Source organism: Camellia sinensis, chromosome 15 (assembly GCF_055761805.1).
Source record: "Camellia sinensis isolate YWXY chromosome 15, ASM5576180v1, whole genome shotgun sequence".
Taxonomy (NCBI): Eukaryota; Viridiplantae; Streptophyta; class Magnoliopsida; order Ericales; family Theaceae; genus Camellia; species Camellia sinensis.
Genome location: NC_138975.1, coordinates 45,032,364 through 45,104,452, shown reverse-complemented (window position 1 = coordinate 45,104,452; position 72,089 = coordinate 45,032,364). Strand labels below are relative to the sequence as shown.

The 72,089-nt window shown below is 37.5% G+C and overlaps 1 long non-coding RNA gene across 1 annotated transcript; it reads right to left on the bottom strand.

Moving 5' to 3' along the window:
- Nucleotides 1-31,943: 31,943 nt before the first annotated feature.
- On the bottom strand, nt 31,944-49,645 carry LOC145812724 (uncharacterized). The gene is made up of 2 exons (XR_014356218.1): nt 49,416-49,645; nt 31,944-39,769 (listed from the first exon to the last, which is right to left on the bottom strand). It is a non-coding gene; the product is annotated as an uncharacterized LOC145812724 (long non-coding RNA).
- Between the last annotated feature and the right edge of the window lie 22,444 nt (nt 49,646-72,089).

Here is a 72,089-nt window from a genome sequence, read left to right as displayed (position 1 = left end):
AATAGGTTCACAAGTTCACAGATTGGCCCTCGGCCTCATAAGTTCACAATATCACAGATTGGCCCTCAAACAGAACGACATTAAGCCCAGAATGGCATATAGCCCTTTTCATGTACGTATGAACTCAAGAGGTGGCTCACACGGATTCTAGAGGTGACTCGCATAGCAGCACTTAGTTCCGTGCAACACTTTGTTTCATACTAACAGATCAGACAGAATGGCTATAGTCCTCATAACTTTCACAGAACGGCCATAGGCCTCATAACTTTCATAGAACAGCCACAGGCCTCATAACTTTCACATAACGGCCACATAACTTTCACATCGGCTTTAAGCCCAGTTTACATATGTATGGACTCAAGAGGTGGCTCGTACGGATTCTAGAGGTGGCTCCCACCAAAGTGTAGTACTTAGCTCCGTACAACACTTTGCTTCATATCAAAAATACATAATAGCCTCTGGCCTAATAGTTCATACAGAAGCACATAGTTCCTTCTAATTATTCACATGAGTTAACATAGTTACGTTACGTTCAACAGAGTGCTAATAGCAGCTATTAACAGATTGGACTTCATAATGCACTCACATCCCATTTGTTTGTCATGAATTCATGCCACTAGTTCATAGATAACAAAATGTTCGTATTAACTAGTAACATGGTTGTCTCGTAAATAGCAATGCATAACATTAATGAGGATCAAAGGGCGAATGTACCATTAACAGAGGCATATATGTCATTCCATTACATTTAATAAGGATAAACCAATTTACATTCTAACGTGGTCACATCGTAACATTAAACCTTTGCATTCATGTCATAGAATCTGAACGATCTAGGTTTCATAGGTGACATATTCATTATTGACAGAATAGAATGATTGCAAATTCATACCGATATGTGCCAATCTTTCAACATTCACATTGATTTCCAATCGTCATAACTATTCGTGTAACACTTACGAGGAATAGAGCGTTAGTGACAATAATTATCAATGGTAGATAAACTGTACATTTCCGTACTATTACTCACAGTGTTCAGGTGCTTGGTCCGCCCCTGTAGCTGACCCTACACAATTCACGTAATTCAAACATAATTCATCATAGTCTATTCAATTCAATATTAGTCAACACAACATAATCAAACAAAGTCAACACCCACTTAGTTCATTAGCACCATTTACAATTCAACATAATTCAAAACAACCCTTGAATCTCATTTCAACATTCCAAAACCGAGTTCATATCATCCATGTCAGTCATAGATGATTTCCCCAATTTTCCCTTCACATTATAGCATGAATTACAATGTTCATAACGTAGTTCATTCGCAAATTTTAAGCATAATTTTCAAACATTTCTAAATTCCAATTAAACTTGAACACATATAATTCAATACCTCAATTTGATTATTCTACTTTCAATTTGGGCCAAATCATTGGTTATCATCAATAATCAACCTAGGGTTTTAAAGAAGATTGGGGGTTTTCCTCTTTTCTTAGTTAAATCTTTAAATTAACAATTACTATTTATCAATATGCTAAAAACATTCAACATCCTTTGAAAATTGGAGTGGAAACCCCATTTGTGAGTAAACAATAAGCCATTAATGTTTCTAACCCATAATCAACTCAAAATTCCAAAATTTCAACAAAATCCCAAAGTGTCAACAAAATCACTTTGAATCATAAACATTCAAGGCTAAGAGAACCCCCTACCTCAAGATTGGAAGCAAAGAAACTAGATCGAAAGCGTCCTCTCGAAAATCTCAAAATCTAATCGGTTAGAAAAGTTGATCTTCACTTCTTCTTCATCCTTGATGCACGATCCATAGTGGATTGTTGGTGAGAATGGATGAAATCAAAGGTTTGAGGGTTAGGTTTGAGGGTTAGGTTTTTGGACCTAGGAAGAGAGGAAGGAAGAGGGAAGAAGAAAATATAAGAAATGATCCAAAAATCCCGTTTTTACGCTGATGTGCTCGCGAAACCCGCTCAAGCGTCCCTCTTCACGCTTGAGCGTACCTGCTCCCAACACAAACTCCAAAATTTCAAACAGGTATAACTCTCCCATCCGGACTGCGTTTTAGGTCGTTCTTGTGTCCAAATTGAAGCCCCGGAAATAAGCTTTCCAATGGTTCTAACCTAACATTCAAATTCAAAGTGTGGAAAAAGAAAAGGGCAAATGAGTGACGGCTGATCGTAGAATAACTATTCGGATTATATTCTTTAGTCCAATCTTACTTTACCATCATACCACCACCTCAATCAATACCCCAAAATAAGATAAGAACATTCCAAATACACTAATAAGAATGTCAAAAATGAGCCCACGTGCCTCAGAAGTTCATACTTAACCAGGCGACCTGCTCGAGCGCCCAACCTTGCGCTCGAGCGCGGAGAGCAACAAAGCTGTCCGCTCGAGCGACCATTTCTATGCTCGAGCGGAAAATCAGCACTCCCAGAATTTCAACCTGCCTGCAAAATTACTAGAAACCCCAAAAGTCTGCTCGAGCGCCAACTCCCCCGCTCGAGCGGAGGGAAAAATTTCAAATCGTTACCATAAAGGTTGTCAATTCCAGTTTTAAAGTCATAACTCAACAGATAGTTCTTCAACATTAACCCTTACTTCCTCTACGCATTTTGGGGTCATTACAATAACCTGATTTCCCAAAATCTGATAACACTGAAGCAAACACATGAAACATATTCTGATTAGTCGAGGACAAATATTCAGTACGGTTCACAATCAAATCAATCTGTTGTCATCGGTTTCCACAGCGTCAAACAGGCAAGAATATGACAACACACCAGCATTGTTCCTTAAGACACCCAATCACTGGATTTGCACAATTCAGTTAATCTATAACTCATATGTCCTCAATAGTTGAAGGTTGGTTCTCAATGGTGTTCATGGTTAGATCAATCTGTTGATAGCCCACAAAGGTCTTTCAAATAAGTCAGGTATTCCAAACGGATTCAAGTTTTGGGTCTATCAGTTTTTTTTGCCGAGAATAATCTGGCTATTTATTTATAAACAATTCTTAATCCCCTTTAACAAAGTCAAATTAGATAGAGGGTCTTATCGATCGATCCAAGCGAAGGTCTTGTCAGACTAAATCAGCCAAAGGTTCCATCAAATTTTATCCAATGAGGGTTCTATCAGGTCAAATCAAACAAAGGTTCTATCGGATCGAATCAGTTAAAAGTTTTCTCATATGGGGTACATTTGGTTTAGTAAGGCTCACTTTGTCTGTTTAGGCATATAGGTGATAGTTTCCCAACTGTCCTAAATTTATAAGTTCCCAAGGTCATATCAGAATCATTCATCACGACTGTTCATATCAAAGTATTTCAAGTCATGTACAATATGGCATTGTCCACATGAATTCAGGCGTAGTTGCATATGCATGTAGTAATTCAGATCAGGAGGTATGTACCATAATCAACACAGTATTCCCCAAACAAGTCTTATATGCAAACACATGGTGCACAGCAACACATTAAACAAGGTTCCTCGGTTGTACATAGCATAGGATTGTTACGCAAAAATCCCAAATCAGTCACAGAAGCATAGGTTTACGAGTCAAGCTTAATATAGTCACATAGTCCAGTCAATTCTCTACTAATCAAAATGCATGATCTCACAATTTATAGAGTTCACTATTTAGGGTGTTCAACTCGGTCCTATAATCGCAGAGTCATAATTCTAGTGGTTTAGTCATTGAAGACAGTAACATAACAAATCACCTTGAGCATAGGTTCAGATGTACATGTGCATGTGCAGAGTTAATCGATATCCCAATACATATTTCACAAATTTCCCAAATGGAGAATATACATTCAATGAATACGGTCTCGATCTTGTGGGTCTAACCAATCTAGATACACATGCAGCAGATACAAGAGAATATGCCGATCCGAATCAAATAATATCTCAAGCAAAGATGTACACATGTACTAATTCAGAATCAATCAACACATAGGCATTCGTTTATAAACGATATAGATACCTGGGATAACGGTCGCAGTATTCTGAGTGCTTTCTAGGACGAGTGCAATTACTCTATCTTGATTAGCAACTCCTACTATTGGCACGAATTCAACTGAGGCAGAAAATTTACTCACATTTGTTCTGTTCGAGGATAGTCCCTTACCATATGGTCCATTTTACCATCCCTATAACAAGCCCCAAAAATCTGATAACAAACTCCTTGGTGTTTCTCACACTGGTGGTGGCAAAGGTTTTTGCCGTAACGGCAACTGACGCTGGTGTCGTAAGACCTTTGCCATTTCTTGTACTACTCTTTCCAGACTATCAAGTTGGGCTGTGGAAGAGCCTCCCAACCTATGTGCCCTTAATTTATCCATACTCTTATTAAACCTTGCCAAATACTGGGATGCCCAACACGAAAATAAACACAGATGCACATGGGTACATTCGCACATAGGCACATTGTTATATTCTCATTTTATGTATCGTCCAGACACAATTAATCACATACATAACAGATGATTGCATACTTATCAATTATCGCATGCTGAGCATTCACTAATTATATACTCAAATCATATTCATATTTCACATAGACACTCATTTGCAGAATCGAATGCACATATGCAACTTTTCACGATTCATACATTCATGTGTGTGCATTATATCAAAACAAACTTGTTGTACACAGTTGTGCAACATTTCATATCTCATATAATCACATGTTCTCTTCATCTAATTAAACTTGCATTATACCTTATACAAAAGATACACAAGTATGCATATACAAAACAGCATACATATTCAAAGAATTTGAATTGCAAGCAAATCACAAACTTATAACATAAAACCGTTCACATTAAACATTTAAGCGTATTCTTGATGCTTTCAGATTCATACTTATCACATGAGTGCATCCTAGATCTTTTCTAGACGCTTAATGCTCTTTTGGACAAGTGTGTGAGTTATTAACTCGTGCTCTGATACCACTCTATCACGACCCGGACCCGCCCCCATGGGTTAAGGCCATAACCGGCCAGCAATCGTGAGATTACTTACAGCCTCAAAACAAATAAGACAAAACTCATCAGAGTAAAAGGGGCCGAACAAAAGCAATTTAAAACTTTGTCCATAGAGCTGTGCTTACATGCACGTCATAACATTCCAGACATAAATATATTAATAACTCACAACAAAATTACAGTACCAAAAAGTTCCACACAACAGGATCATCCAAAACTAAGTCAACCCATGGGAACTATATACAGACATGAACAAAGGCTTCGCCAACATGACAAAATTACATAGAATGGCAAAAGGGCGAAGATGTGTCTCGTACGTGAGACGCAAAGGCTGACTCTCCAAACCTTAGTTGTTCCACACTGGCTTCACAGGGGCGCGGTCTGGACCTCTCTTGGCTCAACTACAAACACATGAATGAGCGTGAGCGATAGCCCAGTGAATAATAACAAATAACGAATATACATTGAAACAATATACATCGAACGGCCTTGGGCCCAATTTGCATTTCTAACTAACACATACATACATAAACATATGTAAGTTAAGTAACTGAGGTTCCAAACACATCATACGGCCTCGGGCCCAATTCATTCGTATTTTTCAGATCAAACTGGCCCTTGGCCCATTCGTTTATGTCAAAACAGCCTCTGGCCCATTCATTCATATCCATCGGCCTTCGGCCCAATCGTTTATATCAATCAGCCTTCGGCCCACATTTATGTCGAACAGCCTTCGGCCCATATTTATATCAAATGGCCTTCGGCCCACATTTATATCAAACTGGCTCATAGGCCTTTCGTATCAAACTGGCTCATAGGCCTTTCATATCAAACTGGCTCATAGGTCGTTCATATCAAACTGGCTCATAGGCCTCTCATATCAAACTGGCTCATAGGCCTTTTGTATCAAATTGGCTCATAGGCCTTTCATATCAAGCTGGCTCATAGGCCTTTCATATCAAACTGGCTCATAGGCCTTTCTTATCAAACTGGCTCATAGGCCTTTCGTATCAATCTGGCTCATAGGCCTTTCGTATCAAACTGGCTCATAGACATTTCGTATCAAACTGGCTCATAGGCCTTTCGTATCAAATTGGCATTTAAGCCTTTCAAACATACCATGTTAAACTGTGTCCACCATTCAAAATTAATGAACTTTACAAAACTTACATAGAAGTGAGCAATTGGATAACAACATATTTCAGATATTACTCACAGTGTTCGGCTTATGAATTTGCCCTGGAGCTTGACCCTACACATTACATAATAGATATGGGTCACAAATAATTCAATCTGTTCTTTAATTCACATATTCCTCTTTAGGCTTCATTCTTATCTATTTAATTCAATTACAATGCTCAATGTATGCCTAAGAGTGTTTAGAAGTGAAAGTGAATGGAAAAACAGAACACATAATGCATTTTCAGATTTTCAGAAAATAGGGTCCCCGCTCGAGTGGACCCTTAAGGCCTGCAAAAGTATTGGTTGCATGAAAAATACATTCGAGCGTTAATAGGACGCTCGAGCGGAAGGCCTGCCTAAATAAGTCCCCCGCTCGAGCGTGGCCTCCCCCGATCGAGGGGACACCAAGTCTGCAAAAAGCAGTGGGAGCACGTTTTTCCCGCTCGAGCGGCCATTACCCCGCTCGAGCGGACATCAAAATCCTAGGTTTCCCAAATTGTGTTCTTGAGTCCAAATTCGACATTCAACCAATGTTTCTTGCATACTATGGCTCCAATTTCACATATTCTTGTATTAACATGGTATAAACACCAAAACACATCATCATGGGGCTCAATTTCATGAATCAAGCACATAAATGGCTCAATTTAATTCAAGTTCAATTCTATCATATGCATTCATGCATTCAAAGCTCCTATCTTTAATTATTCAAACATGCATGCTAATCTTGACTTCATTTCTATTCCAATTAATGCAAATGGTGTTCATTCTCATAGAACACAACAAAAACATGCTTGCATGTAGGATTTAACACTCATATTTCCACATTCAACTTAATACACGTTTGTTTATGCAAAATCATGGTGATCCTATACATGCATGTGCATTTCAACTTCAAATTCATCAATTAGAGCACAACTCTTGTTCTTGATCACCAATTAATCTTTAATTCACAAAATTATAAGTTCAAACTCATGAATTCATAATCAATCACTACCTAAGAGCTCAATCTTCCCAATCTATGGTCTAATTTAGAGTTGGACTTCAATTCTCCAAGCCTTAAGACCAAAATTGCACAATTCTCCCCTTAATCTCCCATAGCCGACCCTCTCTCCCCTTTTCTTAGAGTTCTTATCAGCCAAGAATGAGAATTAAAGAGAGAGTTTGAGTGTATAAAGTCCCTTACAAGCTCCCACTCACACATTACTTTAATATAAAGCAATTGGGCACTAATTAATCAATTTAATCAGTTTAGTCTGACCCAAATCAATTTTCAATTAAATTCCACCGTAGGTTCTAACAATTATGCCAATCACAATGGCATAATCAATTTCGGGTCCTATAGCCGATAAGGCCTTTAATTTAATTTCCAAAGCAGATAATCAAACAGATATTCCTACGGTGGACAGATAGAAATTCAAAACCACATAATGGCACACAAAATCATATTAAACACATAATCATACTCATATTAAGGACCAATTAACAAATTACGAAACAGTGGTATTACAACATCCTTACACGATTTCAGCGTGTTTGGAATTTATCTTAGGATGCGTCGAGCGCACTCCAGATTGGTCGTTTTCCGACTTCTTCTTACGATTTCAGCGTGGTTAGAGTGTCTCATTCCTTGCACAATTACGGCGTGTTTGGAATTTATCTCAGGGTTCGTCGAGCGCGCTCCTTATTGATTGTTTTCTGACCTCTTCTCACGATTTTAGTGTGGTTAGAGTGTCTCATTCCTTACACAATTTCAGCGTGTTTGGAATTAATCTCAGGATGCGTCGAGCGCGCTCCTGATTGGTTGTTTTCCGACCTCTTCTCATGATTTCAGCGTGTATGAAATTTATCTCAGGATTCGTCGAGCGCGCTCCTGAATGATTGTTTTTCGACCTCTTCCCACGAGTTCAACGTGGTTAGAGTGTTCTTTTCCTCACACGATTTCAGCGTGTTTGAAATTTAACTCCGGACGTGTCGAGCGCGCTCCTGACTGGTTGTTTTCCAACCACTTCTCACGATTTCAGCATGGGCAGAGTGTCTTATTCTTTATATAATTTCGGCATGTTTGGAATTTATCACAGGATGCGTCGAGCGCGCTCTTGATTTTTTGTTTTCCGACCTCTTCTCACGATTTCAGCATAGTTAGAGTGTCTCATTCACGATTTATGCGTGTTTGGAATTTATTTCAGGATGCGTCGAGCAAGCTCCGAATTGGTTGTTTTTCGACCTCTTCTCACAATTTCAACATGGTTAGAGTGTTCTTTTCCGCACACGATTTCAGTGTGTTTGGAATTTATCTTGAGATGCGTCGAGTGTGCTCCTGATTGGTTGTTTTCCGACCTCTTCTCACGAATTCAACATGGTTAGAGTGCCTTAGTACTTAGCGTGTTTGGAATTTATCTCAGGATGCGTCCAGCGCGCTTCTGATTGGTTGTTTTCTGACCTCTTCTAACGATTTCAGTGTGGTTAGAGTGTCTTATTCCTTAGATAATTACGCTGTGTTTTGAAATTATCTCAAGACGCGTCGAGTGCGCTCCTGATTGGTTGTTTTCTGACCACTTCTCACGATTTCAACGTGGTTAGAGTGTCTCATTCCTTACCCAATTTTGGTGTGTTTGGAATTTATCTCTGGATGCATTGAGCGCGCTTTTGATTGATTTTTTTCCGACCTCTTCTCACGATTTCAGTGTGGTTAGAGTGTCTCATTCCTTACACGATTTCAGCGTGTTTGGAATTTATCTCAGGATGCGTCGATCGCGCTCCTAATTGGTTGTTTTTCGACCTCTTCCCACGATTTCAGCGTGGTTAGGGTGTCTCGTTCCTTGCACGATTTCAGTGTGTTTGGCATATATCTCAGGATGCGTCGACCGCGCTCCTAATTGGTTGTTTTTCGACCTCTTCTCACGATTTTAGCGTGGTTAGAGTGTTCTTTTCCGCACACGATTTCAGTGTATTTGGAATTTATCTCAAGATGCGTCGAGTGTGCTCCTGGTTGGTTGTTTTCCGACCTCTTCTCATGAATTCAACGTGGTTAGAGTGCCTTATTCCTTACATAATTGCGGCGTGTTTGGAATTTTTCTCAGGATGCGTCCAGCGCGCTCCTGATTGGTTGTTTTCCGACCACTTCTCATGATTTTTGCATTGTTAGAGCATCTTATTCCTTACATAATTGCGGTGTGTTCTGAAATTATCTCGGGATGCGTTGAGCACCCTCCTGATTGGTCATTTTCTGACCTCTTCTCACAATTTAAACGTGGTTAGAGTGTCACATTCCTTACACAATTTCGGTGTGTTTGGAACTTATCTCAGGAGGCGTCGAGCGCGCTCCTGATTGGTTGTTTTTTGACCTCTTCTCACGATTTCAGAGTGGTTAGAATGTTTCATTCCTTACACGATTTTAGCGTGTTTGGAATTTATCTCAGGATGCATCGATCGCGCTCCTAATTGGTTGTTTTTCGACCTCTTCTCACGATTTCAGCGTGTTCAGAGTATCTCGTTCCTTACACGATTTCAGTGTGTTTGGAATATATCTTAGGATGTGTCAAGCGCGCTCCTAATTGGTTGTTTTTCGACCTCTTCTTACGATTTCAGTGTGGTTAGAGTGCTCTTTTCCTCACGCGATTTCACCGTGTTCGGAATTTATCTCAGGATGCATCAAGCGCTGCTGATTGGTTGTTTTCTGACCACTACTCACGATTTCAGCGTAGTTAGATTGTCTCATTCCTTGCACAATTTTGTCGGGTTTGGAATTTATCTTAGGATGCGTCGAGCGAGCCCCCGATTGGTTCTTTTCCGACCTCTTCTCACGATTTCAGCGTGATTAGAGTGTCTCATTCCTCACATGATTTCAGCCTGTTCGGAATTTTTCTCAGGATGTGTCGAGTGCGCTCCTGATTTGTTATTTTTCGACCTCTTCTCACGATTTCAACGTGATTAGAGTGTTCTTTTCCTCACACAATTTCAACGTGTTTGGAATTTATCTCAGGACGTGTCGAGCGCACTCCTGAAGGGTTTTTTTTCGATCTCTTCTCTCGATTTCAGCGTTGTTAGCCTGTTCTTTTCATCACAGGGTTTCAGCGTGCTTGGAATTTATCTCAGGATGCGTCGAGCGCGCTCCTGATTTGTTGTTTTCCGACCTCTTCTCACGATGTCAGCGTGGTTAGTGTGTTCTTTTCCTCCCACGATTGCAGCGTGTTTGGAATTTATCTCATGATGCGTCGAAAGCGCTCCTGATTGGTTGTTTTCTGACCTATTCTCACGATTTCAGCATGGTTAGAGTTTCTTATTCCGTAAAATTTCGGCGTGTTTAGAATTTATCTCAGGATGCGTCGAGCGCGCTCTTGATTGGTTGTTTTCCGACCTCTTCCCACGATTTCAGCGTGTTTGGAATTTATCTCCGGATGCGTCGAGCGTGCTCCTGAATGGTTATTTTTCGACCTATTCTCCCGATTTTAGCATGGTTAGAGTGTTCTTTTCCTCACACGATGTCAGCGAGTTTTGAATTTATCTCAGGATGCGTCGAGCGCACTCCTGATTTGCTTTTTTCCGACCTCTTGTCACGATTTTAGTGTGGCTAGAGTGTCTTATTCCTTACATAATTGCGACGTGTTTGGAATTTATCTCAGGATGTGTCAGCGCACTTCTGATTGGTTATTTTTTGAACTCTTCTCACGCTTTCAGCGTGGTTAGAGTGTCTTATTCCATAAACGATTTCAGCATGTTTGGAATTTCTTTCAGGATGCGTCGGGTGCGCTCCTAATTGGTTGTTTTCCGACCTCTTCTCACGATTACAGTGTGGTCAGAGTGTTCTTTTCCTCACACAATTTCAGCGTGTTTGGAATTTACCTCAGGATGCGTCGAGCGTGCTCCTGATTGGTTGTTTTCCGAGCTCTTCTCATGATTTCAGCGTGGTTAGAGTGCCTTATTCCTTACATAATTATGGCACATTTGGAATTTGTCTTAGGATGCGTCGAGCGTGCTCTTGATTGGTTAATTTCTGACCTCTTCTCATGATTTCAGCGTAGTTAGAGTCTCTCATTCCTTACACGATTTCAGCGTGGTTGGAATTTATCTCAGGCTATGTCGAGCAGGCCCCTAATTGGTTGTTTTCCAACCTCTTCTCACGATTTCAGCGTGGTTAGAGTGTTCTTTTCCTCTCACGATTTCAGTGTGTTTGGAATTTATCTCAGGATGCGTCAAGCGCGCTCCTAATTGGTTGTTTTCCGACCACTTCTCACGATTTCAGATTGGTTAGAGTGTCTCATTCCTTACACAATTTCGGCGTGTTTGGAATTTTTAACAGGATGCATCGTGCGCGCTCCTGATTGGTTGTTTTCCGACCTCTTTTCACGATTTTAACATGGTTAGAGTGTCTCATTTCTTACACAATTTCAGCGTGTTTAGAATTTATCTCAGGAAGCATCAAGCGCGCTCCTGATTGGTTGTTTTCTGACCTTTTCTCACAATTTTAGCGTGATTAAAGTGTTCTTTTCCTCACACGATTTCAGCATGTTTGAAACTTATCCCTGGATGCGTCGAGCGCTTCTGAATGGTTGTTTTTCAACCTCTTCTCACGATTTTAGCGTGGTTAGAGTGTTCTTTTTCTCACATGATTTCAGCGTGTTTGGAATTTATCTCAGGATGCGTCGAGTGCGCTCCTGATTGGTTGTTTTCTAACCTCTTCTCACGATTTCAGTGTGGTTAGAGTGTCTTATTCCTTACATAATTGCGGTGTGTTTGGAATTTATCTCAAGATGCACGCTCCTGATTGGTTGTTTTCCGACCTCTTCCCACGATTTCAGCGTGGTCAGAGTGTCTCGTTCCTTACACGATTTCAGTGTGTTTGGAATATATCTCAGGATGCGTCGAGCGCGCTCCTACTTGGTTGTTTTTCAACCTCTTCTCATGATTTCAGCGTGGTTGGAGTGTTCTTTTCCTCACACGATTTCAGTGCGTTTGGAATTTGTCTCTGGATGCGTCAAACGCTTCTGAACGGTTGTTTTCCGACCTCTTCTCACGAATTCAACATGGTTAGAGTGCCTTATTCGTTACATAATTGCGGCGTGTTTGAAATTTATCTCAGGATGCGTCCAGCGCACTGCTGATTGGTTGTTTTCCGACCTCTTCTCACGATTTCTGCGTTGTTAGAGTGCCTTATTCCTTACATAATTGCGTTGTGTTTTAAAATTATCTAAGGATGCGTCGAGCGCCCTCCTGATTGGCTGTTTTCTGACCTCTTCTCACGATTTAAACATGGTAAGAGTGTCACATTCCTTACACAATTTCGGCGTGTTTGGAATTTATCTCAGGATGCATCGAGCGCACTCCTGATTAGTTGTTTTCCGACCTCTTCTCACGATTTTAGTGTGGTTAGAATGTCTCATTCCTTACACGATTTCAGCGTGTTTGGAATTTATCTCAGGATGCATCGATTGCGCTCCTAATTGGTTGTTTTTCGACCTCCTCTAACGATTTCTGCGTGGTCAGAGTATATCGCTCCTTACACGATTTCAGTGTGTTTGGAATATATCTCAGGATGTGTCAAGTGCGCTCCTAATTGGATGTTTTTCGACCTCTTCTTACGATTTTAGTGTGGTTAGAGTGTTCTTTTCCTCACACGATTTCACCGTGTTTGGAATTTATCTTAGGATGCCTCGAGCGCACTGCTGATTTGTTGTTTTCCGACCACTTCTCACGATTTCAGCGTAGTTAGATTGTCTCATTCCTTGCACAATTTCGTCGTGCTTGGAATTTATCTTAGGATGCGTCCAGCGCGCCCCCGATTGGTTCTTTTCCGACCTCTTCTCCCAATTTCAGCATGGTTAGAGTGTCTCATTCCTTACACGATTTCAGCCTGTTTGGAATTTATCTCAGGATGTGTCAAGCGCGCTCCTGATTTGTTGTTTTTCGACCTCTTCTCACAATTTCAACGCGATTAGAGTGTTCTTTTCCACACACGATTTCAACGTGTTTGAAATTTATCTCAGGACGCGTCGAGCGCGCTCCTGAAGGTTTTTTTTTCGATCTCTTCTCACGATTTTAGCGTGGTTGGCGTGTTCTTTTCCTCACATGATTTCAGCGTGTTTGGAATTTATCTCAAGAAGCGTCAAGCGCGCTCCTGATTGGTTGTTTCCCGACCTATTCTTACGATTTCAACGTGGTTAGAGTGTTCTTTTCCTCCCAGGATTTCAGCGTGTTTGGAATTTATCTCAAGATGCATCGAGCGCACTGCTGATTGGTTGTTTTCCGACCACTTCTCACGATTTCAGTGTGGTTAGAGTTTCTCATTCCTTACAAAATTTCGGCGTGCTTGGAATTTGTCTCAGGATGTGTCGAGCGCGATCTTGATTGGTTGTTTTTCGACCTCTTTCCACGATTTCAGCGTGATTAGAGTGTCTCACTCCTTACACGATTTTAGCGTGTTTGAAATTTATCTCAGGATGCGTCGAGCGCTCTCCAGATTGGTTGTTTTCCGACCTCTTCTCACGATTTCAGCGTGATTAGAGTGTTCTTTTCCTGACACGATTTCAGCGTGTTTGGAATTTATCTCAGGATGCGTCAAGCGCGCTCCTGAATGGTTGTTTTTTGACCTATTCTCACGATTTCCGCGTGGTTAGAGTATTCTTTTCCTCACACGATGTCAGCGTGTTTTGAATTTATCTCAGGATGCGCCGAGTGCACTCCTGATTTGCTTTTTTTCGACCTCTTGTCACGATTTCAGTGTGGCTAGAGTGACTTATTCCTTACGTAATTGCGTCGTGTTTGGAATTTATCTCAGGATGTGTCGAGCGCACTTTTGATTGGTTGTTTTTCGACCTCTTCTCACGCTTTCAGCGTGGTTAGTGTGTCTCATTCCTTAAAAGATTTCATCATATTTGGAATTTATTTCAGGATGCGTCGAGTGCGCTCCTAATTGATTGTTTTCCGACATCTTCTCACGATTTCAGCGTTGTCAGAGTGTTCTTTTCCTCACACGATTTCAGTGTGGTTAGAGTGTTTTTTTCCTCCCACGATTTCAGCGTGTTTGGAATTTACCTCAGGATGTGTCGAGCGTGCTCCTGATTGGTTGTTTTCCGAGCTTTTCTCACAATTTCAACGTGGTTAGAGTGCCTTATTCCTTACATAATTGCGGCGGGTTTGGAATTTATCACAGGATGTATCAAGCGCGCTCCTGATTGGTTCTTTTCCGACCTCTTCTCACAATTTCAGCGTGGTTAGAGTGTCCCATTTCTTACACAATTTCAGCGTGTTTAGAATTTATCTCAGGAAGCATCGAGCACGCTCCTAATTGGTTGTTTTCTGACCTTTTCTCACGATTTCAGCGTGATTAAAATGTTCTTTTCCTCACACAATTTCAGCATGTTTGAAACTTATCTCTGGATGCGTCAAGCGCGCTCCTAAATGGTTGTTTTTTTATCTTTCTCACGATTTTAGCGTTGTTAAAGTGTTCTTTTTCTCACACGATTTCAGCGTGTTTGGAATTTATCTCAGGATGCGTCGAGTGCGCTCCTGATTGGTTGTTTTCTAACCTCTTCTCACGATTTCAGCGTGGTTAGAGTGTCTTATTCCTTACATAATTGCGGTGTGTTTGGAATTTATCTCAAGACACGTCGAGCGCGCTCCTGATCAGTTGTTTTTCGACCTCTTCTCACGATTTCAGCGTGTTTGGAATTTATCTCAGGATGCGTCGAGTGCGCTTCTAATTGGTTGTTTTCTGACCTCTTCTCACGATTTCGGCATGGTTAGAGTGTTCTTTTCCTCACACGATTTCAGTGCGTTTGGAATGTGTCTCTGGATGCGTCAAACACTCCTGAACGGTTGTTTTCCGACCTCTTCTCACGATTTCAGTGTGGTTAGAGTGTTCTTTTCCTCACACGATTTCAACGTGTTTGAAATTTATCTCAAGATGCGTCAAGCGTGCTCCTGATTGGTTGTTTTCCGACCTCTTCTCACGATTTTAGCGTGGTTAGAGTGTCTCATTCCTTACACAATTTCGGCATGTTTGGAATTTATCTCAGGATGCGTCAAACACGCTCCTGATTGGTTGTTTTCCGACCTTTTCTCCCGATTTCAGCGTGGTTAGAGTGTCTTATTCCTTACACGATTTCAGCGTGTTTGGAATTTATCTCAGGATGCGTCGAGCGCACTCCTGATTGGTTGTTTTTCGACCTGTTCTCAAGATTTCAGCGTGGTTAGAGTGTCTCATTCCTTACACGATTTCGGAATGTTTGGAATTTATCTCAGGATGTATTGAGCGCGCTCCTGATTGGTTGTTTTCCGACCACTTCTCAGGATGTCAATGTGGTTAGAGTGCTCCTTTTCTCACAAGATTTCAGCGTGTTTGGAATTTATCTCAGGATGCGTTGAGCGTGCTCCTGATCGGTAGTTTTCGGATCTCTTCTCACAATTTCAGTGTGGTTTGAGTGTTTCTTTCCTCGACCAATTTCTGCGTGTGTGGGATTTATTCTTCCTCCTCTCACGATTCCAGCGTGGTTGGAGTACATCGCCCTTCGCATCTACTGCATTATCTGTTACATTCATTACGCCGTACTGTGTTATCGTCTGCATCCTTTCCCGGTTAAGCTCAGTCTGGCATGTGCTCATACATTTCCTTCGTTGAAACATAGCTCTACATGTGTACGCACCTATTCCACTAAGAGAATTGTGGTTTGAGGGTTGTGGCACCTTTTCTGTGTTAAACGTGCTTTGTTTTGTGTCCATGCCTTTTCTAAGTAAGATGTGGTTTGGTCGCGCGCTCTATACTCCATCCATTGCATTCATTGCATTGTACTTTGTTTTGTTGCATTTAGCATTTAGGATCATGATCTTTCCTCAGTAGATCATTCCTCACTTATATCATCCCCCCCAAATTACTTGTATTCTTTCTGCGAAACACACAGTTCTGCATGTGCATATGCCTATTCCACTAAGAGAATTGTGGTTTGAGGATTTCGGCACCTTTTCTGTGTTAAACGTAGTTTCATTTTGCATCTCCATCCCTTTATGGTATTTGTGTGGTTCGCACTGCTTGTGGTTTGATAATTTCAATTACATTGCATGTCATTTGCATTGTTTCGTTACATTGTATATCATTTACACTGTTTCATTACAATTGTGTATCATTTTGCATCCTGCCCCTGAACTACGTTGGTTTGATTCCTTGCAAAGGGATACATAGGCAACCTTCAGATTCAACCAACTGTATCTGTATTTTGTTTGTTTGTCCAAGTCTACGGCCTTGTCAAAAATGGGTCATCTCTTCGCTTTGACATTCACTCACGTCATTTCATGACTTTGAGCTCTGTCAAAGAGGGGCAACTGTAGACACCCGATTTTTGACCGCCCTTAAGACTTGGGCGCTACTGGTTGTTTACTTGGTGATGAAGATGTGCAGTGCAAATATTCGATTTCTTCGGCAAGAGGGGCTTTAAATCCCAACTACACACCCCTTTTTGTGCCAAAGACTTTTGACTAAAATGATTTTGAGACCTAAAAACCCTCTCTTTCAAAATATTTTTGAAAAATGATTCTATGATGTTCCGAGGCTCGCATTTTTTTAAATGTTGCGCTTTTCGATAAACTGAGCAAGGACAAAGTGGAAATGAATGAAAGGGAGGTGAACTCTTTGAAAAATCTTCCCGAATACCTTATTTAGGGGTTTTTAGTTGAAGAAAAGAGGAGAGGAGAGAAGAAAACTAGTTGAAGAGAAGTTCGGCATGAATCCGATTGGACCGAAACTGAGCAGTATTCACTCAAATGAGCATAACTTTTTGCACATTTGGAATTTTGATGTGAGGCTTCCGCCATTGGAAAGAAGGCTTCAAGGGATTCAATTTAGGCTCATGAATGACCTACAAAGGAGTCCAGATGAAGGAGTTATGTTCGGTTGAACTCGGGCCCAAAAAGCAGATTTTTCTACCCAACTAGAGGTGGAGGATGCTGGCCATAAATGAGATTTTCTGGCCATGTGTCGACCATGAATGGCCTATGCCGGGTGATTCTTGTTGGCCAACAATGTACATGTGCCGGCCGTCAATGAAGCAGTGCCGACCATTGATGCAAAAAGTCAATTTTTTTGCAGATATTTGTTCTCCAGCTGTTACAGTTGTCCCTTTTGGGATATTTTCGACTTGGAGCCTCATTCTTCTATATATAGAGAGCCTTATCTATGGCTTTTGGGGTTTGAACAATTTAGGAAGAATTTTGGGAGCCTCTCTCTCTACAATCCTCTCTCTAGATTTCTCTCTCTCCAGAGCTTTGTGCTTAGAAGCTTACATACATCAAACTTTAACCTATCAACCCTTAATCAAAGTTGTTGACCTTTGGGATGAGGTCGCTTGAGGCTCTCTTGGAACTCCTTAAGGTGGTTTTGACTTAGTTTTGTGCCTCAAAGTGTGCTTGGCTTCAAGAGGTATAACTATCACCCTTTAAGCTTGTTTTCATACTTGTTTTTGCCATCCCTTTGTGTTGTTTTTGGGGTGGTTTTGAACTGAAAAAACTCTGTTTTTCAGCCCTAAAAATGGTAGTTTGAGCCTATTTTTTGTTAGGAGGTTGTCTCTTCCTTTTGTTCCTTAGCTTGTGTAGCTTTTTGTGCCATCTTTCATCACCTTTCAAACCAACTTTTTTGGCCTTTTAACCACTGAATTCCGAGGGAATTTCAGTGGTGAAAACCATGTTTTGAGGTCCAAAATAGGAGGGGGTGACCTCCCCTCCTTGTGTCTTCTTTGCAAGTGTAGATGGCCTAACATGTGAGCATGTATTTCTACCTTTCTGTAGCTTAATTCAAGCATGTTTTAGGCTCTATTTTGACATGTTTCAACTATGTTTTTGGCTGGTTAAGTCACTTGTTGCTTACTTATTGCTCTTGTAGTGCAATTATGCTTACTAGTCTAGCGTGCCTAATGAGTTAACCTATTATTCTAGCTTGTGTTAACTTGATTCCAACACATTTTAGCTACTATTTTGGCATGCTTTAAATCTGTTTGGAGTCGGTTAAGTCCTTCGAGGCTTGGTTTGCATGGCTATAGTGTAACGGTCTTCACTAGTCCATTGCTTTGAGGTCTTGAGCATGAAGTGTTTGAGTTATTTGCATGTCACAGCCTCATTTTGCATGTAATTTCAGTACCATACCCTCTGTCATGTGCCCATGTATTTCACTCTTTCATTGCTTTTGAGAGTTGTGCTTTGAGCCTTGCTTGCGAGCTAACAAATGAGCATGTTTTTGTCGCCTTCTATGCTACCATTTCAGCATGTTGTAGTCACTGTTTTGACAAGTTTAAGCTCTATCCAGAGCTGGTTTGGTCATTTGTGCTTAGTATTGCATACCTCTAGTGTGATGCTCTTCACTAGTTTTATGCTCTTAGCTTTGGAACATGTTTGTGCATGTGTTGCTTGCATGTTTTAGCATTATTTGGCATGCCATTTTAGCACTAAAAAAAATCGGCAACCTCCCTCATTTCTTCATTTTTCTATTTGTTTTGAGGGATAGTTAACCTTAGGTTGTGTTTAAGCATGGGATAGAGCTTGTGCTCAATGGCTTTAACCCTCTTTCGAGGGTTTCTACTAGTCAAAAGCATGATCTCTCTCATGCCTTAAACCATCCTTTGGTTAATCCTCTCTCTCATTACAGGACAATCACTTGGACTTAACTGGCTAAAGAATGGCTTGATAATGCTAAAATGAGTAAATAAAATGAACCAAGTAAAACATGGCCAAGATAAGCATGTTGTTTGCATTGCATTGTGTTCAATCGGACGTTATATTGAACACAAGGTAGATTGGTCCATTTCATACTTGAAGTGATGAAAATGAGCCAATCCCCTTTGTCTCCATTGCCTTTGATCATCCGTGATAAGGCAGTGGTTCTAGAGTCTTATTTGTGTGCATTTATTGAATGTGTACAAGTTGGATCTTTGGCCATCATGCATTGAAAATGCTTGATTGATGGTTTTGGATCCAATAGTGCAATTCCTTTGATGTTTTGAGATGATAAGGAATGGAACAGTACAAATATACCCTTGGGAGACCCTTCATTTTCCTTTGTATGTGCTCTGTTGCAGTGTGGCAATTCAGCACACCAGTGGCTGGCACTGGTACATTGATGCCCAGCAGTGCTTCATCATTGGCCGGTAGTGCCTTTCTTTGGCCGGCAGATTGCCAACAGCAAGCTCTCATGGCCGGCAGGCCACTGGTGCATTCCTCATAAGTGAATTGGTAAGGTGGAGCAGAAAGTTCTTGAAGCAGCCCTGCAAACAGAGCCTCTCAAGAGCAAACCGAAAGGCGTTTCGGGGCGAAAACCGAATGCATGCATATCTACTTTCCAAAGCAGAGCTGAGGCAGTGTGGTTTAATGCTTTACTTGTTAGTTAGCATGGTTTTGTAAGTTAATTAATTAGTGTGCTAATTAGTTAAGTGTTGTAATAATTAGTAAGTAGTTTACTAGTTATTCAATTTGTTGTGTAATAATTAGTCTAATTAGTTTAATTAGATTAGTTAGATTAGCTTAGCTTAGAGTAGCTTAGCTTATTTATTCGGACCCTCCCTCGTGAGGGCACAATGTTGCAATAAGCGTGCGCGTGTTTGCGCATGTCTTCCAACCCCACTTCTTTCTCCCTTTTACTTAACCGCTTTCGATGGTTAGATTAGGGCACTTTTTAATTATCATACCTTATGCTTGCATGTTTGCATCATTCATTTGTATTACATGCACCGGGCTCGGCGCATCATTCAAATTGCATCGTATTTCGATACTTATTTAAATGCATGTATCAAATCGTTGCATTCATATGCCATCTTAGATAGTCAAGCCTATTTAGTTGCATTATTGCATGTGTTGCATTAGGCATCTTGTATAGTTAGGATCATGCATATTTCTAACTCGCTTTTGTTTTGGCTTGGAGTACACTGTAAGTGTTATGCTTTAGCATACTTGCATAAGTGTGAGTGTTGCCATGATAGCATGCTTGCCATGAGGCTATTTGCTTAAGTGATTAACTGCATGAATGCCTGTGGGTGAACGCTTTGTTGCTTGAATTGGGACAATTCGATGAATGAATGTTTTAAGCCCACTTTGCGAAATGGCAAATCATCATGTTTTAAGCCCACTTGAGGGTGACAAATCTGCGTTTTAGCGCACTTGCGAGTGGCACTTTCAAACCATTTTCGAAAGCAAACATAAGTCAATTTCGTTCCAATTCTCGCAACTTTGTCTATATTTACTTGTGTGTGTCACATAGTAAAATTAGCTAATAATCAGAACAAGAACACATGAGGTTTATAAAACAACATATCATGTTTAGTAGAGGCCGATCCTTTGATCTGGCGAACGGGGGTGCTCATTTCAGGACCTTTCCCTCTCGTACCCAAGTTTCCGAGCTAAGACAACTTTTGTAATGACGGACACGTGGCTGTAGACGTCCCCCCGAACACCCCAGGAGGATGAATCCCCCCTGTTCTGTTCGTTTGTGGGTTTATTACAGTTCGGACTCAAATTGTCACGGTTCTTAATCTGATCTCACAATGTGCAATGTGAGATTGATAAATCACCAAAGAGTCCAAATCCGACAAATCGTTTTGAGAAAATAGATTTTTAGAAAGAAGTGCCAAACATGGACTGCTTTGCCAGATACAGAGTCGCCACCTAAATATTTTTTATGGGGGAATTTAGGAAACCCTAACTCGTTTGCATAAGGCCACGTGTCCGTCATCACCAAAGTTGCCTCGGCTCGGGAACTTGGGTACAATTGGGGAAAGTCAGCTATGAGCACCCCGCTCGCCCGATCCGAAGATCGGCCTTTACTAACCATGATATCTAGTTTTGAAAACGTTATGTGTTCTTATTCCGATTAATTAGCTAATCTTACTATGTGATGCGCACAACACAAAAGTATATACTAGATCGCCTAATTTGGAACAAAGCATTGCATATCCGTTTGTTCGAAAAATTGTTTGAAATTTGCTACTCGCAAGTAGGCTAAAATACGGATTTCAACGAGTTGTTCCAACTCAAGCAATCCAACCTTTACCCATAGGCATTCAGGCAGTAATATCACATAAGCACATAGCCATATGGTAAGCATGCTGTCATGTTAACATTCACACTCATGCGAGATGCTAAAGCATAAATACTTACAGCGTACTCCGAACCAAAACAAAGAACATGTTAGCAATCAAACGTATGATCCAAGTCCATGTTAAATGGCTAATGCATCACAGGCAAAATGCAATCTAGAATAGGCTCGGTTAATCCTAGGATGGCATGTGAAATGCAACAAGGAACATGTATTCAAGTTAGATTTGAAATACTATGCAGTTAGCATGATGCGCTAAGCCCGGTGCATGCAATATTGATGAATGAATGCACGCATGCATAGCATAAGGTATGCTAAATTAAATATGCCCGAGTACTAACCATCAAAAGCAGGTAAGTAAAAGGGAGAAGAAATAGGGGTTGGAAGACATGCACACACACACCCACACTTATTACACATTCGCCCTCGCTCGGAGGAACCAAAAGAATAATACAAATTAATTAACCTACAAGCTAATTAATTATTACAGACCACTTAACTAGTTAAGCAAATTAACTAAGCTAAGAAAGCAATAAAACAGCCTCGGGAAGAGGGTCCAATGCATGCGTGCTCGGGTTTGCTCGAAAATCCATCACCATGCACAAGCTACCTCTGTTTACCCTGCTCTGTTCCTCTGAAAATTGCACAAGTCCCAAGGAACACTCTCTGAACACTGTGGAGCATCACCGATCAAGGGGAAACATCACCGACCATAGTAGAAGGGTCATCGACCAAATATTCAGCTCTCGGCCTCAAATGTTTAGTCGGTCGGAAATAGAGATGGTTGGCCGACCATGTATGCCTGCAGAATCCTGTTTTGACAGCTGCAGAGGACAAACATGGCATGGCAATACATTTCAAGCAAATGTGTGCACCAACACCCTCCTTATCATTTTCATGACTCAAAGGAGGATGGTCCTCGACCCTCGGGCCACCAATCGCGCATTTCAATGCGTGATGGCCAAAGAGGCCAAGTTAAGCATTTTGATGTCAAATGAAATGCAAACCAAATAAACACATAAGGCCCAATCTCTATCACTTGATCAAGAGACAAGGCATGCATGCTCAATGCAATGCAACCTAGACATGTGAGCTAAGTATACAATCTTGAGCATGAAAGCAAGTAATGTGTACTAAGCACACAACCTAAACAAACAAACATGCAAGGCATGTAACAACATGTGCAAGCTAACAAGCATGCAATATGCAATGCGAACATGCAAACATGCAAGACACGTAACATGTTAAGCAACCAAGACAAAAGGAAGAAAACATGCTAAATGCAATGTGATTCAAGCATACAACACATGCGATAGGCCAAGTATGCAACAACACACAAGGCGAGCATGTAACAACATGCAAAGGAGGGACTTACACCAAGATGGACAGCTCTCTACTAGGTCCAAAACAGTGGCCAAATGCTAAGGAAATGAAGGCCAAAACACATACAAACATGCATGCACACATGGCCCAACTCTTAAGCATAAAGAAGCAACTTTTAAGCACACTTAAAAGAGAATAAACATGGACTAAGAGAAAGCATAGCAAGCTCTGAAAATACATGAGGAATGATGCCAAATCAACCTATCAATGCAAGCAAGGCATGCGACTATGTCCAAAACTCAAGGTAAGCCAAGGGGCTTAAACCATAGCTATATGAAGCAAGTCCCAAAGGACCATGGGGACTCAAAACCAACCCAAGGCAGATCAAAACAAGGTCAAAGGCACACCTAGATGGCATCTAAATGGCCTAAGTCTAAAGGCATGCAAAAGGGTTCAAACATGGAGCATAAGATACCAACCTCTTGAAACATTAAAGGAGCATTAAATGCAAGCATACAAGCATACCACAAGGACTGAAATGATGTTATAAGTGCTGCCAAACCACTGAAACAAGCCAAGTAATGCAGGCTCAACACTCACACACCCAAGGCTACCAAGCCAAAATGCAAGGTGGCTATGCAAAGCATGTCATGGATGGCCAAAACAACTCCAAACAGGCCTTAAGCATACTAAGACATGCATAAAAGCTTCACAAAGCTAGGCCAAAAATATGCTAGAAACAAGGCTCAAAGCACAAAGCATGTTAAGGCAATTCATGGCATTACAAGACAAGTATGCAAAGCAAGCATGGTGTGTCTAAACCAACTTAAAATAGTGCTATATCATGGTAAAATAAACACAAATACTAGCTAAGACATGGCCAACATGAACTCAACAATGGTGCTCATACATGAGGCTAAAATGACAACTTTGAAGGCAACAAGGAGAGGGGATGGCCCTCTCCTTCTTAGGACCTTAAAGCACCATCCCCACCACTAAAATCCCTCTGGATTTCATTGGTGAGGAGGCCCAAACAAGGTGGTCCCAGAGCTCACCAAAATAGCACAAAATGAGGGCCAAACAAGGCCTAAGAGGGGTCAAACAACCCCAAACACCAAAACAACCTTAAAAAACTATTTTAAGCACTTAAAATTAGAACTTTTATATGTTATAAGTTAAGCTTAAAAACATATTCAAGGATGGCTAAAAGCCTATGCAAAAATGGGGAATAAAGGGGAAAAAAACTCACCCTTGAAGACCTTCTTCACAAGGACCACTCCAGCCCCTTCTCCAAGCTTAGATCAACTCAAGAACTCTGAAAATCACTCTTTAGTACCTCAGTAGCTAAAGGAAAGTGTAGCTCTAGGTGTTTGTGTGCAAAACTATGAACAAAACACCTTAATACACACACAAAGAGCAAAAGAGAGGGAGATATAGAGATAGATAGATACACAAGACCTAACCCTAATTCAGACCTCTGGAACTTTTTTTTAACCCTTGAGGAGGGAGAAGAAGGCCTCCCTTTATAGAGGATCACTCTTGCAAAGCTTACAAAACAAGCTAAGCAAGAGTGAAATCTCTCCATACACGTGTATGGAGGGGGTGCAAAGTGGGTGTCAGCTAGCACAGCTGGCACAAAATATCTGCCAAAAGCATATGCACAGTGGTCGGCCAGCCAAAAATGCCAAATTGGCCAAATAAATGGTCGACTGACCAAACAGAGTGCCGACCGACCAATCATTTGGCCGATGGAAACAAAACAATGGCCGGTGGCCTCAAGCCATGGCCGGTGAGATGTGGGGATGGCCAACAAGCCATTCCCTGCTCCTCAAAAGCAAAACACAAGTGTTTGGTGCAAAACCAAACACAAAACAGGCAACTCGAGAGGTCTTGAGGCAAGGTGCGTGGCCGAGACCTCTGAGAACTCAAGACGAACACGAACATGGATAATCACCGAGTGTTCAAACGGTGACGTCCAAGTCTTGAGGACGGTCAAAAATGGGGTGTCTACAGTGGCCTTTGGCACGAGTCAGGGTTTCCTAAATTTCTCAAAAATAAAATATTTAGGTGGCGACTCTGTAATTTGGCAAAGCAGTCCAGCTTTGGCATTATTTGATCTAAAATCTGATTTTCCAAAATGATTTGCCGGATTGGACTCTTTGGTGTTTATCGATCTCACATTGCACTTTGTGAGATTAGATTCAGAACCGTGATAGGAGTCCGAACTGTAGGAGACCAATTCGTGCCTCTCCGAAAGGGGGCGCGCGAAGAAAGTCGAGTTAACACCATCCTATGTGTATGAGGAGGAGCCAGTTGTTGCTTATGCCTTGGTGGAAGTTATTGAAGCAGCTGACCTCAAGCCTTCAAATTTAAATGGTTGGTTCAAGCTATAATATTTACCTTTATAAACCATAGCAAATATTCCAAGTATATGCATAATAATTGGAAGTTTGGAACTGTTTTTCAGGATTGGCTGATTCATATGTAAAACTTGGTCCTTACGGATTGAGGATTGACAAAAAGTGAACCAACATTTAGACAGATAGTAATTGTCGTCTCCAAATTTGATAATCGGCTCAAGGTACAAATGCATAACTTTTCTTTAGTGGTTTTTGTAGAGGTTGGGATACACACATTTAATGACTGATGTTATGAGATACATAGCTTTGCGATTGGTCTTTTTAAAATTTTACAGCATTTGTCTTGATCTTAAAAGTGATGCTATCAGGCAATAGAAAGGCATGAATTTTCCATGGACAGCCCTGGCTATCGCAGTGAGTAAAAATCCTTGTTCTCTCATGCTTCTCCCATACAAGATGAAACCCTTCTTGAGCAACATAGTCCCGTAAGGCATCTCTAAACATGTCAATACTAGGAAATAGCATGCCAACCTCGAACTGTCTTTTCTTACCCTTACCCTTACCCTTACCAATAGATTGAGATCCATCACTATTATCATATTCAGAATCTGATAACATATCATCACTTCCACAATTATCATCAGACAATGATTGACAATTACTGTGGCTATCATCATCAATACTTCGTTCATACATGGGAAACCCTTCTTGAGCAACATAGTCCCAGTAAAATGACAATTACAATAGTTGAAGTCTTATGATATGGGGTGTTTCTACTCCATTCATGAGATTGTCTCAAATATAAAATGGGTGAGTCAAAATCTCTAAGGTGTGGAAATGGTTGGTGATTATTCAAGCTTGTTTGGTGGATACTTTTGTGCCATGATATTGTGTTGCATTAAATCTGGTGTTGATTGGCTCAGTTCTGTGTGCTCTGCCTTTGATGCTGGGGCTTTTGATTGATGCAATATGTTTGTCCTGATTTCTGATTTGGTTGAGTTATTTTGTTGCTGGTTTTGTTTGATTGGTTTTCTGACTGTTCTGGTAAATGAGGTAAACTGCTACGTCAATTCTGATTTGGTTATATGATTTTGTTTGGGTTGTTGAGTTGAAATGGTTTTCTGAACTAGTGATGATCTGTGTTGAATTTATTTGCTGATCTGCTATACTAATCTGTTATTCTTCTGGTGTTGCTGTGATGTGGTTGTTGTTGCTAAGATGTTGTGGTGATGCTACTGTGATGGTGTTTGTTACGATGAGGTGCTGCTATGTTGTTGTTGGATATTTGTTGGTGTTGTTGATGTTTGGAAGGGTGCAGGACTTTTTGTCCAATCTGTAATAGATCAGTTTTTCATTAATGGGGGTTGTCATTAGGTGTAAGTTCGGGCAACTGCTGGTGTTTTGGCTGGAGGGTATGGAGGGGGTATAAAGGGGGTATTTTGTGTGATTTCATATCAATGTTATTAGTTTATAGTAGTGGTGCCTGAGGGACGCCTCTTGTAAATCTGTAAATCTTATAAAAAAAATATAAATGATTTTCAATTATTTTTGCCGCTGCAAATTTGTCGTTGTTAAAAAGTAAAGCTTTCTCGACAAACAACTTGTCGGTAAATGTGTTGCCAAAAGTTTATTTTTGCCCACTCATATTGTGTTGCTATAAGTGTATTTTTTGCCAATGCCAATTTGTCGTTGTCGAAAGTAATGCTTTATTGACAAACAAATCGTCAGCAAATGGCAACATTTACCGATGTAAATGTGTAACCAAAAGTTTACTTTTTCCCACTCATATTGTGTTGCTAGAAGTGTATTTTTTTCCAATGCCAATTTGTCGTTGCCAAAAGTAAAACTTTATCGACAAACAAATCATCGGCAAATGGCATCATTTACCGACGTAAATGTGTTGCCAAAAGTTTACTTTTGCCAACTCATAATTTGTTGCTAAAAGTATATTTTTTGCCCACGCAAATTTGTGTCAGGAAAAGTGCCACACTTTCATCATATTTGAACTACTTTTGCCAATGCAAGGTAAATTGCCGACGATAGATGTAGGCTTTTGTCGACAACTATATTTGTCGCTAAAGGCATTACTTTTACCAACGTAATGATAATTTCGTCGGCAAAAACTTTTGCCAACTCACTTTTGCCTATGGGTTGCCAACGTAGCTTTGTGTCAGCAAAACTCTTTGCCGACGAATTTTCCCTTTTAGCAACATATTTTGTTGCGTTGCGATAAATGCAATTTCTTGTAGTGGATGTAAGCCCGTAGGGCACGTATTTTGTTATTATTAATTAGTGTTACATGCTGTAGTTTCAGAATGAATATTTATGCAAGTAATCTCTTTTGTAATATAAACTCTGATGAATGAAAGTAATATATTTCATATTTTGTTTATGAATCTCTTGGGTTGATTTATATCATATTTTGAGCGCATTACACTTTCTCTGCATTTTTTAAATGAAAAATGATGCTATTATGGACTGATTATACTAATAAATTAATAAATTACTATTAAACTAATAATCTACATGTATATATATATGTATATTATTAAAAGTAGTGCTTTTCTCATGCTTAAGTGGCACATTATAAGGGCATTTTTTTTTTCTTCCCCCTAAAAGAGCCACGTCAACATGTATTTTCTTAATTAATATAAAGTTCTACACAAACCAAAACCTAATTTCAATTACACTAACTTTACCTATTTTATATGGACTCTATTTGACAAATACTTCTTTTTCATGGTAAATTGAATTAATTCACAAACCCAATACCAATTTTGCATTTCACATTTTTTTTTCTTGATTCTTTGAAAGCATTAGGATTTTTTTAATGCTAAACTGCCTTCTTTTTTTTTCTTATCCTCCCGTGCATTATTCTAGACCCAATACCAATTCTATATTATGGATTTTTCGTTTAAATAATTTTATAGTGATTCTATATATTAAATTATATTTAATTTCTTACATTATTTTATATAATCACAACTCATAGGAGGAAAATCCTGCACAACAATAATACTCTCGAGGAACCTCTAAAGTTTGGATTAACTGCTTGAGTTACTTTTTCAATTGTTGAACAGTAAATTCTTTTATGTTTTGACATCATATTACAGATGATTAATCACTTCACACATTGAGATGCATCTATCGTTTGGATGTTGTCATTATTATTTATTTTATTTTTTTTAGTTTAAATGTTATTATGTGATTCTTTCTTGGTTAGTCGTTGTTGAATTTCTTTTATATAGTTGATATTTTAATTTAGTTAAGAGTTTATTTTATAATCTTATAATTGTATATATCATATCATATCATGTCATATCATGTAAAATCATTATATGATAATTCAATTACAACATATTTATATTTAATTTTTTTAATAAATTTTGTATAATTTCTATTTCTACATATTTTTATTTTCTAGATGAATATAAAAGAAAATTGAATAGTTAGAATTACTTTTAATTTTATGTTACTAATTCTTCTTCTAAATTAACTATTACTTTTAATATCAAAATGAGTATTTATTTTACAATTTTATAATTTAATATATATCATACAAAATTATTATATAATAATTACACTTTTATAATACGATAAAACTAAAATTATCAAAATACACAAATAATTTAACTAAAATTAATATATATATACATATATGTATTCACATAACACTTCTATAAAATGATAGTGTCAATATTATCAAGATAAATAATTAAAATCGTACTTTAATTTTAATTTTAATTTTAAATTAAAATTAAAATTATTCTTTTATAATACATTGTACCATCAAATATTTTTTGAAACTAATAATAATAACAACACGTGCATTGCACGAGTTAACTGCTAGTACACTATTAAAGTAAAACAGTTCCAATTCAACAAATCCATATCAATGACAAACACACAAAGATTTACATAAAAAAAAAGGACAAATCAAATTAGAATTACATCACAAATCAATTTTTAATACGTATTACATAAAAAAATGATGCTATTAAGGACTGATTATATTAATAGATTAATAAAAGGGGCATTTGCACACAAGTCCTAATTTATGAATTTATATTCTATTAAGTCCTAACTGAGATTTTTTGGACCTTCAAGTCCCATTCAACTTTTAGTAGTTGGACTTGCCCTTCAAACAATGATTGTTCATCATTTATGATTATCTATAAAAGAACATAATGATTTGACATTTATTTTGTTTTTCAAAACTTTAAAACATCAATTTTCAAATTGAAAAAACTAAAAAAAATATATATATATATTTCTAAAAAAAAAATTAACTATTTTTTTTTTTTGAAAAAATTGAAAAAAATGAATTATTTTTTGTGCAAAACTGAAAATTTTGTGTCTATAAAAGAGCATGATGATGGAACATTCATGTGCAAAAAAAAGAAAATTAAAATTGAAAAAGCTGATAATGTTCTCAAGTTTAAAACTGAAAAAAAAAAAACTGTTAATATACTCGGCTTTATTGGATAATCGAATCAAACCAACAAGAAGAAGGATAAAAACATTTAATCTCATGTTCTGTTTTTTTATCAGTTAGTGAAACAATTATCTGGAACATTACTATGTAAAAATTGATAATGTTCTTAATTTTAAAAATTGGAAAAAAAAAATTGATAATATTCTCAGTTTATTAAATAGGACTTATTGGTTCAAAAAACTTAAATAGGACCTAAGCTACCATAACATTTGTAAATAAGACTTTTAAGTAATTAACTCTTAATAAAATTACTACTAAACTAATGCTAATACAGTATTACACAAATACACAATTAAAGTAAAACAGTTCTGATTAAACAAATCCATTTCAAAGACAAACAGGCAAAGATTTATTTAAAAATTGGCAAATCAAATTAGCATTATATCACAAATCGATTTTTAATAATCATTAAATAAAAAAATAAACAAATATTAAAAGTAAATGCCATAAATAGGCGCTCCATTTCTTTGATTGACACTCTTCTCTCTTCGAATTCAACCCATCACTCAATGTTAATTAGTGACCTTCATTGAATGACGAAATCAAACATTAGTGACCTTCATTGAATGACGGACTTTGATTTCGATTTGGTGTAAGGAATTTGAAAATCCTAAATTTGATTTTGATTCCCAAAAAACCTTAGTTCAACCGTTCATCACACCCAACTCTTTCTGTAAGCAAAACCATTTTATATTCTCTCCAAATAATAGTTTAGGAGGACAACTCATTACATTCCATTCAATTGTAGACGGAATGTGACGGCATGAGCTAAATTGATCAAAATTTCAAAAGTTTAATGGGAAAATTGATAATATACGAAGTCCAGAGGTCAAATTGAAAAACGCAAAAAAGTTTAGAAGGCAAAATGATATTTTCTCAAAAATTTATTATATATATATATATGCATTCATTTGATATCTGTAATTTCAATTAGTTTAATTTTGACTCTTAATTTTAAATTTTATGTCAATTAAGTCTAATTAATAACCCCAATTACAATTTTTTAAGAAAAATGATCACTTAATATTGGTTGAAATTAATTCACTAACTTGAATAAATTTATATAATTTTTCCTTACAAAAACATGACACATGCTATTTATATTAAAACATAAGAAAAAGAAAAAAGGGCAAATTTCTTTCAAATGACAAGAGAATTGAGGCTATTTATACATTTTTGCTTGTATATTGTTGGGGCAAAAATTTGTTCGACACTCCAACAAGAAGTAACAAATTCTTAAAAAAAAAATCATAATAAATGAAACTTTAAAAATACGTTTTTGTTAGCAAAACTAAAAGTATATTGATGTCCGCAAAAAAAAAATACAAGAGTGTGTCATTGTTTTCCAATTACAAAAGGGCCAATATAAGAGTTGAGTAATGTGATACTAATTTTTTTAATTATGTAAATTGACTATTCAAATTTTTAGTTGTCTGGAAGTAAAATTTTGAGTTTTTTGGGTGAATAAAATTCTGAGTTGAGTAATGTGACAATTAGAATTTATAATGAACACCAACGAAAACAATATATATATATGTATATATATTTTTGTAGAAAATCAATTTACATAAAAAATAAATAAAAAAAACTTTTTTTTAATATAAAGTATTTTACAGCAAAACAAACAGAGTCAAGGTGATATTTGATAAAATTGAAAACCGAAAAAGTAACTTCAAAAAATCGAATGCTGAATTGTTAAACTGGAAAAAAAATGATAAAAATTTCTGGGCAAGTTACAAACACACCCGTTAAGATTTACTTAAAATATGGATTGCTCCCTGTAATTTGAAAAATTACAAATACTTTATTGCCAAAAAAAAATTTATTTAATAGAATTAACTAAAAAATAAAATTCCTAATTGTTATCTTATATAATGATAAAATTGCTTGAATTATTCATTAAAATAAATTTTTGATATCATTAAAAGCTGTTAATTGACTTAATAATCTATTAATAAAAGAGAATATTTGTTATGGAATTAGAAACTTCAAAAAGCATAATGTAATTTCTAGAACTGCAAGTGGTATCGTATTTTAAGCAAATCTCAAAAAGTCTATTTGTAATTTATCCAAAATTTAAATACTAAATTAAAAATAAAAATTGTTTGATATGTATGATATTAAAATTTAAAAATTATTATCTTTAAATTATAATTTTTAATTTTATATTGTAAAAGTGAATTGGTGATTATGATGTGGTAGTGGAGGCAACAATAGTGGTGGAAACAGAAAGATGGTTGTAGTGATGGTAGAGGGGTAATGTAGTAGAAGCAGTGCAATAATGGTAGTTATTGTGGTAGTAGAATAGTGATAATTATAGGCAATATTTGTGAATATGAAATGTTGTAGTAATTGTTATAATGGTAGTAATAATGACAATACAGACTATGGTGGTGGTGGTAATGAAATGATGATGATGTTTAGGATAACAATGACAATGGTGGCCGTGAATGGAGTGGTGGTGGTGATGTAATGCCCTCAAAATATTACAATAAAACCAACTTATAAGCGGAAGAATAATAGAAATAAGATACTCTCATTCATCAGAGTTTAATTGCAAAGAGATAACACATGCAATGCACATTCATAAACAGTTCATTCTGAATCTATAGCATGTGTTACAATGATAAAAGAGCTGAAACTAAACAAATAGTCATATGCCTTATAGGCTTACATCTTTCTAAGTCAATGCTTGGTTACAACAAAAGTGAGCCTAGCTCAATACAATAAAAGCCTTTGGCTATATAAAAAGAATATAACAAAAGAAAGAAGCTCTTGCTCCTAAAAGTCCCTTCCAGCTATTGCCTTGGTGGAGGCATGTCATCAACACCTGAAAATGGTTTTCCCCAAGTAGGGTGAGCCAAAACCCAGTAGGAACAATCTAACACGATATATGAGATTTAACGAAGGCATAAGCATGATGTGCATTTACAATGCCAGTAGTAAAACTTTTATATTCTGTATAGTCATAAAGTACCAAAGTTCATATCTCCATCCATTTTCCTTTCATTTATTCCAAGTCAACTTATCTCAAGTTAATTCATTTCATCTCAATTCATGAGCCAATTTCATTATATTTCAAAAAACTCAACTAAGGCTATAACTCAGTGGTTCTCAAATCAACACAAATATTACACAACACTTCAATCTGCCATTTTATGGATATTTTGTCTGCGGGAATCGGCACCCATGTATACACAAGACTTTCACCCTGGACACTCCGACTAACTCAATTTCAGTGGAGTCCATCTCCAATCTCCTCCCAAATAATGGAGTACATCCCCTTTCTCCTCCCAAATATCATACGTATGCAATGTATTTAAAACATAGTCATATTCAATGACAACCAACAATAGATTAACTTCAATTTACCTAATCCTTATGCATTTTCTACAACAATCATAGCTATCCTCCACCGATAGCCCAATACAGATATTTCTAAACAGATATACAATATTACCAAAAAATAAATTGTAATGCCCCAAAATTTATAACATCATTCAATATGTCAACCAACGCTCATTATAAGAAAAGAAGTAGTTCTCCAATCTTTACATCATTGATCATTGAGGCTTGTACAAAATAATTCCACATACGAATTATACATTCAATGATATCAAATACATGAATCTATAGCATGTAGAACATCAAATCGAAAAATGAATGAATGCCCTCAAGGGCTTACAAATTCCAAGGCTTAAGCTTGGTTACACAAAAATATTTTCATGAATCCATACATTTATAGCCCTTGGCTAGCAAAATAAACCACAACAAAATAAGAGTCATTGGCTCTTCACAAATACGTCTGTGTCCTAACTTGGCGGGATCACCACATCTTTTCTTGCACCAAAATCCCATAGGGGTGAGCATAAGGCCCAATAGAGAATTCTTAACAAAGTATATACATTTTATACAAGCTTCACAACTAAAATGCACATGCCATGCTATGCTATGCTTTTTGAAGGAAAGTTACATTTACATCTTTTGAAAACCATCATGCTTAATGATAACTTGGAATCTCAACAATTCAAAAATTATCAATTTAGTTCAAGGGGCAGTAAATACGACTCAGGAAATCCCTAGATTGGTGTCTGCAAGTAGGCATAATTAGTACTACCGGTATAATTAGTACTACCAAAACCCACTTTCTCGGTAGCTAACTGGAAGGCACGTGGTACCTCCTTCACGCGTGTTTTCAGTCTTTCACCCCGGGCACTCAGGCTAACTTAATCGATTTCATCTACACCTTCTATCCGAACTTACCAACGTATTTACCCCAAAACATTTCAATAAATCTCATTTCACAATGTTTCTTCTCAATGCAAAGTTTCAAATCCTAATTCAAAATTTTATAACAAGCAAGGTATTGAAATGCCAATGCAATAATTATCCATGTAATGCAATAGTTATCTATTTATAAAACTTCCACACAAATGTTCTATTTGTGATCAAAATTTTCCATTTCTCTTTCCAACGCATTTAACAAGATCATCATATATCCATATGAACCCATCAAGAGCAATAACGTTTTCACACCCATATCTTCTCAACAGATTAATCATTTCACGATTATGTCACATTTTTTAGCAACAATCTCCCAAAATCAACAATTCTCATATTCCAAGAAAATTTGCCATTTGCTAAGTAAAACAAGATATTTTTCAATCATCCATTCATTTTTACATGATAATAGATAAACGTTCACAAATTCTCAACGTCTCTCTTAAAATCTCAAATTCTAGGTTTTTGCCAAAACTAAACATTTCTTCATCTTTCAAAGAGGGAATCTCTTCCCAAAGCATCCTTTCTCATAATGTAGTCAACCTCTCAAGTATTGTAAGAAAACAAGGTGTAAACCCATTTTTGAAATCATCATTTCTCATGAACCAAAAATCAAAGTCCCTACACTTTCCAAGGAGTTCCAAATCAACATAATCTTGCAAAAATATATATATAACTCTAAGAAAAATCTCTACATCAATCTTGTTGAAAGAAAAGAGATGAAAGCTCTAAATTTGGCGGTGTTGAAATCCAATCTCCATTGCACAAGATGAAGCCCTCAATTAGTTCTCTAAAGTTTGTGAAGGATGATGGATCAAAACTCCAATGGATCTAAAGAAATCAAGAGTTTAAGATGTTTCGTGGAGGAGGAGCAAAAGTTGATTTTAGAGTGAGAAAGTGATATACAAAAGTGATACACACACAACCTAAGAAGAGGAAAAAAGCTGATTTTCGAACATAGACCGTCCCGCACGTGCGGAGCGTGCCTCCTGCACGTGCGACACTCACCCTCGCACATGCGGCGTCTCCTCCGCACCTCATTCCCCACGTGCCTTTTATACAGAAGGCAACCCAGAATTTCCGTGTTTCCCGCACTTGCGGCCTCACCTCCCACACGTGCGGCCCCCTTCCCACATGTGTAGCCCAAGGCCCCGCACGTGCGGTCCTGCCCCTCCAGCCAGGGAATTCTCCAGCTCCACACTGGACACTCCGGACCCAACCTCGCACCTTCCGAAACATGAGAAACTCGACATGGAAAAAGGTAAAAGTGAGAACTATGAAATAAGCTTCCAAGCACAACAAACCCAAACCGTTAACAAGACTCTCGGTTAAACCTGACACTCTAGCAAGGGAAAACCCAAGGTTAAACAAGAAGAAGTTAGGCAACTAATATACTCGGTCATCACATAAATTATTCAAATTTCCTTAGGTGAGTAACAAAACGTGTCTAACTCCACCACTTATATCATTAATCCACCAATTTCACATTACCAATATCAATTTTCAATTATTTATTCAAAATAACAATTTGATCCATTTAGGACAAAACTCTCCCCTTTTCCGAATATCGACCCAAGTACCAAAATCAACAATTTTGACACAAAACAACTTCATTTTCGAACTCCAAAGCCATTTACTTCACATTCACCAAAAACCCCTGTTTTAGTTTCACACCCAAACCCTAGGTTTGTTCAAACTACTCCCAAATCCCACCGTTGTTACACAACGACAAATAACTAAGCTAAAACCATATGAATGTGTAGAAAATCCCTACCTTAAGAAGAGAAGATGAGTAAAGCAAGGTTGAAACTCCAAAGACTTCAAAACCCACTTTTGTTCGAATGAAAAGAGAGCCCACGACGTGCTCTATCTTTTTCTCAAAGGCACTAGGGTGAAAAACCCAATAGATCTAGGTGAAATAGTAGAGAGAAGATGAGTTTTAGAGAGAGAAACTCAAGATCTAGGGTTTTGGAGAGTTTTAGAGAGGGAAATGGATGAAAAAGTGATATAAAATGTCACTCTCGCGAACTGATAACAGTCCACTCAAGCGCAAGAGTTGATGCTTGAGCTTTAGACATAATAAATTGTTTCGCTCGAGCGCAAGAAATGCTGCTTGAGCGCCAAGACACAATGAAAGTGACACTTGAGCGTAGAAAATGCACATCCAGAAGTTTTGCGGACAACAGGCCAATGCTCGAGCGCAAGAAGGGCCGCTTGAGCACCCACCCGCTCAAGCGTAGGAAATGCCGCTCGAGCGTAGGAAACACTCTTCCAGTATTTTTTACAGACATGCAAAGTACTGAGAGTTTGCAAATTCTGCTTGAGCGCAAGAAGTGCCGCTCGAGCGAAGAACCCAAAATCTGGGCAACAAAGGTTTGGAAACCAAGCGACCAACCTGTTCCAAACACAACCACAACAATCCAAAGGCCAATTTCAAAGAGGTACAAGGAAAGAAAGAGGTAAACAAGAATATGAAAGCATTAAACTCGAGTTCGGGATACTACAAGAGTCGGGTCAAAAATTGAGATCGCTATAGGTGATGAGTCCAGATTCTCTCCATGGATCTTCTCTACTTAGCTCCCTACTTGGTGGGTCATTGGGCCCAATTTTGGAACCAATTTCGATAATTCGAACCGTTCACATTTTAAGATTTATCGGGTATATCATACTTGTAAAAAATAAAGTTGATCGGATATCGGAAACCACAAGTTCGGATCATCGAACTAAAAACCATTTTACTAAAAGACAAAACCGTTCATTAATTTTTTTTTTGGATAAACGATTTTTAGTTCGATGATCCGAACACGTGGTTTTCGATATCCGATTAACTTGATTTTTTGCAGGTATGATACACTTGACAAATCTTAAAATGTGATTGATTAAAAATGACAAGAGTAAAATTGATCTAAAATCAAATATTTTAAGTGTAAAATTAAAATTACAAGAAGTACAATGGTTAAACTGATCATCGAAATATAGTTTAAATGGTAAAATAAAATTTTCTTTAAATTTTAAAATGATACCATTTATAGCTATTAAATGGAATTAATTAATTTTCATTTAGTATATTTAATTTGGGTTATGCTAGAGACCCCAAATGATTTACCAAAATTTCTACTAATCCTCTCACATGGGTGTTAGACCCACACACAGATGGGTTTGTGTGGATCCCATACCCATGTGAGAGGTTTGGTAAAAAATTTAGTAAATCATCTGAGTAAATAGGATTTTCCATTTAATTTTAAGTCTTAAATCAAGTAATGAAATATCATCTATAAGTCTTTTGAGATTCTTCGTGATGGTTTCAATGTTAAGAAAACATCCTTTACCGCAACAATGATTAATTAATATACCTCCACGTTTATTTCATTTTTTTCGTAGCATTGTACCACCACCACCTTGTATTACTTCAGAATTTGTCATCTCTAACAAATTTCCAGAGCTAAAAGTGAGTGTGGTAGAGAATCCCCAATTAGATAAGGATAAATTTGTCAAGATATAATCAAAGAAAGTGTACAAATAATATTTAAAAGACGGGTATATTACAAATATATTTTTGAGATTTATTTAAAATAAAAATTATTTATTATAGTTTGAAAATTTAGCAATACCTTTTCAAATAATTTTTTATTTATCAAAATTAACTAAAAAAATAAAATTTTTAATTGCTCTCATATATAATGATATGATAAATTACTTGAATTATTAATTAAAATAAAATTTTGATATTATTAAAAAGAGAGTCTCGTTCATTCCTTCTTGAGGGCTTCATCAAGGCAACCTCCTCTCCCATATCTTTTCATTTTAGTGGCGGATGTCCTCTCAAAACTTCTCAATCAGAGCCTCAGTCAGGACCAAATCTTGGGAATGAAGATAACACGACACTCAATCAAAGCCTCAATCAGAACCAAATCTTGGGGATGAACATAACAAGGCACTATCCCACATTTCGCACTTATTTTTTGCGGATGATGTGCTACTTTTTCTTAAGGCTGATATTCAGGTGCAAAACTGTGTTGGAGGTTCTGGACATGTACTATAAGGCCTCTGGACAACAAATAAATTTTGACAAATCAGGTGTGCAATTTTCTACAAATGGTCAGCCCCATATTCGCACCTCAATTTGTGCCCTCTTGATTCTGAAGATTACTCCGGCAAATGCAAAATATTTGGGTTTACCCTCCTTTTGGGGTTAATCAAAAGCAAAAGCATTTCAATTCATCAGTGAAAAAGTTCTTTCTAAGTTACAAGGGTGGAAATTGAAATTGTTATCACAATCAAGGAAGGAGACTTCGATCAAAGTAGTGGTACAAGCAATTCTGTCTTACGTTATGGCATGTTTCACTTTTCCAAAACGGTTTTGTGCAAGGTTGAATGCATATATTAACAAGTTTTGGTGGGGAGGGGACCTGAAAGAAAGAGGGATTCATTGGATTAATTGCGGCTCTTTGACGCTATCTAAATTTCAAGGAGGGCTAGGCTTCATAGACTTCAAAGCTTTTATTTTGGCCCCATTAGCTAGCCAAGGTTGCAGATTGGTTTAGTATCTGAATTCTTTTTGTGCTCGCATCTTGAAAGGTATCTACTTCCCTCACTCCACCTTTTCAAATGAGGTGAAAGGGCATGGGGCTTATTAGGCTTGGGCTACTATTTTGTAGGGAAGGAATGTGCTAATGGAAGGGTTGAGATGGCAAGTAAATAGTGGTGCTACTGTCAAGTTCTAGAAAGATAAATGGGTGCCTACTCTCCCAAAATTCAAAATATCCACTCCAACACCTGATGGGACTTTGATCAAGAAGGTAGAAAATGTAACTGAATCTACCGGTAAGAGATGGAAGATTGATGTTCTTTGAAGCCTAGTATCTGAATTTGAAGTGCAAGCAATCCAGTCTATTCCTCTATAGTTGGTCTTTAAAGAAGAAGATATGATTTGGCATTTTGAGTCAAAAGGGGTATATTCAATCAAAACTGGACATCATGTAGCTCTTTCAGAGGCACAAGACCAAATGATTTAGAGACCCTCTACCTCTTTGAGACCCCCAAACAGCTTTTGGAAGCTGATTTGGACTCTCAAAGTTCCTCCAAAGATTTGCCATTTTTGGTGAAGAGCGTGTAAAAATGTGTTTGCCTCCAGGGAGAACTTGTTTTGAAGACGGTGTGTCCCTTCTAATGTATGCCCCATCTATCAAAGTGAAACCGAATTTGTGGAACATTTACTTTTCGGTTGTGGATGGGTAAGAGCTGTATGATTTGGGAGTGATTTAAACTTCAAAGTTGAATGTGGTGCTATTTAGTGGATTGTGAAATGGTCGTGTGAGCTAGTGGAAAACTCCAAAGATGAGGAGCATGCCTTTTGCCTTGGCAATGTAGCATGGATTAGTTGTTTTATTTGGAACGACTGAAACAATTATGCTTTCAATCATCACCTTGTGAAGCCCTCCTCGACTATACATCAAGCTCGAGTGGCAATGGTAGAATTTGAGTGTTGTGAATAGCCAAGTAGATGTTATTCCTCACTTGCCTTTCTTGATCCCAGATGGCGGGGTTACCTGGATTCCCCCTGCTTAGGGACAATTCAAAATCAATTGGGATGTGACTACAAAAAAAGGCTCTTCCTGAGGCTTTATTGAAATGGTTTTGAGGGATTTTTTGGGATAGATTTTGGATGGTTTAACCAAGAAAGAATACATCTCCTCTTCGTTTCAAGGTGAAGCTCTAGCTTGCTGATGGGCTTGTTTCTTTGCTCAGGCTCACAGTCCATCAAAGGTTGTTATTGAAGGAGATAATAAATTTGTTATCCTTCTAAGTATGTCGGAGACAGTTCCTCCATGGGAGTGTGGGCCAATTTTTGGTGATATTAAGATATTGGCAACTCAAGGGTTGTTGCAGCTCCAATGGAGACCATGGTCTGCTAATAGAGTAGCCCATTGGGTGGTATAGGTGTCGTTGCATGGTCATCTTCCACAAGATTGGGTCCGAAACCCTCTGGCTGCTCTTGTTGGGTGTTGTTTAGTTGCTTTGTTTCTTTTGTTTTCCTTGTCTATTAATTCCCCTGTTAAAAAAATAATAATAAATAAATAAATAACTTTCTCTACATTGAAATGTCAACTATAAAGAAGTCTACGCCAAAATAGAATTATTTGAAGAACATACTAAAAAGTAACTTGCCTAATAAAACATATTTATCAAAAATGAAACCTGACTAGTTCCAAAAAAAATAAAATAAAATAAAAAATGACCAAGCTCTATAAATTAAATAAAAATGTTTCCAATTTCAAATATTTAAAAAAGTTCAACTCACAAAAGGGAAAAGAAAGACTTTACACTCCGTTTGTTTGGACATAAAATATTTTTTGAAAAATATTTTTCACATTTTTTAATATTTAGTACAATTAAAAATAAAAAGTCAATGTAAAAGAGTTTCCCCTTTTTAAACCGGAAAACATTTTCCGAAGAGTTTTCAAACTTTTCACGATCTCTCAATTTGTTGAGAGCACTACCATGCTTCTCCTCCCAGTGGTATGTTCTTCTTCTTCTTCTCTCTCTGGTCTCTCAACTCGCTCTTTCTTCATCTGATTTTGTAGATATCATTGATACATTTGAATCTACGAACCAACACTCTCAGGTACAATTTTTTAGTAACTAGATCTGTTTCAGATTTATATGTTTTGGTTGTATTTGAGATATAATTGATTTATATATTTGAGTTGCTTCAGATGCACATGTTTTTCTATACCTCTGTTATACGTGATTTTAGTTGATTTTTGGGTTTCATTCAGATATATATCAACAAACAATTGATAGGGTTTTTTTGTAATTTGATTTTGGTTACATTCTTCAACTATAATTTATTTTTTGTTTCTTCCTTTTTAAAATCAGTATCAATTTTGCCAAGTTTTCAACCAAATACCCCATCAGAAAGTTGTTTATTGAAACTCCATAATTGCTGGGTGCTTTCAAAACAACCAACCCAATGTCGCTCTGTGGCTGTTTGATAGAATGCCGCAGAGAAACACTATTGTTAGAATGGTTTGATTTTTGGGTATGTCAAGAATAGAAGGGAAAAAGATGGCCAGCAACTATTTGATACAATGCTAGAAAGAAAGAGAAGTTTATGTCGAGGTTGGATTGGTAGGTGTGTTCGGGCATATAATATCAAGGAAAGTTGGGGTTGGTGTGTTTCTCGGGCTGAGCAAGCAAATTAGAATGCAAAGAAACAAAAGAGATGTGGAGCTATTGAAGGATGAGTTCTTGGTGATCACACTTTGCATTTTAGAGTCCCCTTGGCATACTTTTGGGGGGTTTAATCGATAAAAATCAGATTCAGATATTTTGATGAATTTAGGTAGGGGAGAATGGAAAATATTGTCATACCCATTATCAAGAATTCATCAAACATTGACTCCATTCTCATAGCCATTGACATAGTTCACTCATAGGTTTATATATATATATATATATGTAATATTTTTGGAAAATGGTTGCGATTTGAGAGCATATTAGGCTGATTTGTGCAATTGGGTCAAATGGGTTTTTATATTTATAGATGTTTCTTTCAGTTTTGTGAATAGATCAATGCCTTTAGTTTTTGGAATTAGATTCATATTGGTAATTGTAATACATTTGCTCAGGAATTTTCACTAGTTTTGATCTCAAGTCGTATCACAAGCAAAACTCGAACCTTCTGCTGCTGTGTAAGAATTCATTAGAACTTACAACAATGTTATGTATATCAAAAATTTAAAATGTGTAGATTAAAATTATACTGCCAATAGTTCACACCACACAACATTAACTTTAAATTGAAATTTAAAGCATTTTTTATTTCTTCCTACTTGAGCTGTTAATGTAAAAGCTTATTCAATGGGGTGTACCTAATAGTGGGTGTGAATTCATTAGAACTTACAACAATGTTATGTATAACAAAATTTTAAATGTGCAGAGTAAAATTATCCCATCAATAGTTCACACAACACAACATTAACTTTAAATTGAAAATTTTAAGCATTTTTTATTTCTTCCTACTTGATTGAGTTGTTAATGTAAAAGCTGATTCAATGGGGTGTGCCTAATAGTGGTTGTGAATTCATTAGAACTTACAACAATGCTATGTATATCAAAATTTTAAAATGTGTAGATTAAAATTATCCTGTCAATAGTTCACACCATACAACATTAACTTTAAATTGAAATTTTATGCAATTATCTCTTGCAAGTATGGCTAAAAGCCATAAAGCTTGTTGGAAAGCGCCCAAGCCTCAAAAACCAAATAAGAACGACAATATAGCCATGTGAAAGTACACAACATGCCATTTGGAATTTAAGGTTACTAACCGAGACCACAATTGTGGATACCTCGATTAGTTATTAAACTAGTGCTTATTTTTTGTGTCACCAAAACAAGGCTTAGTTTTTAGTTTAATAACTAAGCGAGATATCCACAATTGTGGTCTCGGTTAGCAACCTTAAATTCCAACTGGCATGTTGTGCACATGGCTATGTTGTCATTCTTATTTGGTTTTTGAGGCTTGGGGACTTTTTGATGAGTTTTATGGCTTTTAGCCATACCTACAAGAGACAATTGTTTAAAATTTCAATTTAAAGTTAATGTTGTGGGGTGTGAACTATTGACAGGATAATTTTAATCTACCATTTTAAAATTTTGATATACGGAACATTGTTGTAAGTTCTAATGAATTCACACCTACTTTTGGGCACACCCCATTTGAAAAATCTAGAAATCTCCTAGATATTGATTTGTGATTATGTATCAATTTTAAGCAGAATATAACAATCCCAATCAAACAATCAAGACAAATCGACACAACGATTTTACGTGGAAAAACCACAATTGGACACCTCCAATTGTGATAAAAAAACCACGGGCAACAGCCACAAGGCAATCCACTAAGAAGATTTAAAGGAATTACACAGGTGTACTCTCAATTACCTAGCGAATACACACCCGAATTGAACCAACCTCTATGTGCCTCTTCCAACCCCGTCTTCACCTCGAAATTGTCTTGACGATGAGCCACTCCGGAATCTACCAAAGCTTCAGGCTCGAATTCTTCAGAATCCACCGAAGAACAACTCTCTCTTTTATGTAGAACAAACAAATAATCCTTTGATGTATACTCTTTAAACCATTAGTCGAATACTCAATTAAAACATCAAAGAAAACTAGCAAAATATCCTCAGATATAAAACCTTAGAATCAAAAAAGAGGATTTGGAGGACTTATCCAAGTTTTGAGAGAAACCCAACTACTTGTAGAAAACCAAAGTAATCCTAGTTTTGGAAGAAAACCAATTCCTTATAGAAATCCAAAGTAATCCTAGTTTTGGAAGAAAACCACTTCCTTATAGAAATCCAAAGTAATCCTGCATTTGAAGAAAACCAATTCTTTATAGAAATCCAAAGTAATCCTGGATTTGAAGAAAACCAATTCCTTATAGAAATCTGTGTTCGCGCAGTCCGCTCGAGCGTGGTAATTCCCGCTCGAGCGGAGGCTTCAAAATTGTGTGATTTATATAGGCTTCACGCTGCTTCACGCTCGAGCGGACGTTTCCACGCTCGAGCGAAGAATCATACAATCCAGTACTTTTTCAGGCGAATGCAGAGATGCTGTGAGCTTGCAATCCCCGCTCGAGCGTCACTTGTCCCGCTCAAGCGGGACGACCAAAATTGAAAAATCTGGAAAACTAGATCGTATTACAACCTCGGTTTAGATCCATGGAAATTGACAAAGGCACGATTCGGGTTGGATTCGCATTTAAAAAACTCATAGCCTCACTGAAGTAAAAGGTGCGAAAACAAATACAACTGAAAGGAGTTTTGTCAAACGGGGTTGCCAAGAATAAAACCGAACAATCTCCCCCTTTGGCAATGCCGTGACAAAACACACCTAACAAATAAAATCCTAAACACCCCAACCCATTACAGCCAACAAAAGCCAACTTCTTTCTCAAGGTCATGATCTGCAAAACAGTTATTAGTGCCACAATCTCCAAAACAACTAGTAGTCCCACAAGAGTATATGAAAAAGCAATAGACATATGACACGATTATCTTGAAACATGAGACGGAAAACATGAATAGATGAAAACTAAGACTCATGAAAGACAACACTCAAACAACAAACGCAAGATCATAAACCAACCCAAGTCAAGATGAACCAAACTCCCCCTCACTAAAAGCAACCACAAACACTGAAAACAGTGAACAAGAAGAAAACGACAAAAATAATATGGTGGAGCAAGTAAGGAATTTCAGATTTGTACCTTAAAACACACAAGATTATCCAAGAAGCACAATTACTAGTAAACACAATGTGTATAGTCTGTAGAAGATTCCTCATGAAAGAAAGTGATGTATTATGTGAAAAGCATAGATCCCTTGATAAAAGTGTGTGTGTGACTCTTGGAGTTCGACAAACACTAGATTCAATCCTAGTAGTAATCTGAAAGTTGGACCTCTGACAAGAAAATCTAAGCACAACAAAGGAAAGTCAAACCACTAGGAATCAAGGGGTATTTGGTGAGTAAAGGCGGAGGCTCCCCCTCAATCAATGAATCTTTTTTTTTTTTTTTTTTTTACACACTTTTTCTTTTCTTTCTTTTGCACATTTTTTTCTTTTCTTTCTTGTGGCACATTTTTTTTCCTTTTTTTTGCATATTTTTTCTTCTTCTCTTTCTTTTTCTTTTTCTTTTTCTTTTGCACACTCATTGGCGGCTGACACGCTCAAGAGTATGAAAACCGAACCAGAGAAGCATGGATATAATAAGGATGGCCTGGTTGGTGATTCTGAGGTAGCCTTTTCCTTATGGCTAGACTGCAAAGAATTAAGGGGAAAGCCGTGGAGGTGCAAAAAGACGAAAGGTGGTTAAGAGACTCAACATCACCCATGATATGCTAGTATAGGTCAATTCTTCTAGAAAAGCAACAGATACAATGACAAAAGTCCATAAAGAAAAAATCACCAAGGTGGAAGACTCCAAAATTTGCTAATCCAAGAGTGTGTACAGAATGAGACATACTAATCAAAAAACACGCACTCCAAAATGAGTAATGAACACAGAAAGCACACATATATTGACATGTAATTGATATTCTCATCAATTCCAATATGCACCAAGGACCACTCAAAAATTTCAAGCTTACAAAACCATACTAAGAAAACCTTTTTGAGATTTTTTTTTTTTCAATTTTTTTTTTCGAAAATAAAGTAAGATAAAAAAAATGAACAAGCACACATTTTTTTTTCCCATTAAAAACAACACACAAAAACCCAAAAGCTTAAATAAATAAACAAATTAACACAAGTCAAGTTTTCTCACCCAAACTGCTTTAGTACGAACAAAGTTGTGAGAATTGTAGTTCTTGGGAGGTGTCTTGACATTGTGGTTCCCTTCTCTTTCAATGGGGACCTGTCTCGACATGGTTTCCAACTTCTTATTTCTAGGTCTAGGCAAATACACTCTCCTATGCAACTTATAATAATAAGGGTGAATATGACCATGTATACCACAATGATGACAAATAAAAACAGGGTATACCTTTTTTTCTTTTACCTTACCAACTCTAGGAAGTTTGAGAAGTCCATCCTTATGTTGAAATTTTTGTTCTCCTTTTCCTTGAGTTCTTGTATCATGAGATGTAGATGCACTCTGTTTTTGCTCTTTGTTATCACCAAAGCCAATGCCACTCTTGTCAGTACAAATTTGTTGAGACCCAATGATATTGTCCAAAGTTTTTGATCCTCTGTTCCAAAGACCAATGGTAGCCATAGCACACTTGAGTTTTTCCTCTTTCTTGATCATTAGTTCTTCCAAAGCAACTTGAGACATCTCGAGAGTTTCAATTTTTTCTCCATATGTTGCATAGATTTGTTGTAGCTCGTTCCTCTCTGTCTCACAAGTCAAGAGTTTTGCACAAAGAGCTTGTCGATCATTAGAAATCTTGATGACTTTAATCCTAGCCTCGGAAATCTCCATCCTCACTTTCACATGTTGTGAGTTTCATAATGAGTTTGTCATTCAATTTGGATAGCTTAAGAGATTCCTTATACAACTTTTCATAAGCTTGCTCAAGCTCTTCATCATCACTTCCCGAGGATTCATCATCAGTGGCATTCTCAACTGGGCTCTTCGGATACTCTGTTCGTCCTTCAGTTTCAGAAGCCACCATGAAAGCAATGAATTGTTTGTGTCCCTCTTCGCCTTGATCTTCATTGTTACTTTCATCTTCATTAGATTCTGATTCATCATCCCAAGTGATGGCGAGGGTTTTCTTCTTCTTCGAACAAGTGGGGTATTCTGAAGGAAAGTGGCCAAATCCTTGGCATTCATAGCATTGGAATCTTTCAGAGTTCCCTTGTATCTTTCCTTTTTCCTTCTTGGCTATAGAATTAATTTTAAGTTTATCTTTGCCTTTGGATTTATGAGTATGAGTAGATTACAAAAGATTAGGATTCTTTTTCAAAAAAGATTTTTTTAAATTGTTTAACAAAAGCAGCCGTAATCTTGGAATCTATCTCACAATCCTCATCAGAATCCTCTCCAACTCTATGAGCACTACTAAAAGCAATATCTTTTTGTTTCTTTTTGAAATTCCTATGTGTCTCATAAGTTTGGAGATTTCCAACCAACTGATCCAGCTTGAGGTTGTCAACATCTTGAGCCTCCTCAATAGCCATAACTTTTGGTTGGAATCGATCGGGCAAGGATCTCGAAATTTTTCCCACAACTTTGGATTCTGGTATTTTTTTCACCTAAATTGAAGCTGGAATTTACAATGTCACTCAACTTCGCATAAAATTCATCAAAGGTCTTACTATTTTTCATTGAAAGGTTTTCGAAACTAGACGTTAGCCTTTGAAGTTTTGAGCGTTTAACAGAAGGAGTGCCCTCATGAATAGTTTGTAAGATATCTCAAGCCTCTTTTGTGACTTCACAATTGCAAATTCGACTAAACTCTTCAGGTGTGACAGCGCAAAAGAGAGAATTGATAGCTTTACTATTCCAGCTACTATTTTGGTAATCAATTGTGTCCCACTTTTCAATTGGTTTGGGGAAAGTTACTCCATCAATGGTAATTGTTGGTTCGGTCCACCCATTCATGACAGACTGCCAAACTTTTTCATCTATAGATTTCAAAAACGATCTCATCCGAGCTTTTCAAAAAGAATAATTGGATCCGTCAAGTAGGGGTGGTCGAACCATAGAATTTCCCTCACGAATTGAATCCATTATCACAAATCAAACAAGATCTCGTTCTAAAAGATATATTTTTTAAAAGAAAATAGAACGACCTGCTCTGATACCAATTGAAAAATCTAGAAATCCCCTTGATGTTGATTTGTGATTATGTATCAATTTTAAGCAGAATATAACAATCCCAATCAAACAATCAAGACAAAATCGATATAATGATTTTACATGGAAAAACCACAATTGGACACCTCCAATTGTGATAAAAAAACCACGGGCAACAGCCACAAGACAATCCACTAAGAAGATTTAAAGGAATTACACAGGTATACTCTCAATTACCTAGCGAATACACGCCCGAATTGAACCAACCTCTATGTGCCTCTTCCAACCCCGTCTTCACCTCGGAATTGTCTTGACGATGAGCTACTCCGGAATCCACCAAAGCTTCAGTCTCGAATTCTTCAGAATCCACCGAAGAACAACTCTCTCTTTTGTGTAGAACAAACAAATAATCGTTTGATGTATACTCTTTAAACCATGAGTTGAATACTCAATTAAAACATCAAAGAAAACTAGCAAAATATCCCCAGATATAAACCTTAGAATCCAAAAAGAAGATCTGGAGGACTTATCCAAGTTTTGAGAGAAACCCAACTACTTATAGAAAACTAAAGTAATCCTAGTTTTGGAAGAAAACCAATTCCTTATAGAAATTCAAAGTAATCCTACATTTGAAGAAAACCAATTCTTTATAGAAATCCAAAGTAATCCTGCATTTGAAGAAAATCAATTCCTTATAGAAATCTGTGTTCGCGCAGTCCGCTCGAGCGTGGTAATTCCCGCTCGAGCGGAGGCTTCAAAATTGTGCGATTCATATAGGCTTCACGCTGCTTCACGCTTATATAGGCTTCATGCTTGAGCAGACATTTCCACGCTCGAGCGAAGAATCACACCATCCAGTACTTTTTCAGGCGAATGTAGAGATGCTGTGAGCTTGCAATTCCCGCTCGAGCGTCACTTGTCCCGCTCGAGCGGGACGACCAAAATTGGAAAATCTGGAAAACTTGATCCTGTTACAACCTCGGTTTAGATCCGTGGAAATTGACAAAGGCACGATTCGGGTTGGATTCGCAATTAAAAAACTCATAGCCTCACTGAAATAAAAGGTGCGAAAACAAATACAACTAAAAGGAGTTTTGTCAAACGGGGTTGTCAAGAATAAAACCTAGCACCATTGAATCAACTTTTACATTAACAACTCAATCAAGTAGGAAGAAATAAAAAATGCTTAAAATTTTCAATTTAAAGTTAATGTTGTGTGGTGTGAACTATTGATAGGATAATTTTAATCTGCACATTTAAAATTTTGATATACATAACATTGCTGTAAGTTCTAATGAATTTACACCCCATTGAATCCGCTTTTACATTAACAGCTCAATCATCATTCACCCAAAATCATAACCTAACCCAAAAAGGTAAACCCCAAAACATCTAACCCAAACCCCCAACCTCATGATTTATCATAAAATGCATAAAAGATAAATTTTGTATAAGGAAAATATCACAAATCTATCCATAAATGAAAATATTAAAAGAGAACTACAAATTCCTACCCTAAAAGAAGAAAAGGTGAGAAAACCTCTAAACAGACGGCTCAATGCTCGGCGCAAGACCTACATATCACATATAGCATTTACTTGAAGATTTAGAACATAAACGATACAACAAACAACCTAAACCTAACTTCAATCTTATGCCTAGCTCAAAACATTGCTAACATGCTCTTAAAGTGCAAAAATGCAAATTCTAGATGTCCCGAGGGGTCCCATATGCAAGAAAACATGAAAACATGGTCAATTGAAAACTTAATCTATGAATCAAGCTTAATTTAATGATTTCTGCTTCATAAATTTGAACATAAAACTCATCTTCAAAATAATCTTCTCAAACTCAAATTAATCAACCTCAATAGAGTCCCAAAGCTCCAAAAATAAGTAAAATAACTTCAATTGAGAGAATGATTCAAGATTCAAAACAATCTCCAAGTTTTCTGATTCGTAAATTTAACATGAAAACTCATCTTTAAAAATCGTCAACGAACTTCGAATTCCTTCCATAAAATAAGTCATAAGGTTCTAAAAACATGTTAGATAGCATCAATTCAAAGCTTTATTCAAGATTCAAAACAAAAAAATAAATTTTGAAGATTTCTCATTCGCTATTTTAAATATGATGAAACTTTCTTAAATTTTCAAATACACATGTAATTGATCTTACAAAACAACATTGGTACATGATTTCTCTCATAAAACCATGAAATATGCATGAATACAAGGATGAAACAGAAGATATATGCATGAACTCATCAATCTCAAACCCTAGGTTGCAAAATTCCATGAACTTCTCTACAAAACCCAAAATACAAGTTCTAGTATGTGAATCCATAACAAGATCAAGACATGAGAGATGGAGAAATCTTACCTAAAGTTATTCAATTGATGAGTTCCTTGATGATTTCCTCAATTTTTCCCTTCCTTTCTACGGTTTCCTTCTTTGGTTCTTCCTTGAGCTCAATTCTCTTCTTCTCTTCACAATTTTGGAGCTCACTCTCTCTCTAGAGTTGGTCTCTCTCTCTCTCTCTCTCTCTCTCTCTCTCGGTTTTCTTCTCTCTTTCGGCTCAATCTCTCTCTTTTCCCTGAATGTTAAAGAATGAATAGGAGTATAATGTATCAGGTATATAATGAACACACACATAGCCTTCTCAGCACACCCAAATTTTCTTAGTGCACACACACCCACATACACCCCCAATTCTAGATCATTCTACAATTTAATTTATGATCAAGATTAATTTAATTAAATAACACTTAGTCTTAATAAATCTTGATTAACACATAATTAAATCAGTCATAACTAATCACAAATCCCACTTAATTTAATTAGTCTAATTTGACTTCCTTTAGAGCCCAATTAATTATATTTATTTTTTTCATTCTAAATCAAATTTTTAATCAAACTTTCAAAAGGTTCCAAATATAAAATCAAACTTATTGCTATCATTAATTTTGGTTTCCCAAATCTTTAAGGCCTTCAATTTTAGATACAACTCAAAATCTCTGCCAATAAATTACATACTCAAATTGACACCTCATAAATAAATTTAATCTATAATAATCTTAATTTCCAATCCTCATAACTTAATTAACTTCAATTCGAACCCAATTGATCAAATCTTTTTCTCTTTTTCTTTTTTTTATTTTATTTTGAGAATCAAGCAAAACAGCACAATATATTATTCATGAGGTAGAAGTTTTACATATTTGGCCAGTTTGTGTGCTGGCTCAACAGGAGTCATGTCCACCAATTGATCAAATCTTAATTTCAATAAACTAAATCAAATATTTAATTAAACTCTCATATAGTCTAATACTCGAAATTGAATCAATTCAACTCATTAATTTCACCTTCTTAAGCCATTTAGGATTTTAATTTCTAATTCCAAAATAAATCCTTAATCAAATCATATACGAATCAGACTGAATAATTCTTATAACTTTCAAATTAAATCAGAATAATGACTAATTAAAATTTGAATCTCCTTAATTAATCGAATGCCAGATATTACACACGGCGGGGTCATCACAGAATTGTCCCCGAGTAGGGGGAATCCAGGTACCCACGCCATTTGGGATCAACGAAGGCAAGTGAGGAATAACATCTACTTGGCTATTCACAACACTCAAATTCTGCCATTGCCATTCAAGCTTGATGTATAGTCGAGGAGGGCTCCATAGGGTGATGATTGAAACATAATTGTTTCAGTCATTCCAAATAAAACAACCAATCCAAGCTACCTTGCCAAGGGAGACAGCACGCTCATCATTTTTGGAGTTTTCCACCAACTCACACGACCATTTCACAATCGACTGAACTACATTCAACTTTGAAGATAAAATCACTTCCAAACCATACGGCTCTTACTTATCCACAACCGAAAAGTAAATGTTCCACAGATTTAGTTTCACTTTGACATATTGGGCATACATTAGAAGGGGCACACCATCTTCGAAATAAGTTATGTCTGGAGGCCAACACATTTTTACACGCTCTCCACCAAAAATGGCAAATGTTTGGAGGAATTTTAAGAGTCCAAATTAGCTTCCAAAAGCTGTTTGGGGGTCTCAAAGAGGTAGAGGGTCCCTGAATTATCTGGTTTTTGCGCATCTGAAAGAGCTAGATGATATCCAGTTTTGACTAAATATAACCCTTTTTATTCAAAATGCCAATATATGTTCTTCTTTAGAGACCAACAATAGAGGAATAGACCGGATTGCTTGCACTTCAGATTCAGATACCAGGCTTTGAAGAACATCAATCTTCCATCTCTTATAGGTAGATTTAGTCACATCTTCTACCTTCTTGATCAAAGTCCCATCAGGTGTTGGAGTGGATATCTTGAATTTTGGGAGAGTAGGCACCCATTTATCTCTCTAGAACCTAATATTAGCACCGATATTTACTTGCCATCTCAACCCTTCCATTAGCACATTCCTTCCCTGCAAAATAGTAGCCCAAGCCCAAGAAGCCCTACACTCTTTCACCGTATCTGAAAAGGTGGAGTGAGAAAAGTAGATACCTTTCAGGATGTGAGCACAAAAAGAATTCGGATACTTCACCAATCTCGAACCTTGGTGAGCTAATGGGGCCAAATTAAAAGCTTTGAAGTCTGAAGTCTAGCCCTTCTTGAAATTTAGGTAGCGCCAAAGAGCCCCAATTAACCCAATGAATCCCTCTTCCTTCCGGGTCCCCTCCTAACCAAAACTTGTTAATATATGCATTCAACCTTGCACAAAACCGTTTTGGAAAAGCGAAACATGCTGTAGCGTAAGACGAAATTGCTTGTACCACTGCTTTGATCGAAGTCTCCTTCCCCGCTTGTGTTAACAATTTCTATATCCATCCTTGTAACTTGGAAAGAACTTTTTCACTAATGAATTGAAACACTTTTTCTTTTGATCGACCCCAAAAGGAGGGCAAACCCAAATATTTTGCATTTGCGGGAGTAATCTTTAGAATTGAGAGGGCACAAATTGAGCTGCTAATATGGGGCTGAACATTTCTAGAAAATTGCACACTTGATTTGTCAAATTTTATTTGTTGTCCAGAGGCCTTACAATACATGTCCAGAACCTCCAACACATTTTTGCCCTCCTGAATATCAACTTTAAGAAAAAGTAGCACATTATTCGCAAAAAAATAAGTGCGAAAGGGTGGGGCCAGTGCCTTGTCATCTTCATCCCCGAGATTTGGTTCTGACTGAGGCTTCGGTTGAGAAGTTTCGAGAGGACATCCGCCACTATAATGAAAAGATATGGGGAGAGGGGGTTGCCTTGACGAATCCCTCGATAACGAATGAACGAGGCTCTCTTTTTTAATATCATAAATTTATTTTAATTAATAATTCAAGTAATTTATCATATCATTATATATGAGAGCAATTAAAAATTTTATTATTTCAGTGAATTTTGTTAAATAAAAAATTATTTGAAAAGGTATATATAAATTTTCAAACTATAAAAAATAATTTTTATTTTAAACAAATCTCAAAAATATATTTGTAATTCACCCTTCTTTTAAATATTATTCTTACATTTTCTTTGATTATATCTTGACAAATTTACCGTTATCTAATTGGCAATTCTCTACCACGCTCAGTTTTAGCTCTGGACATTTGTTAGAGATGACAAATTCTGAAGTAATGCGAGGTGGTGGTGGTGGTGGTGGTGGTGGTGGTACAATGCTATGACAGAAATTAAATAAACGTGAAGGTAAAGGATGCTTTCTTACATAGAAACCATCACGAAGAATCTCACAAGACTTATAGATGATATTTGATAACTTGATTTACGACTTAAAATTAACTATATTAAGTGAAAAGTAATTAATTCCATTTAATAACTATAAATGGTATCATTTTAAAATTTAATGAAAATTTGATTTTACCCTCTAAACTATATGTCGATGATCAATTTAACCATTGTACTTCTTGTAATTTTAATTTTACACTTAAAATATTTGATTTTAAATCAATTTTACTCTTGTCGTTTTTAATCAACCAGAAGTTGCAGATGTGGTACTGAAATTTCAATTTTGTTGAAATTTCATTTTCCCTCCCAAACTATCTAAAAAAATATAAAGAGGAAATATCATTTTGCCCCCCCAAACTTTCACTCGCTTTTCAATTTGACGCCTAGACTTTGATTAATATCAATTTTACACCCAAATTTTGAAATTTTGATCAATTTGGCCCCTGCCGTAACATTCCGTCTACAATTGGACGGAATGTGTTGATGTGATACCGGTTCATTAGAAATTTCATTTTACCCCCCAAACTATACTTTAAAAATCAATTTGCCTCCTACATCAACACATTCCGTCCAATTGTAAACTGAATATGACTACAGGGGCCAAATTGATCAAAATTTTGAAATTTTAGGTATAAAATTGATATTAATCGAAGTCTAGGAGTCAAATTGAAAAACACGTGAAAGTTTGGGGAGCAAAATTATATTTTCTCAAATATAAATTAGACTCTCAAATTTTATATTGTTTAGGGGTCTAATTGATATTTTAGGGATAGTTTGGGAAATAAAACGAAATCTCAAATGAAAAGGGCAGTAAGTGCCATCTAATTATAGACTGTAACTAACAACAAGGGTGTAATTGATCCAAAATTGAATAGTTTAGGTGTAAAATTAAAATTATAAGTATGGGGTTAAATTGATCTTGGAGGTATAGTTTGGGGGACAATGAAATTTCTTTAAAAATCTAAGCGGCTCTTAAAATATAAGTTAAAAATTAATAAAAATTTAAGTGATAAAACAAACTTAATTGTAATTGAATTTATTAATACTTACATATAATTATCAACATAAACTACTATAACCTCACAACCGTTGCCATCACCACTACCACCACTGCCTTCACTACTATGGCTATCACCACCACCATCACCCCATTCACGACCATCGCCGTCATCACTATTGTCATTGTTAGCCTAAACACCATCATCATTACCACTACCACCACCACCACCACCACAGTCTCCACTGTTGTTGTCACTATCATTACAACAACTACTACAACACTTCACATTCACAAATATTGTCACCCTTACCGTAACTATCACTATTCTACTACCACAATAACTACCATCATTGCACTATCTATACTACATTACCCTTCTACCATCACCACAACCATCTCTTTGTTTCCACCACCATTATCAGTGGCATGATAAGCACTATTGTTGCCTCAACTACCCCATCACAATCACCAATTCACTTTCACAATATAAAATTAAAAATTATAATTTAAAAATAATAATTTTTAAATTTTAATATCATACATATCAAACAATTTTTTTTTTTAATTTAGTCTTTAAATTTTGGATAAATTACAAATAGACTCTGTGAGATTTGCTTAAAATACGATACCACTAGTAGTTTTGAAAATTACATTATGTTCTTTAAAGTTTCTAACTTCATAACAAATGTGGTCTTTTATTTCAATTAAAAATACAGGTAATTATCATTATATAAGATAACAATTAGGAATTTTAATTTTTTAGTTAATTCTATTAAATATATATATTTTTTTTGGCAAGGAAGTATTTGCAATTTTTCAAATTACAGGGAGCAATTCGTATTTTAAGCAAATCTTAAGTGGTGTATTTGTAACTTACCTAGAATTTTTTTATCATTTTTCTTTCCAGTTTAACAATTCAGCATTCGATTTTTTGAAGTTACTTTTTCAGTTTTCAGTTTTATCAAATATCACCTTAAACTCGGTTTGTTTTGATGTAAAATACTTTATGTTAAAATTTATTTTTTATTTTTTTATATGTAAATTGATTTTCTACATATATATATATATATATTATTTTCATTGGCGTTCATTATAAATTCTAGTTGTCACATTACTCAACTCAAAATTTTACTTCCAGACAACTAAAAATTTGAATGGTCAATTTACATAATTAAAAAAATTAGTATCACATTACTCAACTCTTATATTGGCCCTTTTTTAATTGGAAAATAATGATACACTGTTGTATTCCTTTGTTTGACATCAATATACTTTTATCTTTGCCAATGAAAACGTATTTTTTTAAAGTTCTATTTATTATGATTTTTTTTTTTTTAGAATTCGTTATTCCTTGCTGGAGTGTGAAACAAAATTTTGCCCCAACAATATACAAGCAAGAATGTATAAATAGCCTTAACACCACCAACCCCCCCCTCTCTTTATTTATATATGAATAGCATGTGTCATGTTTTATAAGAAAAATTATATAAATTTGTTCAGCTCATCAGTGAATTAATTTCAACCAGGTGATCATTTTTCTTAAAAAATTCTAATTGGAGTTATCAATTAGACTTAATTGACATAAATTTAAAATTAAGAGTCAAAATCAAACTAATGAAATTACATATATCAAATGAATGCATATATATATATATATATTTTATAAATTTTTGAAAAAATATCATTTTGCCTTCCAAATTTTCACGCGTTTTTCAATTTGATCCCTAGACTTCGCATAATATCAATTTACCTCCCAAATTTTAAAATTTTGATCAATTTATCTCATATCGTCACATTCCATCTACAATTGAACGGAATGTGATGAGTTGTCCCCCCTAAACTATTATTTGGAGGGAATATAAAAGGGCTTTGCTTACTGAATGAGTTGGTGTGATGCATGGTTGAGCTAGGGTTTTCTTGGGATCAAAATAAAATTTGGGGTTTTCAAAATTCTCACACCAAATCGAAATCAAAGTTCATCATTCAACGAAGGTCATGAACTAACATTGAATGATGAGTTGGGTTCAAAAAGAGAAGGATGTCAATCGAAGAAATGGAGCACCTATTTATGGTATTTACTTTCAATATTTTTTTTATTTTTTTGTTTAATGATTTTTAAAAATCGATTTGTGATATAATCCTAATTTGATTTGCCATTTTTCTAAATAAATCTTTGTCTGTTTGTCTTTGAAATGGATTTGTTTAATTAGAACTGTTTTACTTTAATAGTGTATTGGTTTAATAGTGTATTTGTGTAATACTATATTAGTATTGGTTTGGTAGTAATTTTATTAATCTATTAGTATAATCAGTCCTTAATAGCATCATTTTTTTATGTAATACTTATTAAAAATCGATTTGTTACATAATACTAATTTGATTTGTCCTTTTTTTATATAAATCTTTGTGTGTTTGTCTTTGATATGGATTTGCTGAATTGGAACTGTTTTACTTTAATAGTGTATTAGTTTAATAGTAATTTTATTAATTTATTAGTATAATCAGTCCATAATCGCATTATTTTTTATTTAAAAAATGCAGAGAAAGGATCTTGTTATTTCACAATCAAAATGCATCATGAGGGTGTGGTTAGTTATAATCCTAAGAGGGTTTATACTGGTGGATTTATCAGTTATTTTGACTTTGGTAATTCTGAGATTTCTTGAAACGAGGAGCACCGGGATTGCTCCCATTGAAGTTTTTGCCCAAGCCTCATTCTTGTATTTGATTAAGCTGTCCTTATCGAGAGGTATGTACGCGTATTTGAATGCAGGCTAACTAGTGATTTTACTAAAAGTGGTACATCTCTATGGGTTCCTTTAGTTTTTGAAACGATTGTTTGATCTCTGCCTTTTGCTTCCTGATTCAAGATCTCGTTCTGTTTCTTGGTCTTTGTCTCTTTCTTTCTTGGGAGCGTAGTTCCCTCTCCTTGGCTTGGTGCACAGGTAGTTTCCATCGATCTTATGACTTGCACACCCCATCCCCGAGGAGAAAGAAGAACATGAGTTGTGCGTTGTATGCTCGCCTCCTCAATGACTCTGTAGAGACAACTCCCACTGACGTTAAGGTGCTTCTTCAGATCCTTCTCCCTTATCCTTTAGTTATATACACCGTTGGTTCCTTTCTACCCACCCACATACTTCCTCGGTGCGTATAGGTGGGGTTTGTTTTTAGAAGAAACGGGAGTTTATCAATTCTGGAGTTGGGTAATATGGCCAAGGAAATAGGCTGTAGTGGATGTAATATCTACGATTATAAGGTTAATGATTTTGTTGGGTTGGAGTTGATTAACACCGATCAAGATGTAATGAGGTTGGACACACTGGCGGATAGAAACAGAGTAGTAGAGGTTTATATAGGTTGTTTAGGAATGGATAATATTATAGGTACCCAAGTTAGTCAAGTAGGGTCAAGTGCAAAAAGAAGTCAGAGAAATGGAGTACTTGTAGATGTACAAGTATCACAAGAGGAAGATAGTAATGACTATAATCCTAATCCCTTAGACTCTTCCTCGTCTAATGAGTCTGAGAAATATGAGGACAGTGACTATGGATTTTTTTGACAATGATGCATTGTATGAGGCTAATGTTGACAAAGATGTAGAGTTTTTTTGTGTAAGAAGTAGTAAGAATGTAATGGCTAAGGGAGCTAATGAGCTAGAAAGCCTTGGAAGCGTCTTTGATGAGCTAAGAAGTATTAACAGCTCATCAGATGAATTCTCATAGGACTAAATGCCCTATTTTTAATACTAAGCCTGATATGCACAATTCTGAATTCAAATTTGGGATGGAGTTCAAGACCCACGATCTGTTTAGGGATGCTGTGAAGGAGTATGCAATTAAGTGGTGCAAACATATAACATTTACCAAGGTGACAAACAAAAGGTTAGGGCAGAGTGCAAAAGTGGTTGTCCTTGTGTTTGTTATACTTCATATGTAGAAGGTGATGGGGTGTATAAGATCAAAACATTTGTTCATGAACACACTTGGTCTTTTTATCTATAGCAATTCCGGTTTTGATTCGTCACTTGTTGCACTCAGGACTCGGGTTTCATGGTTTAGTGTTGTGGTTCATTTTCTATGCCCTTTGTTTGCCTTTAAATTTGGCCTTGGGATTGTTGTGGTTGTGTTTGGAACAAGTTGGTCGCTCGGTTTTCAAACCTTTTGTTGCCCAGATTATTGGCCTTCCGCTCGAGCGGCACTTCTTGCGCTCAAGCAGAGTTTGCAAACTCTCAGTACTTTGCACGTCTGCAAAAAAATACTAAGAGAATGTTTTCTATGATCAAGTGGCATTTCCTACGCTCGAGCGGCCTTTATTGCGCTCGAGCATTGGCTGTTGTTTGCAAAACTACTGTATGTGTGTTTTCTATGCTCGAGCGTCACTTCCACGCTCGAGCAGTGAGTGTCTCTTTCATTGTGTCCTGGTGCTCAAGCGGCCCTTTTTGCGCTCGAGCAGAACAACTTATTGTGTCTGGCGCTCGAGCGTCAACTCTTGTGCTCTAGCGGACTGTGCATATATCAGATCGCGAAAATGACTTTTTACATCAGTTTTTCAGATCTATTTACTTCAAAACCCTAGAACTAAGACCCTTGCTCTCTAAACTTACCTTCTCTCTACATTTCCATCTAGATCTAGTGATTTCTCCACTCTACTTCCTTTCATAAAAAGGTAGAGCACGTCGTGGGCTCTTTTTTTATCCGAACAAAAGTGGGTTTTAGTGTCTTTGGAGTTTCAACCTTGCTTTGCTCATCTTCTCTTCTTGAGGTAGGGATTTTCTACACTTTCATATGGCTTAGCTTAGTTATTTGTAGTTGTGTAACAATGGTGGAACTTTGGAGTGGCTTAAACAAACCTAGGGTTTGGATGTGAAGTAAAAAGGGGGGTTTTTAGTGAATGTGAAATAAATTATTTATGGGGTTCGATTATGAGGTTCTACAGTGGCAAAGTAGTTAATTTTCGCACTTGGGTAGATATATGGAAATTTGAATGATTTATCTATTGAGAAAATTGTATATTTATTTAGAAATATCGGTATTGGGCTATCGGTGGAGAATAGCCATGATTGTTGTAGAAAATGTATGAGGATTAGTTAAATTGAAACTAATCTATTGTTGGTTGTCATTGAATATGACTATGTTTTAAATACATTGTCTATGTATGATGTTTGGGAGGAGAAATGGGATGTACCCCAGTGTTTGGGAGGAGATAGGAGATGGACTCCATTGAAACTAAGTTGGTCGGAGTGTCGATGGTGAAAGTCCCGAAATCTTGTGTATACATGGGTGCCGATCCCGCGGATGAAATTTCTGAAAAATGGAAAATTTGAAGTGTTTGTGTGGTAGTGTATTGAATGGAATTGGAAAATCTCTTGGTTGTAGTCTTAGTTGGATTATTGAAAGATAATGAAATTGACTTATGAATTGAGAAGAATAAAAGAACTTGAAATAAATTGAGGGAAAATGAATCAAAATATGAACTTTGGTGCTTTATAATTATATAAAATGTGGATGTTTTGTCACCAGCATTGTATATGCACATTACACTTATATCTTTGTTAAATTTTTTATAGTGTGTTAGATTGTTTCTACTGGGCTTTGGCTCACTCTATTTGGAGAAAACCATTTTTAGGTATTGGTGAGATGCCTCTGCCAAGGTAGCAATTCGAAGAGGCTTAGAGCAAGAGCTTCACTTTTGTTGTATTTTTTTTTTTTCCGTATAGCCAAGGGCTTTAATTGTGTTGAGTTAGACTTTCTTTTGTTGAAACTGAAAATCCTAAGTGATTCGTGATTAGATCAAGATTAAAATATTTCAATTCCCAATCATTCAAAACACACAATCTAAATCATCAAGCACTTACGAAAGTGATTTAGATTGTTGTTTTCGAAATAAACAATAAATCGACGCATACGATTTTTACGTGGAAAAACCACAATTGAAGAACCTTCAATTGTAATAAAAAACTACGGGTGAAACACCACTAATCAATCTACTAATGAAGAAAGAAAGATTACAAACAAATTACCCAACTCATCCAATTTGTCTTCAAACCTTCTGTAACTCTTTCACGAAGCCTTCATCGCGGAACTGATTAATCTGAAGTTGAATCCACAACTTCACTTGTCGAATCAACGACTACGTACATAATCAAAGTCCTTTGAAACTCCACGTTTGAATCTTCGGAATCCACCAAAGAAGACTACTCTTGTATGTAATCAATCAACCTCCTTGGTATGTGCTTATCAATTCATGAGTTTAACACTCACTCAAATTATCAAGGAAAACTCACAAAAATACTCCAGAAGAAAACCTTAGAAAACCTCAAAGTAGATCTAAAAAACATCATCCTAGTTTTGGAGTGAAACAAATACTTATAGAAATCCTGGACTGTGAAGCTCAGTCGAGCGAGGAACTTATCTCGCGTGATTTCCATAAGTGGCTTTGCTCGAGCCACGCATCCTTCGCTCGAGCGAACAATCAACTCTTTCAGGTTTTTATGCAGACGCACTTCTTCACTCGAGCCACGCAAGCTTTGCTTGAGCGCACATTCATCTCTTTCAGGTTTTTGCCAGATGCAGTCTTTGCTCGAGCGAGAACTCCTTCGCTCGAGCGAGCAAGACAATACAACACAGAAATTTACGACTGAGTCACACAAGTTTGTTCGCGAGATTGACAAGACTCAGGGACCTAACAGTTACCAAGCAGGGACTTGGGAAGATGTAAGCCTCTAGGGCATCTGAATATATATTTAGCTTCCTTTTCTATTTCTATCTTATAACACATGCTATAAATTCACGATGAACTGTTTATGAATGTGTATCGCATGTGTCATCATTTTATAATTAAACTCTGATGAATGGAAGATTATTGCCTCATTTATATCATACGCTATTAGCATTTGTAGGTGGATTATTGTAATTATTTTGGGGACGTTACAACTTGGTATCAAAGCGTACCGGGTTTGAATATTTTGGGTACGTGGGAAGTGGTTATTACCACAATAGGTTCTTCTCGCTTAGTTAAGACGTTAGTATGTGTTGTATGCTTATGTGGTAACATGCTTATATGATTATATGGGTATGAGATTTAGTTCCTAGGATATTGATTGGGTCTACGAGTTTCTAGAAGTCCTATTAGAAGAGCACTTGATCACTGCTATTTCTAATTGAAACTCTAGTAACGCCGTGGGACGGTCATTATCTAGGAAGGAAATTTGTATGTATTTACGTGACTACGTACTTATATGGAGTGAATTATTGTTGTCCAACGCATCAGGATGCGAGTGAGTTAGCTTTGGCACATTTGTAAATATGCTAACCTCTTTTGTTACCTTCATTAGGATGTCAGGACGTGATGGTGGTAGGCATGGTAGATCTAGAAAGCATGAGGTGCCCATACTGGATGATATTCCGACACAAGAGGAGGGAGTTGGTTAGGCCAATATGGCCAAACCAGAGAGTCAGCAGGCCATGGGCGCCGAAGCTCGTGAAATGGCCGGAGCATTGTAGGAGTCTATGGACATTCTCAGGGCTGAGAATCAAGTCCAAGCCCAAGTAGCTGAAGTAGGGCTGTCCTTCTTGAAGAGAGTTTTTTTGGTCAAATCTGAACGAGTTTCTGGGTGATCCCAAAGAGCCACTAAAGGTAGATGAGTGGCTAGAGAAAATGGTGAGGACATTTGAGATGCTTGGTATCGAGGATAGGGGTTTGAGACTGACCTTGGCATCCTTCCAAGTGATGGGAGACACGGGTCAATGGTGGAAGTATGCACGAGGGTGCATTGGAGGAACATGGGACGCTTTCGTCGATGCTTTCCAGGAAAAGTCCTTGCCTCCCATGGTTAGGAAGAAGTAAGAGACTTGTTCTCTAAGTTGGTACAGTTGAACAGACCAGTGGATGAGTTTGAAGCCACCTTCACTAGCTTGTCTAGGTTTACACTTGAGTTAGTGATGACTAAAGAGCCCTGTTGTTTGGAATTCGAGAAGCAGTTAAGGACTGGGCTCATGTTTCGAGTGGCCGGGTCCATGATTAAAGATTGTGGGCACCTTGTGCAGGCGGCGGCCCATCTTGAGACTATTATGCAGGCAGAGAATGAGAGGATGAGGGGCTCCAAAAGAAGTCAGGACAGTCAGGGGGACAGCAAGAGGTAGAGGGTTCTAACCCCCAATCATCCCAGGGAGCTTAGTCGCGGTCCACTTTTCCAGTACCAAGTTCAGGCTATGAGAGAGTTGGTTAGGAAGATGTGACTTGTTTCAAATGTGGTCAGTTGGGCCACAAGTCTCCAATTTTTCGTAGAGGGAAGGAAAGCAACGGTCTGCACCGTTTTTGGCTCGTTCTCAAGGCCAAAATCAAGGGAGAGGGTAGCCACTCACTTGTTATTAGTGTGGGCAGGCGGGGTACATGAAAAGGTTTTGCCCACAGTTGGGTGGCACATCTGGTGTGTCTGGTTCGAGGTAAACACAGAGTCACCAGCTTGCATAGTCAGCACAAGCCTCTTCGGGCCAATTAGGGAGCCTCTTCGGCTCAATCAGTGCATCAGGCTTATGCTCCGAGGGGTGAGCAGGTTGAGCAAAGACCTACTAGGTGTGCGTATGCTGTTACCGTGCTAGATCTTGTACCGGTGCCTTCTATAGCGAGAGGTACCATTTTGTTTTGGAATTCAATTGCTAATGTGTTGATTGATACGAGTGCATCTCATTCTTTTATCTCATCTGCATTTGAATCAGTTTTGGAGTTGGAGTTGGCACAGTTAGCATCTCTTATTTGTGTAGAGTCACCTATTGGTGGTGAAGTTATCTTGAAACAGCGGTGTCAGGGTTATGACATAGAGGTTGCCGATCGCCGATTACCTTTTGCATTTGTATTGCTTGATATGTCTAGTTTTGATGTTATTTTGGGTATGGACTGGTTATCGTCATACCGAACTATTATAGATTGCTACCGTCGGAGGGTTACTGTATGTACCTTGAGCGGTGATTGATTTTATTTCTTAGGGCACCGAGTGGATAGAGTCTTATCGCTGGTATATGATCCACGTGGGTGGAGTGAACTTAGTTGTCTTCTTGCTAGCTTTTTGAGTAGTGAATGTGATGAAGTCTGGGTTGAGTTGCCAAGGGTGGTTTGCGAATACACAGATGTCTTTCCCAAGGATCTTACTAGTTTTCCACCTCACAGGGAGATCGAGTTCTCTATTGATTTAGTGCCTGGCACGACACCGATTTCTATGGCTCCATATTGGTTTGCACCGGCTGAATTGAGTGAGTTGAAGATTCAACTCCAGGAATTGTTAGATAAGAGCTTTGTCCTCCCTAATACTTCACCTTGGGGAGCACCGTGTCTCTTTGCTAAAAGGAAAGATAGAGCGTTGCAACTTTATATTGATTTCCAGAAATTGAACAGGGTAGCTGTTAAGAACAAGTACCCAATACCTCGTATAGATGACTTGTTTGATTAGTTGAAGGGATCTTGTTGCTTCTCTAAGATAGACTTGAGGTCGGGTTATCATCAGTTGAGGATAAGGGAGGAGGATATCCTGAAGACGGCATTCCATATGCGGTATGGCCATTACGAGTTTCTAGTGATGCCTTTTGGGCTAACCAATGCACCGGTAGTGTTCATGGATTTGATGAATCGAATCTTCCATGAGTTCCTAGATCATTTTATGGTCGTCTTTGTGGACGACATCTTGATTTACTCACCCTCTGAGGAGGAACACGAGGAACACTTGCGAGTGATACTTGAATTACTTAGAACCCACCAGCTGTATGCTAAGTTTGGGAAGTGTGAATTCTGGCTAAGAGAAGTTAAGTTCTTAGGCTATGTGGTATTCGGGGAAGGGGTGACTGTAAATCCATCCAAGATAGGGGCAGTGCAGGATTGGGTACAACCTAAGAATGTTTTCGAGATCCGTAGCTTCCTAGGGTTGGCCGGGTATTATCGTCGATTTGTGAAAGGATTTCTCTAGATTAGCTTTACCGTTGACTAGGTTGACGTGGAAAGGAATCAAGTTAGTGTGGAGTGACACTTGTGAGAAGTCTTTTCAAGAGCTTAAAGTTAGGCTTACCGTTGCTCCAGTTTTGATTATTTCTGAGAGAGGTTTGGGTAATTCTCTGTATTATAATGCCTCACGGGAAGGCTTGGGTTGTGTTTTGATGCCAGGGGGGAAGGTAGTAGCCTATGGTTCACGGCAGTTGAAAACACATGAGAGGAACTACCCTACTCATGACTTAGAGTTAGCAGTAGTGATATTCGCCTTGAAGATTTGGAGGCATTATCTGTATGGTGAGAGATTTGAGGTGTTTTCTAATCACAAGAGTTTGGATTATCTATTTACACAGAAATACTTAAATTTGAGGCAGAGAAGGTGGATGGAGTTCATAGAGGATTATGATTTCAAGTTGCATTATCATCTAGGAAAGGCCAACGTTGTAGCCGATGCTTTGAGTAGGAAATCAATTAGCAATGTGGCTTGTATCGCTATCCGAGAATGGGAGATGTTGGGTACTCTTGGTGAGTGTGACTTGCATCTTGGTGAGTCTATTGAGTCTGCGACCTTATTTTCAGTGGTTGCACAACCTATACTTATGAACTGAGTGTTAAAAGCATAGAGGGGTGATCTTGAGGTAGAAACCCTTCGGGAAAAGATCTCCAGTGGGAAGGTAGAAAGAGGCTTGATTGTGTATCTCGATCAAAGTGTGAGATACTGTGATCGTTTGTTCATGCCGGAGTTTTGTCGAGAGGAAGTACTCTGAGAGTTTCACCATTCACGCCTTGCGGTGCATTCGGGAGGCACAAAGATGTATCACAACCTTAGTCACCAGCTTTGGTGGAGAGGTATGAAGAAAGATGTAGCGGCGTTTGTATTAAAATGCCTTACTTGTCAGCAAGTGAAGGTCGAGCATTAGAGGCCAACGACTTTGTTACAACCCTTGCCTATAGCCGAGTAGAAGTGGGAGCATATCATAATGGATTTCGTTGTGGGTCTTCTGAGAACTCAACGGGGTAGTGATGCCATTTGGGTGGTAGTTGACCGGTTGACTAACTCAGTACACTTTATACCTATGCACGTGAGTGACTCAATAGATTTTCTTGCTGACCTATACCTTAGGGACATAGTGAGGTTACACGGGGTCCTAATGACTATTCTATCGGATAGAAACCCATATTTTATGGCTCGGTTGTGGCAGAGCTTACAGAGTGCCTTGGGCACTAAGCTGACTTTTTGCACTGCGTATCACCCTCTGACTGACGGGCAGTCCGAGCATACTATTCAGATCCTTGAGGATATGCTTCGAGGCTGTGTCCTTGACTTCAAGGGGTCATGGGAGAGGCACTTACCCTTAGTGGAGTTTTCCTATAATAATAGTTTCCAATTGAGTATTGGCATGACACCTTTTGAGGCCTTGTATGGTCGACCGTGTAGATCCCCTGTGTGTTGGACCAAGGTGGGTGATGCACATTTGTTGGGGCCAGAGTTGGTTTGGGAAATAACGGAGAAAATTGCACTTACCCGTAAGAGGTTGGTTACGGCCCAGAGTCGCCAGAAGAGTTATACCGACCGTAGGAGGAGACCTTTGTTTTGAGGTAGGAGATCATGTCTTTTTGAAGATATCACCTAGGCGGGGTTTGATGAGTTTGGGAAGAGTGGGAAGTTGTCCCCTCGGTTCATTGGACCTTTTGAGATCCTTGAGAGGATTAGAGAGGTAGCTTACCGTTTGGCCTTTCCACCACAGCTTTCTGGGGTTCATGACGTGTTTCATATTAGTATGCTTCGGAAGTATGAACCGAATCGATCGCACGTGTTGGATTGGACCGACTTAGAGGTAGAGGAGGATGCCTCGTACGAGGAGAGACCGGTGACAGTCTTGGATACCCAGGATCAAGTTTAGCGAGGCAAAATGATTCCCTTGGTTAAGATATTGTAGAAACACCACAGAATTGAAGAACCAACTTGGGAACGTGAATTGGAAGTCGGAGAGAAATATCCGGACTTATTTGTTGATGTTTCAATATGTATTGAGATTTTGATTATGCTATTGAAATGTAAAAGCATTGTATATGTCTTAAAACACAAGAACATTGTATATGTTGTGGATGTTTTAGAGGCAATGTATATGTTGTGTAAATTTTGAAAACTTGGATTTTGATTAAACCTCGTAAATGTTTTGGAAAAATTGTAAACTACATTTTCAATATTGGGACTTGTGTATCAAGTCGTTAAGAATGGATAACTGGAGAATGGGTCATGGTGTTGAACTCGTTAGATTAACATTGTTGTAACTGGTTTGATAATTATTTTGAACTTGATTTGTAATTTTGGGGATGAAATTCTTCAAGGGGGGTAGGTTATAGTGATTCCGGTTTTAATCCGTCATTTATTGCACTCTGCACTCGGGTTTCATGGTTTAGTGCTGTGGTTCATCTTCTATTCCCTTTGTTTCCCTTTAAATTTGACCTTGAGATTGTTGTGGTTGTGTTTGGAACAGGTTCGTTGCTTGGTTTTCAAACCTTTTGTTGCCCAGATTTTAGGTCCTCCCCTCGAGCGGCACTTCTTGCACTCGAGTGGCATTTGCAAACTCTCAGTACTTTGCATGTCTGCAAAAAAATAGTGGGAGAATGTTTTCCACACTCGAGCGGCGTTTCCTATGCTTGAGCGGGTGGGCGCTCGAGCGACCCTTCTTGCACTCGAGAGTTAGTCTGTTGTCTGTAAAACTACTGGATGTGTGTTTTCTATGCTCGAGCGTCACTTCTCGCGCTCGAGCGGTGAGCGTCTCTTTCATTGTGTCTTGGTGCTCAAGCGGCACTTCTTGCGCTCGAGCGGAACAACTTATTGTGTCTGGCGCTCGAGTGTCAACTCTTGCGCTCTAGTGGATTGTGCATATATCAGATCGCGAAAATGACTTTTTGCATCATTTTTTCACATCTATTTACTTCAAAACCCTAGAACTAAGAGCCTCTCTATCTAAACTTACCTTTTCTCTACATTTCCATCTAGATCTAGTGATTTCTCCACCCTACTTCCTTTGATGAAAAGGTAGAGCACGTCATGGGCTCTCTTTTCATCTGAACAAAAGTGAGTTTCGGTGTCCTTGGAGTTTCAACCTTGCTTTGCTCGTCTTCTCTTCTTGAGGTAGGGATTTTCTGTACTATCATATGGCTTTTAGCTTAGTTATTTGTAGTTGTGTAACAATGGGGAAACTTGGGAGTGGTTTAAACAAACCTAGGGTTTGGATGTGAAGTAAAAAGAGGGATTTTAGTGAATGTGAAATAAATGATTTATGGGATTCAATTATGAGGTTCTATGGTGGCAAAATAGTTAATTTCGGCACTTGGGTCAGTATATAGAAATTTGAATGATTTATCTATTAAGAAGATTGTATATCTGTTTAGAAATATCTGTATTGGGCTATCAGTGGAAGATAGCTTTGATTGTTGTAGAAAATGTATGAGGATTAGGTAAATTAAAACTAATCTATTATTGGTTGTCGTTAAATATAACTATGTTTTAAATACATTATATATGTATGATGTTTGGGAAGAGAAAGGGGATGTACTCTAGTGTTTGGGAGGAGATAGGGGATGGACTCTATTGAAATTAAGTTGGTCGGAGTGTCTAGGGTGAAAGTCCTAAAATTTTGTGTATACATGGGTGCCGATCCTGCGGACGAAATTCATTTAAAATGGCAGATTTGAAGTGTTTGTGTGGTAGTGTATTGAATTGGAAAACTGCTGAGTTGTAGCCTCAGTTGGATTATTGAAAGATAATGAAATTGACTCATGAATTGAGAAAAATAAAAGAACTTGAAATGAATTGAGGGAAAATGAATCGAAATATGAACTTCGGTGCTTTATAATTATATAAAATGTGGATGTTTTGTCACCAGAATTGTATATGCACATTACACTTATATCTTTGTTAAATTTCATATACTGTGTTAGATTATTTCTACTGGGCTTTGGCTCACCCTATGTGGGGAAAACCATTTTCAGGTGTTGGTGAGATGCCTCTACCAAGGCAGTAATTCGAAGGGGCTTGGAGCAAGGGCTTCACTTTTGTTGTATTTTGTTTTTGTATAGCCAAGGGCTTTAATTGTATTGAGTTAGACTCTTTTTTATTGTAACCAAGCAAAGACTTGGGAAGATGTAAGCCTCTAAGGCATCTGAATATATATTTAGCTTCATTTTCTATTTCTATCTTACAACACATGCTATAGATTCAAGATGAACTATTTATGAATGTGTATCTCATGTGTCATCCTTTTGTAATTAAACTTTGATGAATGGAAGATTATTGTCTCATTTATATCACACATTATTAGCATTTGTGGGTGGATTATTGTAATTATTTTGGGGGTGTTACATGATGTTTCACATGTGTGTTCGAAATGGATTGTCAAGGTGTACTTTGAAAGAATAAGGTAAATCCTACATGGCTAATTCAGTCATTGGCAGACACAATTTCAAATGAGCACAATGTCAATGTTGACTTACAAAAAGTGAGAAGGGCAAGAAAGAAGGTGTTGACAATGGTAAAGAGTATTGTAGCTGAGAAATTTACATTGTTATGGAGTTACATTGAGGAGATTAGGAGTAGTAATAATGGGACAATAGAGTCCATGGAGGTGAAATAAGTTCCAAAAGTTAATGAAGGGAGTAATGCAAGGGTTTATGATGGGAGTAATACAAAGTCAAAGTTCAAAAGGATGTACTTGTGCTAGGGTCCATTAAAGAAAGCTTTTATGAATGATTGTAGGTCAATGATAGGTTATGAAGCACGAATGCGGGTAAATATACCGGTACAGGTACGCCGATATGACAAGACCTAAAAAAATAGGATACGGGTACATCTAGGGCACGCCAATAAATTTTTTTTTTATATAATTTATGGTTTCAAATTCAACCTAAAATGAAAGTTCAATACCAAAACTAAAAGGAGAAATTACAAAATCAAGAGAGAAATCATAGTTTAACAATACCAATACGAAAGAAAAGTCCAAAAAGTTTCATTCTTAAAGCAAGCTAAGTAAAATTTGAAAACTTGAAATTTCAATTTTTACTTCCATCAACTTCATCATCGAATAATGCATCTTTCATTTCTGGCACATCAAGTAAACGATTTGCAATGTCAAGTAAATCAGAACTCTTCAATAAATTCAATGTATCTCCACCAATGTTCCATAGTTTAGTGTACCGCCATCTCATACCCACGAAGTACCCACAAAGTACCTAACTGTAAAAGAATGTATAAAAAGTACCTAGTATGTATTTCGAATACCTGGTACGCATGCAGTCCTATCAGTATGAGTACCAGTACCCGGTAAGTACCCGATACGAGTACGATGACATTTTTATAGTACCCATGCTTCATAGGTGATAGGAGTGGATGGATACCATTTGAAGGGGTCACTTGGTAGTATTCTCTTGACTGTAGTTGGGATAGATGCAAACAATTGCATACTTCCATTTGTTTATGCAATTGTTAAGAAAGAGAAGAAGAAAACATGGTTGTGGTTTTAGAGCTACTAGGACATGATCTAAATATTGTAAATTCTCATTGTTATACCTTTATGAGTGATAAACATAAGGGTTTAATTGATCAGTGGCTAAGTTGTTTCCAAATGCTTCACATAGGTGTAGACACCCCATTTTTTGCCATCATCAAAACTTGGACGCCATCGTTTGTGCACTCAATGATTGTGACTATTTGTTCTCGTTTTGGTGCTCGAAGTCCTCGACGAAATGCCCTGTCTTTAAGCTTTCAAACCCCATCCATTCTATGCTCGGTTTTGGACTAACATCTTCAAGCTTGCAACCCTTGGTGGCTGTCGGCCACCAATTGAGGGTGCCAGCCATCACTGGTGGACGGTCGGCCATATTAGTGGCCTGCCGGCCATTGATGCCTTTTTATAGATATTTTCTTGACAGCTGTTCCAACTGTTGACACAATGGGTTTGATCACCATACACGTGTATGGACTGATATAACTTAGCTGAAAGCTTGTTTTTCTATAAATATGGGACCTTCTCCCCCATTGTAGAGGTTAGAAAATTTTGGAGCAAAATTCTCTCCCTCTCTTGAACTTTTGTGCATACAAATGTAGATACACTTCAAGTTTGTCTATCAACCCTTAACCAAAGTTTCTTATCTTTGGGCTGAGGTTACTTGGGACCCTCGTTGAGCTCTAGAAGGTGGTCTTGGCTTGATTTATTGCCTCATTTGTGTCTTTCCTTCAAGAGGTATAACACTCCACTTTTACACTTGTTTTACACACTTGTTTTTCCATCTTCTTCTACTTTTTTTGGGGTGATTTTGAACTGTAAAAAACTCTATTTTTGTGCCCTAAAGGTGGTGGTTTGAGGCCATTTTCAGTTAGGGGGTGGTTCACCCTTCTTATTTCTTTGCTTGCAAAGCTTTTGTACCTTTGTTCACCACTTTCAAACCAACTTTTTTGGGCCTTTTAAGCACTAAGTTTCAAAGATTTTTTAGTGGCAAAAAACTTATTTTGAAGTCCAAATTTGGAGGGGTTAGCCTCCCTCCCTGTGTCTTGTTTGCATGCCTAGTTAGCTCTATATTTTAGCATGTTTTCCTAGCTTAACTTAGCTCAAGTCCAGCATGTTTTAGCCTCTGAAATAGGCTGTTTTAGCTTTGTTTTGGGCTGCTAGTTCATTTGAGTCTTGCTTTGCATGGTTGTAGTGTAATAGTCCTCACAAGTTGGTATTTTAGGGTCTTAGACACCTCTTGTTTGGGTTGATAGCATCTTTTGGTGTAGTTTTTCACTTTGTTTCAGCATTATAAGCTCTACAAGCTCTCTTTTTGCTTTACTCTTTCATTTTCTTTAGAGGGTTGTTTCAAGCTTGGGATCCTTTAAGCTTGAGATTGAGGTCTTGCTTAATGGTTTAATCCTCTTTGAGGGTTCATTATTAACATGTGTAATCGGGTTCCAACATCTAATCAGGTTCCAAGATAGTGCATTTATGCCGAAACCCTAGAAATTCACCTTTTCTGAGCCATCCAAAGTTGCAATCCAATTCGAGAGTTTTTGGGCAAGAAATGGCTCCATTTGTGAAGAATTTGCAGCTGAAATGAAGAAACTATGAGGTCCAAGCTTCTGTAGAAGATAAGACAGTGAGTGGAAGCTGTAGGCACCCCATTTTTGACTGACCTTAAGACTCAGACGTTAACAATTGAGCGCTCGGTGATAGTGCATGTCGTGCTCGTTTCGAGGTTTCAGAGTTTTGGCTGAGAGCCTTGCCTCCAGGCCTCTGAACTCTTTGTGTTTCGGCTCGGTTTGCGGACCAAGCCTTGTTTTCCTTGCCTGAGGGAGGGAGAGGTCTTGTAGACCATCTCTTTGTGGTCGTAGACCACTTTTCATGGTCGTAGATCACTTTTTTCATTTGGAGACTAGTTTCCGGTTTTCAGAGCCTTCGGCCGCGTGCCTTGTCTCGGGATCGCTTAGCATTCTCGGTTTGGCGTGATTTTTGAACCACACCTTGTTTCCTTGGCCTAGAGGGCCACTGTGGTTTGGGAGACCATTGTTGTGGTCGTAAACCACTTTTGGTGCTTGTCAGCTAGTTTTCGAGGCTCCCGGCTGCGCACTTTGCCTCCTGAACTTCCGTCTTGCATCCATTTTGGTTTGTTTTTGGTACAAACCTTGTTTTCCTTCTTTGGAAGGTGGTACAAGGGTGGGAGACCAGTTTTTTCCTTGGAGACCACTTTTCTTCCCGCCAGCCAGTTTTCTGATCTAACAACTGGTCTCCTAGGTCTTTGAGCCATCTTTTCTGGTCGACCACCCCACCCCTGGCTTGTTTTCAGTGTGCTGATCATCTCCTACCATGGCCGACCACTTGTTATCTTGGGAGACCACTTGTGGTGGTTGGCTGACCACTTGAAGTAGCTGGCCCACCACTTCAAGTGGTCGGCTGCTTTTTGCCACCTTTTTGAAAATATTTTCCTCCAGCAGCTGGAGGGCACTGAAGCTATCCTCCAAACACGTGGAGGGATTGCCTTGAACCTTAGCTTCTCCAAGAAGCTTTGCTTTTGGTTCTCTATAAGAGAGAACCATCTCCTCCCTCCTCTAGGTTTAGAAAAAAAGTTCCTTAAGTGATGCATATAGTTTTGTATCTATACTTCTTCATCTGGCTCTTGTTTTGTGTTCAAAAGTGTAGTTTTGTCTTACTTTAACACACAAACACACACTCAAACACCTTACCCTTGGAGCTGAGGTCCCTTGAGGTTGTTCTTGAAGTTCTTGGACTAGTTTTGGTCCAAAAAGTGTGCTGGAGTTGCGGCAATGAA